The 72,089-nt window shown below is 38.9% G+C and overlaps 3 protein-coding genes and 2 long non-coding RNA genes across 5 annotated transcripts in view; 3 read left to right on the forward strand and 2 right to left on the reverse strand.

Annotated features, from left to right (window-relative positions):
- Window positions 1–4,862: 4,862 nt before the first annotated feature.
- Window positions 4,863–9,459, forward strand: LOC143890336 (uncharacterized). The gene is made up of 4 exons (XR_013255175.1): window positions 4,863–5,087; window positions 8,891–9,062; window positions 9,151–9,222; window positions 9,391–9,459. It is a non-coding gene; the product is annotated as an uncharacterized LOC143890336 (long non-coding RNA).
- A 393-nt stretch (window positions 9,460–9,852) lies between these two features.
- LOC143890334 (putative LRR receptor-like serine/threonine-protein kinase At1g53430) lies at window positions 9,853–24,736 on the forward strand. The gene is made up of 20 exons (XM_077394980.1): window positions 9,853–9,918; window positions 10,001–10,072; window positions 10,197–10,268; window positions 11,474–11,545; window positions 11,638–11,709; window positions 11,842–11,913; window positions 12,013–12,081; window positions 12,862–12,936; window positions 13,111–13,176; window positions 13,466–13,525; window positions 13,637–13,675; window positions 13,788–13,837; window positions 15,503–15,882; window positions 16,711–16,906; window positions 16,990–17,157; window positions 22,238–22,347; window positions 22,491–22,701; window positions 22,832–23,069; window positions 23,184–23,334; window positions 24,261–24,736. Exons 1-20 carry the CDS (start codon window positions 9,911–9,913, stop codon window positions 24,651–24,653), a joined length of 2,574 nt encoding a protein of 857 aa, XP_077251095.1. The 5' UTR covers window positions 9,853–9,910; the 3' UTR covers window positions 24,654–24,736.
- Window positions 24,138–25,758, reverse strand: LOC143890335 (uncharacterized). Its single transcript, XR_013255174.1, has 2 exons — window positions 25,585–25,758; window positions 24,138–24,648 (listed from the first exon to the last, which is right to left on the reverse strand). It is a non-coding gene; the product is annotated as an uncharacterized LOC143890335 (long non-coding RNA).
- Window positions 25,759–40,854: 15,096 nt separating this feature from the next.
- LOC143890337 (putative LRR receptor-like serine/threonine-protein kinase At1g53430) lies at window positions 40,855–60,605 on the forward strand. The gene is made up of 24 exons (XM_077394981.1): window positions 40,855–41,058; window positions 45,196–45,355; window positions 45,444–45,515; window positions 45,684–45,752; window positions 46,141–46,212; window positions 46,296–46,367; window positions 46,492–46,563; window positions 46,886–46,957; window positions 47,047–47,118; window positions 47,251–47,322; window positions 47,422–47,490; window positions 48,590–48,673; window positions 48,848–48,913; window positions 49,247–49,306; window positions 49,417–49,455; window positions 49,568–49,617; window positions 51,279–51,658; window positions 52,487–52,682; window positions 52,766–52,933; window positions 57,974–58,083; window positions 58,227–58,437; window positions 58,568–58,805; window positions 58,920–59,070; window positions 59,995–60,605. The coding sequence occupies exons 1-24, from the start codon at window positions 40,944–40,946 to the stop codon at window positions 60,385–60,387; spliced, it is 3,063 nt and encodes a 1,020-aa protein (XP_077251096.1). The 5' UTR covers window positions 40,855–40,943; the 3' UTR covers window positions 60,388–60,605.
- A 5,350-nt stretch (window positions 60,606–65,955) lies between these two features.
- Window positions 65,956–72,089, reverse strand: part of LOC143889267 (endoplasmic reticulum oxidoreductin-1-like) — a 7,037-nt gene continuing 903 nt past the window's right edge. The window contains exons 3-10 of the mRNA XM_077393443.1: window positions 71,819–72,074; window positions 71,596–71,706; window positions 69,761–69,879; window positions 69,535–69,639; window positions 67,085–67,287; window positions 66,838–66,961; window positions 66,319–66,482; window positions 65,956–66,225 (exon numbers count right to left, since the gene is read on the reverse strand). Coding sequence (XP_077249558.1) covers window positions 66,327–66,482; window positions 66,838–66,961; window positions 67,085–67,287; window positions 69,535–69,639; window positions 69,761–69,879; window positions 71,596–71,706; window positions 71,819–72,074 — 1,074 coding nt within the window. The 3' untranslated portion in view covers window positions 65,956–66,225; window positions 66,319–66,326. The remainder of the gene's footprint in view (window positions 66,226–66,318; window positions 66,483–66,837; window positions 66,962–67,084; window positions 67,288–69,534; window positions 69,640–69,760; window positions 69,880–71,595; window positions 71,707–71,818; window positions 72,075–72,089) is intronic.

A 72,089-nucleotide genomic window follows, 5' to 3' on the forward strand; every position in this document is an offset into this window, starting at 1 on the left:
TGCTGGAAAAAAGGTTGGTCACCCTCTTTCTGGGTTGATAACCCACATTCGAAGGTTGATAACCCAAAAATAGGGAGGTTGGGAACCTTAAGTTCCAAGTCCAGCAGCTTCACTCGGCTGGAAAAAGGTTAATAACCCACATTCCAAGGTTGATAACCCACATTCCAAGGTTGATAACCCAAAAAAGAGAGGTTGGTAACCTTAAGTTCCAAGTCCAGCAGCTTTACTCGGCTGAAAAAATGGTTGGTGACCCTCTTTCTGGGTTGATAACCCACATTCGAAGGTTGATAACCCAGAAAAGGGAGGTTGGTAACCCTAAGTTCCAAGTCCAGCAGCTTCACTCGGCTGGAAAAATGGTTGGTGACCCTTTTTCTGGGTTGGTAACCCACATTCGGGTTATCAACCTTCGAATGTGGGTTATCAACCCAGAAAAAGGGTCACCAACCTTTTTCCAGCCGAGTCAAGCTGCTGGACTTGGAACTTAGGGTTACCAACCTCCATTTTCTGGGTTTCAACCTTCGAATGTGGGTTATCAACCCAGAAAGAGGGTCACCAACCATTTTTCCAGCCGAGTAAAGCTGCTGGACTTGGAACTTAAGGTTACCAACCTCTCTTTTTTGGGTTATCAACCTTGGAATGTGGGTTATCAACCTTGGAATGTGGGTTATTAACCTTTTTCCAGCCGAGTGAAGCTACTGGACTTGGAACTTAAGGTTACCAACCTCCTTTTTTTTGGGTTATCAACCTTCGAATGTGGGTTATCAACCCAGAAAGAGGGTCGCCAACCCAGAAAAATGAAGCCCTCGTCGGAATACACTTGATAACGGAGGAAAGAGGTTCGGAATAATGCAGGAAACCGACCAACTCCAGAGAAAAATGAGAGATCTTCACGCCGGTCACACCTCACGCCGGAGAAGATGGGTTTTAGGTGGTTCAAATGAAAATGGAGTAAAAGTTAAAAAAAAAAACCCTCTGTACAGTTAAAAACGAAGCGAAAAAAAGCCTCTCTACAGTTAAAAAAAAAAGCCTCTGTACATTTTCGTTCTCAAGGGTATTTACGTAAAAGGCCATGTCTAAGCTACTAACCTTCACTTACACTTCGTGGGTTTCAGGCGTTAATGGAGAAATTTGCAAGAGGTAGGCGGTAAACTTTGGTAGGTGAAAAGTAACAGAGAGAAAAATCTAGTATAACGTGTTCTTTTTGCCATGAGGGGTATTTGGGTAAAAGGCCATGTCAGAAAAAGGTGTTTCGACCTCCGTTCACCAACTTTCAAAAGGGTGTCACCCATTCACTATTTTCCTATTTTTCTGTCACCAGTTGACAATTTTTCCTTAACTTAATCTTTTATACTTTAACAAACACCACTTTTACTACAAACACACCTCTTGGTGGATACTGGATACAACCAATGCTGACTCGAGTCTCAGCCCCGGCTAACAAGGCCAGAGATAGCAGGTTATTGCTTCTAAAATTTACTACTCGAATGGGGGTATTATGGTCATTTTGTTGGAAGTAAAATTAAGTCCCAAGGAAGATTTAGAAATGATATATTCGCCCCCTTTCCTTCCCTGGCCAACCTCCTAGCCTCCTCTTGTAGGGGTGCAACTTGGGTTGGGTTCAACCCGAACCCAATGGGATCAACCCGACGTTGGCTCGGATGGGGTTGGTATTTTTTCAGGTTGGGTTGGGTTAGGGCTGAGAAAAGCCAACCAGAATTAAATTTGGGTAGGGTTGCTGTTGAGGCCTTGGCAACATACCCGACCCAAACTCGACCTCCGGTTTTATCACGATTTAAATAAGATTATATCAATTTCTTGTTTTTTCTACTTGGCCCAAGATGAACCTGAAACCAACCCGATTTGGAAGCGGGTTGGGTTAGGGTTTACCATCCTCAACCCGATGCTTGGGTTGAGTCAGGTTAGGGTTGACAGAATGCTATCTCGGGGTGAGTTAGGGTTGGCCTCAACCCAATCCAACCCGACCCGAGTTGCACCCCTGTCCTCTTGTGCATCTCCTCTAGTCATATAGTGTATTTATGACTACTCTTTTTACACTACAAGGGGGTGGCCTGTGGAAGAGTAGGCATGAATCTGTCACTTCCCTGTCACTCTTTCTTGTATTCACACTGACACTCTCCTCAGCCTCTCTTCTAAAAAATTCCTGACAGAGACTAAACTGAGCCCTTCACCTCATCTTCTTGTTACTTCCCTCCCCTCCCCTTCTGACAAAATTAAGAGATTTCTATTATTCTTGAATGAATTACACGGAGTTGGTCAGTGCTTGTATAGAGGATTTACATGTTAAACATAGAATGAAATCCAGATAACTAAGGAAAGAGATGAGAATGGAAAATTCTAATCAAAACTAATTTCTAATTCAATCTAGCTGCTAAATCTAGCTAGGTTACCTCACTTAACCAACTTACCAAATCTATCACCCGATTAAATCAATGATCAAATCTTCTATATTCTCTAACACCTTCTATTGTTTTTCTGTTGACAAAGTCCTAAGAAAACCAAATCAGTCATTTTCAGTAAAAGATGGGGCAAAGACAACTTTAGCTATCTACCGAGAAAGACATGAAGAAAGACTCCTAAAAGTAACCGCCGGCAAAATTGAACCCGCCAACAGTTCACATTTGACATTTCTGATCCTTTGAGTTACACATTATTCAAGCTTCAGAGTAGACTGATGAGATGTCATATGGGTCTAGTCCAGTATTTTTCAAACAGTTCAGTGGGCTTACATCAAAGGATGATCCAAAGCGTTCATTTGTTGGGCCACATTGTAAATAGGCTGTACCCGGTAAATCATTTCCATACAGGATGATCCGAACCATTCATCTATATATGGATTGTAGAAACCTCTATAGATCAGAGGCGTCGGTTCCGTTGGGACCAAGGTAGAATTTAAAGGGAGGGTGCCCAAGTCTCCTTATAAGCCCATCCACATTCATTCACTTCTCCGATGTGGGATCTTTTGCCTTGGGACGGAATCCCAAAGAATACCGTCTCCACACGGAAGCAGCATGCACAATCTTGCCCCTCCACGTGGGAGTAACATGGGAACCACAGGTCTTCCCAAGTGATTTTCTCCATCCTCGAAGGTACACTAAAGTTATCGAGGTCTTCGAGAGAGATTTTTTTTCCTTCCTTGAGAGCACACATGAGTAACTGAGCCCCGGGCTGATACCACTTGTTGAGACCCAAGTAGAACTCCCCTTAAAAGTTAGCCGTTATTACTCCATCCACATCCATTCACTTCTCCAATGTGGGATCTTTTGCTTTCGTGTGGAACCTCCAACACGTTCATCCTATGGAGATGATTTTACCGGTATAACCTTCTTTCATTGTGGCCCAACAAATGAAAGGTTTGGATCATCTTATGAAAAGGACAAAAAATGATGAAAATGATGAGACAAAAAAAAGGAACTTCTAAAACGGGGCTAGGGCCAGAAATAAAAACATTGACGTTTAATAACCAAAAGAACCTTGGTTAAGCATTAAATTTTCAAATAAATGTCACATCAACTAAGCCTGTCACTGGCCATTGCAAATGAAAAACACCAACAGGTCTCTTCACCTAGCCAATATGGCGTTTGAGGAAAATTACCCATGAAATAGAGGTTTTTTTTATCATTCCATTAGAACCCAAAATTGTATATGATAATATATATGTAATATAGTTTAGTTAGCAGTTCTCTAAAACGAATTACTATTCTAAATATGTCAGTCAATTGATTTACCATTCTTATCGCTGATGGCGAATTCATCGTTGATGGGGGATGGAGAAGTGTGGTGGGCCTTGTATACCAAGACTTCTTAATAGAAGTAGACAGTGCAATTAATGTGTTGTCTGTAGAAAATCAAGAAATCAAAATCAACTAGGCTAACTAGTAGAAAATCAAGAATCAGAGGAAGAAGAAAGATACAAAAATCACAGAGGACAGAGGAAGATGGGAGAGAAATATTTATTGAATAAAATATTCAAAGTACAAAACGTCTGTTCACGTTTTTCCGTTTCCCTACTTACAAACAATAACACAAAGAGTCCTAATCTAAGTCTAATTGAAATTCCACATAATATCCTATTCTAAACACAACACACACGGTTTGCTTTCTATGCCATCTCACCACTATTCACGTTATGACGCTTCTCTTCTCCATTAAAATTAACGTTTCTCACTGCTCATAAATAAACAAAAACAAGACACACACCTATTAATACTAACCTATAAACAGTAGGACTCCTACTTTTCTAAAAACAAAACACTAAAATAATACTCTTTAGAATCTAAACAGTAGTACTCTTTAGAATCTAACCCAACCTTCAACTCCTAAAGCTACTAGGACTCCTAGATTAACTAGGATTCGACCCATGTGGGCCCGCACGGTCCGGCCCCTCCGGCACAATATGTAGAGAGTCGGTGATGACTCTCAACATTGTCTTGATGTTAAAAATTGAGAAAACAAAATAAAAAAATGGTGTAAAATGAATCAATATAGAATTTTAACCAAAAGATTTAACGGTGTTTTTTTTGGTAGAGACAACTCGTGTGTTATGTTATTTTTTGGGCGATGATATATTCGCACCCCTTTCAACGTGAATAGACGTTAAAAAGTGTAGAAGTCTCCTCAATTCACGTTAAAAGGGGTGTGAATCATCCCACAGGGGGTGCGAATTTATCATTGCCCTATTCATTTTTCTTTTTTACTTGGTAAAAGAAGAGGAGGACATGCTTAGTAACACTATCTAACATAACACATGGATAGTCGACTGTCGACTGCATGGGTAATTACATGGTGGAATTAGAAACCTGGGCAATCAACTTCAATCATTCTCGAAGGCCGTGACTTTCAAACACATCTAAGCACTAAGCCAACTGCCTTTTTATATCTTTGGCAAATATCATTATTTTCAGTACCTCCTAAGTTTTCGTTGTTTTTTAGTTTAGGAAAATCGAGGATAGAGATGGAAGCTGCTCTTGCGATTTCTAATGGGTTTTCTACTCTCTTTCTAATATTTCTGACATGGAATTGCTTTGGAGAGATCTTATCCGAAGCACAACAGCTGCCTCATCAAGAAGGTCCTTGCTTTAAAACCTCTGAAATATTCTGCAATTTTCGTTTTTTTGGCATAGCATTCATCAGATTTCATTTTTTTCTTAAATTGGAGGTTTTTTCTTTTACTTTCTTATGATTCAGTGTTTTGCATATGGTTGAGCTCAATTATGTGAAATATTGGAGCTTTTTGTTGAGGATAATTGAATGTCTTTGGTCGTAGATCTGGTTGTGTTTTTTCTGCTCTCTCTCACTCTCTCATATTTTCTTTTCGTCAACAAAATTATATTCATGATTTCATTTCAGTGAAACGGTTACCTGGATTTACAGAAACCAATCTGTTTTTGCCAAACGAAATCGTCAAATCATAACTCGTTTTTGGTTCAACTTGAATCAATGAAAGAATTTTTTGAATCTTTTTCAGCTGAATCATTTTTCTTACACATCCAGCCGAAGAAAAGCAGAAAATGTTTTGTTAAGGATATTTGTAATATTTCAACCCAGAAAATGGCTTTTTCTTACACATCCAGCTGAAGAAAAGCAGAAAATGTTGTTTTGTTGTTTTGTTAAGGATATTTGTAATATTTCTACCCATAAAATGCTCTCTCTCTCTCTCTCTCTCTCTCTCTCTCTCTCTCTCTCTCTCTCTCTCTCTCTCTCTCTCTCTCTCTCTCTCTCTCTCTCTCTCTCTCTCTCTCTGTGTTAGGGCTGACAACAGGGCGGGTCGGGGCCGGATGTTGGGGTCCCCTACTCCTTCCCCTCTACGGGGAATTTTTCCCCTCCCCTTCCCCTCCCCACTGCGGGGATGGTGGGGAATTCCCCTCCCCTCCCCTCCCCACGGGGAATATCTAATCCCCATACCCTCCCCTTCCCCGCCCCGCATCCTTCAGGGACAATCACTTTACTTTGTTAAATGTTAGGTTTAAAACTAAAGATTTGCTAGAGACAATCACTTCAGGCATGTTGCGGCTTGGCTATTGCATGTGAGAGTAGCCACACAACCCACACATAGGCTAAGATTTTGTCTTATTCATTTTATTAACCTGGGGACAAAGGTGGTTGCTCTCAGATTCATTTAATTGATCAATAGTCCCTAGCAGATCTCTAATTCCTAATCCCAATTGCCAAAAAGTATTGTACGTGCCACACCATAGGAAGATCCAAATTGTCCATTTGATGGGCACACCATACTACCATAGGCATAGGATGATCCAAACCTTCCACTTGATGAGCACATTGTAGGATGATCCAAACTGTCCATTTGATGGGCTGCAACGTAAATAGGTTGTGGCCCAAAAATCATTTCCATAGGATAATCCCAACCCTCTAATCTATAGAGGAATTGCATATTATGATACCTTCTATAGATCGGAGGGTTGCAATCATCCTATGGAAATGATTTTTGGGCCGCAATCTATTTACGTTGTGGCCCATCAAATGGACGGTTTGGATGATCTATGGTGTGGCCTGTAAAGTACTTTTAAATTGTAGGCTATCAAATGGACGGTTTGGATCATCCTATGGCGTAGTCCATACATTACTTTTTGAAAAATAATGGACTATACGAGCGCACACCATATAAAATCTCATCACTCATCAGAGATATGTTGCCTTTATTTGGGGGAGGGAGATTTTCAAAGAATTTAATGTTGCCTTACAGTAATGGTTCGATGGAGAGATTTTAGGGATTTCTAAGGGTAATATACTAATATAATGAGGGACAATGCCCAATGGATTATGGGTAAAAGAAAACATAAAAAGCTATTTTAGGGGCAAAACTGTACTAATGGAAATTATGAAAAATTTCAGGGGAATCTTGTAGATATGTTTTGATCCAAGGGGTTTCTAGTAGTTTTCCCGAAAAAAAAAAAAACACTTAAAAAATATAAGAAAAAAATGGCATTAATGCGGGGCGGGGCGGGGCGGGGCCAACTCCATCCCCTTCTCCTCCCCTTCCCCGCACCGGGGAATTTTTTAAATCCCCTTCCCCTTCCCCTTCCCCACTCAAATTGGGGAATCCCCTCCCCAAGCGGGGTGGGGCGGGGCGGATCCCCGCTTTCCTGGTGAAATTGCCAGCCCTACTCTGTGTGTGTGTGTGTCTGTGGGTGGGGGTAGGTGTAAAGAATTTATAATACAGGCTGAAGTGCCGACAACACCAGCTCTAAAATGTGTGACAAGCAAATTTGAAGTTATTTTTTGGGCCAAGGATATATATATATATATATCCTTCCATAGAATAGAAAAATTAAACCATATTTATAATGTACTACAAGATTAAACCATATATCCTTTCAAGTCTCTCCTCTCACCCTCCTTACCCCTCTGGCCCTCTCTCACCACATTATAAACTATTTTTCCATGGAAAAAATTTCATGCTACCAAATATGGTGTTAATGGTCCAGAGTCCAGACCCCTCTAACTTCAATCACCATATCTTCGACCCTCATCTCAATCGGCCCTCTCAAGTCTCAAATCTCTCTCCTTCTCCCTCTAAAAAAAAAAAAGAAAATCAAAAGAGGAAATAACCCAAAAACAGAAGCATAAACTGATAAACCACCCCCCCCCCCCACACACACACACGCTATACGTAGTTCCGCCCTTGGTAAGATGAGAGATTACTGAGGTGGACTCAAATAAAACACATAGATATCATCTTGCAAAATCCATACTTTGTTTTAGAAGATTTAGATGAGGCCTCAAAGTCTTACGACCAGTAAGCAGAATTGGCGACTTTAGAGACTGTACAGTTGAAAGAAACCAGAAAACATGAGATCCAGTCTCCCAAAAGGACTAAATCTCCCACTGAAGGTAACGAAACCGAAGGTTGGTAGGAGGTGAGTAGAAAGAACCACTAGAATTTGTGAGAAAACCAAAGAGCTGCGAGGTTGAGTCAGAGGGTGATAGATGCACTTAATTATTAGTAGTTCTAGAGATAATTTGTGCTTCCACTTTTCCTTAGGTATTGGTTCTAAGGATAGGTCTTATCTTTGTTCTCATGGTTTATATCCCTATTCTTGTGATAGGATTAGTATTTTGTATGTTGATTGTAATATCATTCACATTCTAATAAACCGGTAGGGGTCCCCGCCAATCCCCTTTTACCTATAAAAAAAAGCAACCCAGTGGGTCCAGGCATGATGCCGAGCTCCGTTTGGTTGCCTCCCCTTGCTGGAAAGGAAAGTGAAAAAGGATAGATTGTGCGTTCATTATTTGCATTAATAATAGACCGAGGCAAAAAAAAGTAAAAATTTGGGTGGAGTTGTGAAAACAAGAATATAAAATCTGGGAAATGATACCAATGCAACCATGTGTTAATAAATTGCACTAACCCATCCTGTCTTTTATTATTGAAAGAGCTGCAAAAGATTATTACAGTTGCCAAAAAGGTCTAATAAGCCAATTAGAAAAGAAACTAAATACGAGCTGAGCTAGTGCAATTATTAAAAGATGGTTGTGCTGATATCATTTCTTAAAATCTGTCCTGTTTTCATTTTCCTTTCCACCAATGGGGTGGCAATCAAAAGGAGTCTTAATGGAAAGATACTCATCTTAAAATATATTTTCCAAAACAAAATAAGGGTTATTGACTATACCGAGTATAAAAAATATGAACACCATGGGAGAACTCAATGCCCAGATGGTCACCCCATGTGGGAAAGACCACACACATGCAGTGCACAAAGGAAATCAACATGAGTACTGAAAATTTGGGATTTTCAAGAAATTTTCTCTTATTCCTTTTCTTTGGCTAAAAGCCTAAAACAAAACAAAACAAAAACAGATCAATGCACATTGACCAATTGTTATTACTCTTATTGGCATGCAATAGTTGAGGCACTAAAGGCCATAGCTTTGAAGTTGAAGTAAAGAAAGAACGATTGCAATCTCGACGGAGATCCTTGCAAATGGGTCCTGCTAAACTCCACGGTTCCACATGCCGAAATCAACGTCACGTGCGACTGTTCATACAGTAACAACACTACCTGCCATGTCACCAGAATGTATGCCCTAATATCAACCCTTTGTTTTGTTTAGTTTTTTAACCTTTAAATTAAAATCTAAGTTTCTTGCCTTTTCTTCAAATTTCAGTAAGCTCAAGTTTCTGAACTTAGCTGGAGTCCTACCGGAAGAATTTGCTAATCTTACCTTTCTAAGGGAGATGTAAGTATGATTAACTCCTATTTGGTTGGAACCCTAATCGATAATCAAATTAATGAATAGCTCTACTATTACAAATTTCAATATTGATAAATGATCATGAAAAGGTCTACAAAACCCTAAACTTGTTTAGGGTGATACTTATGAAAAATTGTTTCTTTTATCTAATAGAGACCTTACTCGCAACTATCTCAATGGCTCTATCCCTCGTAATTGGGGCTCTCCCTCTCACCTTTCTGTAAGTTATTCTTTTTCCTTAATAACATCTATAAACTTTTTCTAAAAACTTTCTGACAAATTCAATGATAACCCTGTATAGTTTCAAACTCATTAACTTCACCTCCGAATTTTCAATGTGTATAAGTTAGACCCCCTCTTTTGAAACACTATCAATGATAATTAAGATCTCGTCTCTAGTCGGTCGACTAGAGAACTTTCTCTAGTCCGCCGACCAAAAACATAGTCGGCCCACATTGTTTGGATTATCCAAAGCATTCATTTGATGGGCCCTGACATAGATAGGGTGTGCCAAAAAAAATCAGCTCCATAGGATCATCCTAACACTTCTAATTAAGCTATTAAATCCTTTAACAGAGCTTAATGGCATTGTTTGTTTATATATTGCAGGTCCATTTTAGGAAATCGTATATCCGGACCGATTCCAAAGGAACTTGGAAAGATTACCACGCTCATGACATTGTATGTTGTTCAAAACTCATCTCAAAATAGGAAGATAAATGGCATTTGATTATGATTATTTTATTCTAATTATATTTTGCAGGATCGTTGAGGCTAACCAACTTGAAGGACCTCTGCCTCCGGAGCTTGGTGACTTGATCAACTTGGAAAAATTGTAAGATCCCTGACAGGGGCGCGTCTTCCTAGTAGCTCTCTTTGTTTATTATCAAGTTTCTCTCTTCTTCTTTTTTAGGTTATTAGGACGAAATCCAATGTAAATTCCATTTTCAATTGTACAGCCAAGCACCTTCAAACAATTTCAACGGAACATTGCCGGAGACATTTGGAAAGTGGAGAAACCTGAGAGATATGTATGTTAATTCTACATAGACTATGTCTTTCATTTCAAGTAGGTAAGACCAAGGATTTAAATGTCAGTTTCGACCACCAACGAAACTGAAAATTAAAATTTTGGTTTAGGCCGAAATTATGTTAAAAAAAAAGAGTTTTTGCAAAAGAAGTCTTGCACTTTGCTTTATTTGCAAAAAGCGTCTTCTACTTTGAGAATTTGCAATTAGAGTCATCATGTTTGAGCAAATTTTGCAAATCAGGTCATGCCATCAATTTATGACCAAAATACCCATGTTAGATTTTTATTGACTCGCTGAAAAGACCAAAATCTCCTTATACGTTACATCTGACAGTCAAAGGTCAATTATGAATCAAGGGTGTGGGAATATCAGTTTTACATATACTAGCAGTCTTATGCATGGGTGTCAAAAAATGGGCCCACCCCATCAAAACATGACGTGTAAAGTTGTGGGGTCCACCACTACCATGGAACCTACTACATCAAAGCATAAGGCAGAATGGTGGGCCACACTTGATGCATGGATTTGAATTGGGCTAGTGGGACCCACCCATCAAATCATCAGAGCATAAGGCAGAATGGTGCGCCTCACTTGATGCATGGATTTGAATTGGGTTAGTGGGACCTACGTATCAAATCATCAAAGCATAAGGCAGAATGGTGGGCCTCACTTGATGCATGGATTTGAATTGGGTTAGTGGGACCCACCTATCAAATCATATCACTGACTTTCATGGGTATTTTGGTTCTTTTGCTAGGTAATTTCCATCTTTTTATATAAAAGGAAATTTTGGTCTTTTATGATTAAAAAATCATGGGCATTTTGGTCACAAATTGGTGGCATGACCTGATTTTCAAAATTCACTCAAAGGTGGTGACTCTATTTGCAAATTGTGAAACGACAAGACTGTTTTTGCAAATAAGCGAAGTAGAGGACTTCTTTTGCAAAAACCCAAAAAAAAAAAAAGATAATATTTCGGTTTTCAATTTTGGTGGTTTAAAATTTAGGTTGAAATCTTTAACATTTCAGAGGAAATTCTGTAAATAAGGATGAAAAACATCGGCGGAATCCTGTAAAATTAAGATTCCACTGTAAATTTCATTGCGGCCTTGACCGAAACTGAATTTTTTTGGCCAAAATTTAAAACTATGGGTAAGAGTGTAAAACCACTACTAGTGTCTCGAAAATTCAATTCCTATTTGCAGTAGTATAGGTGGGTGTAACATCTCTGGGCCGATTCCTGATTTCATTGGGAACTGGAGAAAACTCGAAAAATTGTAAGTACTTTATTTATATGTACTTCACGTAACAATTGATGCTACTGAAAAAAAAAAAAAATTATATGAACTGTAAGTTTGAACCTTTGCAGATATATACAAGGCACGTCTATGCAGGGACCTTTTCCTTCTAGCATTGGTCTCTTGAAAAACTTAACTGAAATGTGAGGCATCTTCCATGTTTTTTATTTTTGAATTCCTTAAGCTACTTTGGTGGCATTTCCCAGGATTTATAACCATTGTTGTAGAATGAAATGAATCAAAAGTTATTGCATCTAACATATATTTATCTCCAGGAGGATATCTGACTTGGATGAATCGGGCATGGGTTTCCCTCCGTTGAAGAGTTTGACAGAAATGAAAACTTTGTTAGTTGAATGGATATACTACTCTTTATGGCATAGACATTTCAATCTATTTGTTCTTTCGTTTGCTCATGAAGTTTGCCACTTGGTTGAATGTTTCAGGGCACTGAGAAATTGCTTGATTTCCGGCGAAATTCCATCATATATTTGGACGAGTAGTTTAAAATACTTGTAAGTTACTTTAGATGAAGTTTTCTGTCATACTGATGTAGAGATTTTATATGATCTATGGGCTTGGATTTCTACGGAATACATCGACTTAAAAAATGTATAATGGTGCCCACCTATTTGGATATCTAAACTGTTCATTTGGTGGTCCCCTGTCGTAGATAGGTTGTGCCTCAAAAATCTTCTCCATAAGATGATGAGAAGGGTGGATACTGGAGAACGAGAAAATAGGCGACCTTGTTGCTGATATGAGCGTGTGGGAGGTGTAGGCAAGGTTTTAAATTTCGCGCGAGAATGGTTTAAGCACAAATAGACACTTAAAAATCATCACATAAGCTAGACAACCATTCGTAATGGTTTAAAAACATCAAACACCTAGTAACATGAACTGATTTAATGGATACCATATTTCACATAAAATTCATATAAACATTTATACATTGTACATGCACCACATTTCGCATGCAATTTGTATAAATCTAATCATGTAAGAGATACTGATATACTATACCAATATTACACTAAAACAATTTTGGGTTATGCATTTTTTGGCCATTTTAGTTTCTATTTTGGTGGGGTTCATATTATGTTATTTTATAATGGGTTACAACCTTAATTGCCAATTTATATAATAATACAAGTTACACTAATTACAGAATAGCTATTAGTTAAGAGATGCACTATAGCACACTTATATATGCCCCGTACTCAAATTATGTGTTACTCCTAACACTTTTTTTAATGGAGATAACCTTGGATACTCATGATATTTTTCTCTTGCAGAGACTTGAGCTATAACAACTTGACGGGCAAACTTCCGGACAGCTCTGACAATCTGGGAAAGTCAATAAATTTTATGTAAGCAAATACATGTTTGATGTACAATCTTTACATTCATGCTGTTGCTTCTTTTTTTTTCTTTTTTTCTTTTTGCAATAATTAGTATCGATTTCTTCCCTTTATAAGGATGCTTTCAGTAGTTTTGTTTTAATGCAAGACACTAAGGTAGACATGGTGTTGTTGCTGACATAGGTACCTTTCTAACAATATGCTAACTGGATCTATACCTCAGTGGATCTTACAAAGCGGGGAAAACTTGTATGTATTTCTTACTAAATAAAGGGTTTGAAGTCAGGAACAATATTTGTTTTGGCTGTAAGATCTCAAGCATATTTAAGGTGGAAATCTCTTGTAAGAATAATGTAGTCCTTTCAGAATCTTGCTGGAGTTAGTATTTCTTTCTAATGGCAGTTGAGCCCATAGCTCAATTGGATGTGATTTTTTGCATCTTCTGAAAGGTTAATCCCAAATTACTTAACAAAAAATAAAAGGAAATTCTTCCACTTTGAAATGCATCACCATGGTGCTCTTCCATTCTGTATTGCAGGGACTTATCTGGCAACAATTTTACAGGCCCATCTCTACCCAAATGCCCAGAAGGGAATTTGTAAGACCACTCATTTTCCATGCTTGTTTTCTTGTAGGTATCCATCCTTACATGGAGCTCTTTTTCTTTTTTTCTTCCTTTCATGGATCTCCTACTCTCATCACTTAACAGGAACTTCGTTGCCAGTTACTCACCTACTGAAGACAGCTCGTAAGCTTCTACCCCCTTATTGCTAACATGCATTCTGACTTGCCGAGGTTGCGTTCTATGCTATTTTGTCCTACAACTAAAGAAAAGGAATATTTCTTATTACTTCTTGTAGAATTCCCGGGTGCTTACAGAGGAACCTCCCCTGCTCAAAAGAACCAACTTGTAAGTACAAATTTTAGCCACTGGGCTAAATTTCAACTCAGTTTCCACCAAGGACAATGATTAAAAACTCACAAAGTCAATCATTCTCTCAACATATTTGAACTACGTTAGCCCTTTGAAGTCATCAAAAACACATCCTACAAACCAATGTAGAAATCTGAGCAACTAAATCTAATAAAAAAAATAAGATAAAACAAACACACAGTGATCACAAGAGGGTAACACACATGATTTATGTGATTTGGCACAACGACCTTCGTCCACGGGTGAGATCACGATCTACTACCGAAAGAAGAAAAAAAAGATTACAAAAGGACTAACACAATACCATAAATTCATAAACATCCTTTTACTCTCACCGTGGAGACACTTCTCTCTCAAACTCTCTTCCTCTTTACAAGGAAAAACCAAGACAAAGCGATTCTGCTTTCCATGTTCTTGTTCAAGAAAAGAAAGCTATCTTTTTTGTATTCTCTCCTCTGTTTTCCACAAAAAGAATAATCGTCATCCATAAGATTCCTTTTTTCTCTCTTTCACGTCTCCACGCAAAACTTAGGGTTTTAAAAATTGTCTTATTTCTCCCTTGCAGTCAGTCTCTCCTAATGATACTTGGAACCGAGGAGATTCCCAACAGTTAGATGTTCATATGAAAGGAGAAGGGGTGCAAGAATAAGCAGAGCCTTATCCCATCATCAACCTTAACTTAAATGCTCAGTAATTGAAATATAATGTTGTTGAAGGTATTGAGATGCTCCAAAAGACTCGAACCTTCCTTCATCCAAAGTATATAGTTATTGTTTCAAAAACAATTTGTTCGTGAGGGGCTTCGTTACATACAAACTTTCTAATTTTTTCCAGAGTTTGGATGTCGATTCTTCATTTATCACATTCTACATAACTTTATCCGCATGCCCAATAATACTTATTCCTTTTAGTTCTAGCCCTTTTCAATTATCGTTGCTCATTGAGTCTGGTTTCTTTGACTTTCCATTCAATTCAATGCTTGTGTAATCCCTGTTGCACAAGAAAATCTTTAACTTCTCTTCCATAACTGAAGTTGTTCTTTCTAGCGAACTTTTCTACTCCAAAATTGCTTTTGCCCCTTTGACGTGGTTTGGCACATTGGCCTATGTCCATGGTCGAGATCACGATCTTCCGCTATTAGAAAAAAGTTAACAAGAAGACAAAGGGTAATACCTAATCTCAATCCTGTAACCCTTCTTTTATTCTCACCATGGACACATTTCTCGCTCAAACCTTGGCCTCTCTACAACGGAAAACCAATCAAGAAAGATTCTCTTATTGGAAAGATTCTCCTGTCTATCTTCTCCTCCAAGAAAAGAAAACTATGTTTTTTTCTTCTTTCCTCACTTTCCCTCGAGAATTGCTGTTCTCTAACATTCTTTTTCCTCTCTTTCACATCTCCCTCTCCCTATCTGGTCATACTAGGAACCAAGGAGATCCCCAGCTGTTGAGGAAACGCGGCAAAAGACACAATACTAGTTCAATAAAAAACTTATTGGGTCTATAAGTGCCTTGCACCGCAACACCAAGTTAACTCTTTGACGAGTTCTTGACCAAATTTGAGTCTTTGAACATTAGTTAAGAGTTCCAACGAAAATCGTCTATATGAATGACTTTATATGTGTTCCATAATATTTTCAGACTCTTCATTGTTTATAAATTGCGGAGGCATGAAGTTGGATGCTGACAAGCAAGTATATGAAGATGACTCATCACAGATGGGACCATCATCGTTCTACTCTATTGAACTTGACAAATGGGCTTCTAGCATTACAGGAGACTTTATGACTGTCCACCCTTCCTCCTATTTAGCAACAAACAGAACTGTTATTGCGGTCATGCCTGATGATAATCCAGCCTTGTACATGACGGCCCGCCTCTCCCCGCTCTCCCTTAAATACTATGGATTCTGTTTACAGAATGGCAGTTATACAGTGCAACTCCACTTCGCTGAAATAATGTTCACAGATGATCAAACCTTTAGCAGCAACGGAAAGCGCATATTTGACGTATCAATTCAGGTGGTGGATTGATTTCTTGGCTAGAACTTTCATATTTATCATTGGCTTCCTCTGTTTTTGTCACAGACAGGACCCAATATTTGTTGATACTTTGAAAACTGCTAGTTTCCAATTCATATTTGGTGAAAAATGCTGTGGGTCTCTTTGTCATGCAGTCCAACACAGTTCTATCTTTCCCATGCATTATTCTAGAGCTTGTTTTGGGCTCCACTATGCCAATGTTCCTATTTCTATGCTGTAACCTTAAATCTGATAGGCCTCAGTTGGAATTTTGAATATGAAAGAAAACAAGTCTACTCCATGATATAATTTTGAATAATTTTCTATTCGTAGAAGTTCTGGTTACAACTGTCGTACATTAGAATATACTTGTCACTGTCCATATTGGATTTAGTTGTAGCACAGTTTGTCTTTTGTTCTTGTACTAAATATTTCTCTGTTTCCTATGCCTTCTTGTAGAGCTTGTTTTGGGTTTTGTTGCGTTGTTGTTCCCATTTTATTGCTGATAGCTTAAAGTTAGTGCTTGACAAGCCGTTGTTGGAATTGAGTATTAAAATAGCCAAGGCTTACCTATAAAATGATTTTTATTAATATTGTAGTCATTCAAGTTATAGGTACATTTTGATGCATTCAAACATGCTTCTATTTGTGTATAGCGGGATTTGTTGCAACATAGTTTGTATTTCGTTCTGGTACTCAATATTAAAAGCCTTTTTAGAAGTTTAATGCATGAGGACATCTTTGTGTCCTGTTGTTTGCTATTCTTTTTCTTAACTTTGTTGATCTTCTCTATTTGTCTTCTACTTATGTTGCTTTGACATCCTGTAGAGCCAAAGTGTTTTAAAGGATTTCAACATTGAGGATAAAGCTGGTGGGCCCGGTCGGGGAATCAGGCTTAATTTTACTGCAAATGTAACCCGTAACACTTTGGAGATCCACTTATACTGGGCCGGGAAAGGGACTACTGCTCTTCCAGTTAGAGATGTATATGGACCTCTTATATCAGCTATTACAGTGACACCAAGTAAGATCTAAAGGTGCCCTATATGCCATTTCTTTCTTTTTATTGCTCCCTTGTCATGGTAAATGATCTTCTTCTCCATGTAGACTTCACTCCGGCTACATTCAAGAGTGGGGTCACTCCTACCCACAAAAACAGGCTATCAGTCGGAGCTATTGTTGGTATCATTGCTTCTTCCTGTGTAATAATCATCCTCATTTTGATATGCCTTTGGATAAAAGGTTGCTTGGGAGGAAGAAACCTCATAGACAAGGGTGAGACAATGAATCAAGTCATGCTTTTATTGTATACATGGTATATACTACATAGTACATGCATGTTCTTTAAAATTCTCCTCTGATTCATAGTATTATATATTTTCAAGATGGCATAGAAAATATGAACTAGTTATTTTTTGAGTTGTCTTGTTCATCAAACTGGTTTGTGGGAGGACTCCAGATGACCATAAAGTATAATATTTTATTGGAAAGTACATACAGATTATACTTGTTAGGTGTACATGTACACAGCCTGATTTTTTTTTTAAACAGGATATATTTCGCATTTTATTGATATATGCTCTGTTGTTAAAATCTTACAATTTACGATTTGAATCTTACGATTCAAAGCAATTCGTGGGTTGAACGATTCAAATCGGACGAAGAATCTTTTTTCGTAAAATTCTTACGATTCAAGTACGATTCGACTTTGAATCGTGCGATTTTTACGATTTTTACGATTCTTTTTACGATTTTTACGATTCTGTCTGTTTTGGATTTTGAGAACTGATCATGATTTTAAAATGAAGATCATTATAAAATGCTTTGTTTATTGCTGACATTTCTTTGTATGATGGTTATTGTAGATTTGAGTATGTGTTTTGTTTACTGTTGTAATAAATTATATAATGATTTATTATATGATGAATATAGTTTGAGCTATGTTTAGTAATTTATTGTGCGATGAATATGGTTTGTGTTTCGGATTACTAATCATGGAATTTCATATTTAATTTAATAGTTTCAAATGGAAAATAGATAATTACTCATTTTAATCTTATTTTTTACCTTTTTATATTTTTTAATATTTTTCTCATTTTTATATATAAATCTGAAAAAATCTTCCGATTTACGATTCGATTCCGATTTTCAGAACCTTGGATATATGCAAGCAATATACAGCTTCCTCTTCCTTGAGAGAGTTTACAACATTATAACAGAGAAATATTTTACTAGAATTTGCATGTTAAGCTCATCAATTAGCCAAAGATATACAAACATGTGAATTTTCCCCTTCAAGGTTCATAGCGGCTAATAGGGTTTCTAGTCCTCATTTGGGTTACAATTTTGATATACATCTGCATAAGGAAGTACCTCTAACTCTAATTATGGCGAAAATCAACAACAATAAGAATCTATGTGGTTCGGACACGTACGGGAAAGATTTGATTTAAAAATTACAAGAGATCCCACCACTAAAATCCCCATACAACCATAACCCCCCACCCCCCCTCTTTTTTTAATGGTCGCCTATTGTATTGCAAAAAGCAAGACCAAGATGGTCAAGATTCAAAGATACAGAGGGCACAAAAAAGGAAAAATACAAAGGATAACAAAGAAGGGTCAGGAAGAAGAGTATCAGACAAAGCCAATGACTATTTCGACACTCCTTCTATAGCAAGCCGATCGGCCACCTCATTTGCCGAACGACGGACATGCTTAAATTCTATCGAAAAGGGCCTCATCCAATCAAACATTTTTATTTTTTTTGAAATGGCAAAGAGATATCATATAAAAGAAGGGGGGACTGAGATGGACCACACCCAAATGTACAGGGGAGAAACAGAATAGAAAAATAGAAAAATACAAAATACAAAATAAACTATGGAGGGAGAAAATCAAACAACTATAACTCCGTATGACCAACCCCACTTCTAGCCAACGCATCCGCCTCGCCATTAGCACTCCTCCGCACGTGTTCGAAGGCAATACCCGATCCCGAGATGAGTTAGAGACCCCTTAAGCCAATCAAACAGGATGAAAGCGATACCCTCATCCAATCAAACATTTCATCGAAGAATCTATAAAATCTCCACGGGTGAGTTAGAGACCCCTTAAGCCAACTAATAACATTCATAGAGTCCCCTTCAACTATCACATTATCCACTCTATTCATGGCCAAAAGATTTAGACCCTTATGAGCCGCATGAACCTCGGCCTCCATAGCATCCGCCACCCCATTGGGGCCAGCAAACTTCCCCTTGGTCATCCCTCTTGGTCATTCCTTAGCATCCCTTCAATGCCCATCGGCCATGTCACAAATATCATTCTCAGGAATTTCTCGGCAAGGGAAAATCTCGAGATATATTGATTTTTTTATTTTTTGGCTTTTTATCTAGGAAAAAGATAAAAAAATATTTAAAAATATAGAACAATATATAAATTAAGAAAATATCATAAAAATATCATGATATCATTACGATAAATGAAAATATCGCTATACTTTATAAATTCTCGGGATTATTTTGAGATTTTGTCCGCAATCAAATCACTATATTTTGAAAATCTTGGCAATATCTGTGACATAGCCCGCCGGACCCGGATTACCCAAGTTCGAACCATCAAAGTTTAACTTGAAGTGATTAGAAGGCGGCGGATCCCACTTTTGGGATACTTTTTACTTCTTTTCTACACTCCAATAGACTTCTCTCCATCCTTCCCATAAGTCATAAGTCATAAGTCATAAGTCATAAGCGAACAGAAATGTGAAGGAAGGGAGGGATCTCACCCAAAAAATCGTGAGAGCAATCACTTTGATGAATAAGAATGTAGGACCTCTAGAGTAATCTTTAAATATTCTCGTATTTCTTTCCTTCCAAAGAACCCAAATAGTAGCCAATAGGGGCCCATTCCACAAAAATTTTCCCTTTCCCTTCTCGGGAGCAACCGACCAACCATGAAGGAGATCAATAATGTTTTCAAGGAAGACCCAATGTATACCAAACCTGCTAAGAAGCTTTCCCCAAACCTCCCTAGCTACTTTGCAATAAAGAAGGTAACTTGCAGTTTTTTCTGCCTCTATGCTTAAGGCACGGTGATCAACAATTAACATTTTCCTCTTCCTTAAGAAATCCACAGTTTGAATCCTCCCACGGCAAGCCGCCCATCCAAGCGTGCAGACCCTAGGCGGAGCTTGGATTGTCCACACTTTGGCTATTTCTGTAGACACAGGGCATACCTCACACTCACCCTTTTTCTCTCCTCATGGTGAACAAGAAAGAACACGTGAGTTTCTTGTTATTTCTTTCTCTCACATATACATCTATATAGATGAAAGAACCATCTTAAGGCAATTAAAATCCCAGTTCAACTAGGAAATCATCTCACTAAGATGAAAGAAACAACTCGATTGTGGCCTATCCTATGATAGTCAAACTATAAAATCAAGGTCTTAAATTTCAGTGGAAATCTTGTTAAATCACGGCCACCAAGAGTCTGTGCTTTCACCTGGACAGATTTCCCGGATAACTTCGACATCGGCATATGCTCATAAGTGATCATCGATCATTGTGCACTCTGCGTGGCTTTTTGTGAGACTGTGGACCATCTTTTCTTTCATTGCAGCTATTCCAGAGACGTGTGGAATCGTATCCTAAAAATTTTGGGATATCTTAGGTGTTCTCATCCCGGTTGTCAGACCTTCTAGATTGTTGGTTTTATGCTCCGTGGCCAAGGAAGTGAATGCTTCTTTGGAAGCTAGCGCTTCTAGCTATGATTTGGATTCTCTAGAAAGAAAGAAACACTTAGTTGTTTAAGAACGCAGTTAAAGGTGCTAGCTTTACTTTCTCAAGGATCACATCTCTAGTCATCACGTGAGCAAAGGTCCTTCATGCTTCATCATGTATTCAGCAACGGACTTGAATCGTTGCTGGAAGGAGATATGTGCCTCCAAAGAAAGGATGGAGGTCATAGTTCCTAGATAGATGGTCCCCCCAACCTGGGATGGTTGAAGTTGAACTTTGATGGGTCAAGTTTGGGTAACCCTGGCTCAGCTGGTATTGGAGGGCTCTTGAGAGACGGTACTAACACGACTAGATGGGCATTTTCTGGTCCTATTGTTATAAAGGACTCAAATAAAGCTGAAGTCAGGGCTATTTTGCAAGGTACGAGGATCTTGGATAGCAGAGCCTTCGATAACCTCATAGTGAGGGATGCCATTAAAAAAACCCTCATAGTGGAGGGAGACTCAATGTGATTTGATGACTGGATGGGAGCAGTCCCACCCCTTGGAGATTTTACGACAAGGTTGATGAGATTTTGGATCGTTTGGAGGGTCGTATGGTTCGCTTTCAGCATGTACGCCGGTCAGCAAATGGAGAGGCGAATCGTCTTGCTTGCGGCGGAGTGCACAGGCCGTAGTTATTGGAGATTTTATTACCTCCCTCCTTCCCTTTTCTTTCTTGCTTTTATTCTTGTTTTTCCTTCGCTTTGTATCTTGTTAGCCCAACCACCTCTGTCGTCGGCCTTGCTTTCCTTTGTCTAATAAAATTCCATCATATTTAAAAAGGAAATCACAAAAACGTATGGAAATATATGCAACTCATGAAAGTTTAAGATGAAAATTCGGGAAATACTAGAATAAGCACAAGTACATACTAGAATAAGTTTTAGTAACCATCTAACCTAGATGGTTGGTTCAATCATATTACTGTAGAAGAGGAGTAATGTAGTGGGTGCCATGCATACTGGCCTCTGCAAAAGTACCCCTCACGAGATGGTTTTTTTTAATTATATTATAGTGTCCATGATAGATTATCTCAGTTACCCTATTCGATAATGACGACGATGCTTTGTCTCGCAGTGACAGATTCTCCTTTCACAGTGGCTATAACCCATTATTATTTTTCTTAAATTAAAGGTTATAACTCTTTATTACTTTAGTGCATGGGAGTCGTAAATTCTGTTGTCACAGTGACTGCAAATCCCTTATGAGTAGATCCACAATGTCTTCGGAATTTAAAATTATCACGTCAACAACTAGTATATAAATAATAATATTAGGAAAATGATATAGACACCGAGCGTTCGACCGAGCAGTGTACCTACAATGAGAAAGTGCTGTGTATAAAAAAAAATTGTTTTTTTTTTTTTTTGCTTGCTTTCCTAAACCTATGGGATGGCTTACGTCACTTGTAATGGTGTGGCAAGAAAGTATTTGTTCGGTCCCCTGTTCGGTCGTACTCTCGGTCTCCCTTGCATTACTCAGAATATTATGATTGCCATTTTAACATTCATGTCATTTTCTGATCATGTTTGATCACCTTCAAATTTTTTATCAACTGTTTTCTTTGGTCAGAACTCAGAGGCCTCACAGGTTACTTCAGCCTAAAACAGATTAAAGCTGCCACCAATAACTTCGACCCTGCAAATAAGATAGGTGAAGAGGGGTTTGGACCTGTCTACAAGGTAAATTTAGTTTTTTTTTTTAAATCCGGTATTGCTTATATTGGTTTTCCACACTAAAGTTGCTGTCTTAGATATTTCTCAATTCTCATTTTCTTATGCCTCTGGAGAATTAATGAGTTAAAGTTTATTTTGCATGATCTTAGGGTGTATTATCAGATGGTTCACTAATCGCTGTCAAGCAGCTCTCTTCAAAGTCTAAACAAGGAAACCGTGAGTTCATAAACGAGATTGGCATGATATCAGCTTTACAGCACCCAAATCTTGTTAAGCTTTTCGGATGCTGTGTGGAAGGAAACCAGTTACTGGTAATATATGAATACATGGAAAATAATAGCCTTGCCCGCGCACTGTTTGGTAAGCCTTTTACTACAATATTTTACACTCACACTAAACTTCTTTGGGAATGCACCATCTAGTCGTCCTTATTGATTTTGACCCATGATTTATTGCACAAAAAAAGTAATCGGAACTGTGTCATTTATAGGTCCTGAGAAATATCGATTGAAGGTGGACTGGTCAACCAGGTGTAAAATTTGTCTGGGGATTGCAAGGGGTTTGGCTCATCTCCATGAAGAGTCAAGGCTGAAAATTGTCCACAGGGATATCAAGGCAACCAATGTTTTGCTCGATAAAAATCTTAATGCCAAGATATCCGACTTTGGTTTGGCTAAACTTGATGAGGAGGAGAACACCCACATCAGCACTCGAATAGCAGGAACACTGTGAGTTGTTTCACTTTGTTTCCCATTTCTTTTCTCTGTTAGATATGTTGTAAGACTTTAGTAGAAGATCTTACTGCAGAGTAATTTCCTCTATGATGAACACTGATTTTTCAGAGGATACATGGCTCCTGAATATGCGATGAGGGGTCACTTGACGGACAAAGCAGATGTTTACAGCTTTGGAGTCGTCTTGTTGGAGATTGTCAGTGGAAAGAGCAATGCGAATTCTATGTCTGAGCAGGATTTTGTTTATCTTCTTGATTGGGTAAACTATGTATTCTTGCAATTCATACCATGAAGTGTGAATATCTTCACATTTTGAGTAGAAATTTTAAACCATCCAACATTGTTTTCTATCTTGGGAACTACCACAATATTGTTGATTGTGCCTAAGATGTTGCGAACTCCTTGTGTCCTACACACCTGATGTTTTAGATATTAGCAGTCAGCCTCAGTTCGCTTGAGTCAGACTGGCTTTGATTGATGATGTAAGTCAATTAAACTATCAACTTGATGGAGGTGAACGAAATTGATAACCTTGGTTCGGTCTACAAGCATGTTGCTTCTTTAGGGGCATTTTGAAAATTTTGATGCACGTGCCACGTGCATCCATAAGCCACATATTGGGTATTTGGGTGACAGGATATAGAGTTTTGATGTTTATTAGCTTAGAGAAAAGGTAGAAAAGAGAAATTGCAATCTTAATATCAAAATAGTGAAACTTTCTTCTTCCATGGACATAGGAACATTGCCGAACCACGTAACTATATCTTGCCTTATATGTTTATGTCTCTTGCATCTCATATTTTCGTTGGCAGCGCATTGGGTTTGATCTTGTTTTGGGGGGAGATTAGAAATTTCTCGGTTTACAACAAAGCATTAATACTAAGGTCAAAGGTTCTAACTTTCCATATGTCACACCAAAGAAAACACACACACACACACACACACAAAAGAGCAAAAAACGTCCCAAGTCCCAACATAATTAGCAACCCACCCAGCAGCTCATGAATTTGATGCATGTCCAATTATATGAACCATGTTCAGAACTAAATTCACACATGTATCTAAATCAAATTGTGGATAAGGTTAGCTAAAGGGTGTTTCACATGGATAACAAGCTGACAGCTATTGCCATTCAAAAAAAAAGAAAGAAAAAAACTGATCGCTATTTTTTTCGTGTGTATGCAGGCCTGTGTATTGCATGAGCAGGGAGATCTCCTAGAACTCGTTGACTCCAGCCTAGGATCGGACTACTCAGAGGAGGAGGCATTAAGGATTTTGAATTTGGCTCTCATATGCACCAACTCATCTGCTAGTCTAAGGCCAGCAATGTCGGCTGCAGTGAGCATGCTTGAAGGGAAAGCGCCTGTACAGGCACCACTTGTGAAGCAACGTTCAAGGAGGGAGGATTCGAGGTTTAAGGCTTTTGAGAAACTTTGTCAGGAGAGCGAAAGACAGAGCATATCGATAGATGGGTCTTGCTTTGATTCGTCAGCTTCTGTCCAAGGCAAAGAAGAAAGTGCGGTCCATCCCTCGACTAGTAAGCATCCCCTTGATCTGTACGACATTAATCTACCTTGAATTGGGTAGTGAGAAAAAACACGAATTTGAACACTTATTAGATTCAACATATTTGCATATATCCATAAATCTACAGTTGCATACATGAACATGTAAACCTTCTACTGTTATTCACAGATATACATACATTGACACAGGGCCCTTTTTGGATACCCCTAAAAATAGTTTGGATACAAAAATAATGGTTATAATAGTTTTATATCTCTGTTAATGACTTCTGAAGTGGTGTTAAAATTCCATTTGCCTAGAGAGATACATTCCTAGACATTCATCACCAAAGAGAGACATTTCTAATTCATAGTCTTTACATGGTGTGAGCTCAATCATCTCTAGATAACCCACCACCAGATCATCATGATGCCTCAGAGAGGTTTGTATACAACTCAACTCAACTCAACTAAGCCTTTGTCCCAAACTAGTTGGGGTCGGCTAATGAATACTTGATAAAATTTTCATGAAATGAATCCTATAGAGGTTTGTATAATATCAAAGTTTGATCACTTGGGGCCTCTTTGGACACCAACATAGGCCTTATTTGCAAAGGAAAACACTTCTAAAACCGGACTCCGTTCCACAAATAAAGCTAAAGACCAACAGTAAATGAAAAAAAAAAATACCCGTAGTCAAGGTTGAAATTTTCAAATAAATGCCACTTCACCCAAACTTGTCATCACCCAAGAGGTGGGTATTCAGATCCCTCCCAGGTTGGAATGAAATTTTGAGTAGAATTTTCTTCGATTAAATTTTTTTATGAGTAGGAATCGGAATATGAGGTCAATTCCGGTTCCTGATTCCGGCAATCCAAAATGCATCCTTAAACATAGGAATTGTAGCCAGGTACCTCTTTTTCACATAATTCTAAGAAAGAAATGAAATCTGAGGGGGCAAATTAAACTACAGAAAAAAAATAAAATAAATCCGAATCTCATACCTTCTTCATCAGGAGGAAGTAGACTGCCTGCTCCATATCCCAACCTAGCCAACCAAATCAGTCCTAGAACTGAAACAAGTATAAAACGTGCCAAGAACAACATATTCAATAATCACAAATATCTTTCTGAAAGTATGTATGTATATATATAAGGGCTCATTCAATCGGAGAAATATTTACGAGTTAGGACTGACTGAATGGGCATCTTTGAAAATTCCACGAACCTCAAATCCTACAGTTAAAGGTCATTGTTACTCATGGAATTAGAGTTTGTCTATACTCCCAAACGTGGGGCCAAGATGATGTGGCAGTATTAGAGATATTTGTTATGCAATTCCATCTAAAGCCATTTCGCGGCTTCACTTTTGCATGAGAGAACACCCGCCGGAGATAGATTTAATAATAAGACAAAACTGCTGAAAAGTGAGAAATTGCGTAGCAATGTCATATTAATATGGTACACACAAGTGTCCCTATCAATCGCCAAATTGCAGATAATTTCAAAACGGGACTCCATCCAAGAAATAAAGACAATGGTGTGTAATGACCCTAATACCCACCTTACAGGGTTAAATTTTCAGGTTAAATGCCATCCTAAATAAAGTTATCACCGTCTGTGCACTTTACAGAGTGAGACAGAGAGTTGCTCATGGGTCCCATGGGGAAAGAAAGATCTTAGCCGCCCCTTTGGAATATTATAATAGTCTTTTTTCATTTTATTTTATAAAAATGATGTTGGAGTTTATTAATTAGTATTCATTGATGTGTGACTACCTTTCTCAATATGGCCTCATGTTCGAATGGTGAAAAGCATGTCATTGCGTGGAGAGTTCATAGTCGTCATTAGAAGTCTAGTTCCATTATTGCGAGATTTTCTGCTTAAGCTGGCTTAACTGACCCACAAAAGAAAGGAAGAGACTTCCACAGTACGTGGAGACTTTTCTTCAGATACCCAAACTATGCTTAAGGCTCTGTTCAGATGCAAAAGGTTATCATGTAGATTAGTGGTATAAGTAGTCGATAGGGAGGAAACAAACTTTTGTAATGTTTGATCCACCAAGGATTTACTGTGATAAGTAGTATTTGGTTTGCCAATCTCGTAAGTAATGAGAGGGGGTGTCATTACCAATATATATAGAAAGGGGAGTGAGAGAGGGAAGAGAGAGATAAAAAGAGAAAAAGCAAAATTCTGCTCGAAGAATTTTACCATTTTGGAGAAATGAGGCACCGAGGGTATAAGGAGAGCTCATGGGTGCCACATTGCAGCAATACTTTGCTGAGATTCTTGTCTGGTCCCCTTGGATTATGTGCTAAATTGGCAAACAAACACCAAACAGTGCATTAGTTTGCTTGGGATTGCTTAAGGAATCCTTGCAATCCCAAGGAGCTATCTCGAACCAATCAGAAAAGTGTAATAGAGTGGGGAGTGTAACTATCAAAACAAGGAAGTGTAAATATAAGGTCCCTTCTCAGAGAAAAAAAAAAAGCAATTCAATGAGAGGATCATAATACAACTTAGGTTTGAAAAATATCAATTGTGTTTGGAGTACGATGAAGTATGGGTAGTTGAGATGGTGAGGTCTAGGTTTATATGATCTTCATCAACAGGATTCTTACAGGCCATATTATCTTTGTTATTTCCATTTCTGTGCGGGGGAATATCTTCACTTGCATCAAATTCAATAGTCGAAGAGGATTCTCCACTACAAGAAATCTTTGTTAACCAGAAGACATCAACAGGATTCTCCACTATATAGTGGTAGTGGGGAGTCTGACCACGCCACCTGTTGAAGAACCCATCCAAAATGACTTCCATTCCTCATATCTGGTAGAACAATTGCAAGGATGGCTTAGGGGTTTTGCTCGGCATGCATTTGGGCGCCACGCCACAGAAACTCCTTATTTGGTTACTAAGGATGTCCTCTGGTTAATCACTTGATGTGTCATCCTTGTCTCCTCTATAATATCCAAGCCAGAAATTACAAAAAAGATGTAATTTTGCTTGGATTTCTTAAGCATTATGTTCTCTCTATTGGTAATGACACCCCCTACCACTACTCTACGAGGTTGACAAGTAAATACTAATCGTTGTTCTACAAGGTAAGTTCCAGGCAGATCCAATGCTCCTCCCTGTTAACTACTTACACCACTAATCTAGGAGGCAAATAACTGCAACCAAACAGACAACCAAACGAACAGGGTGTCCCTGTTAACTATTTACACCGCTAATCTAGGAGCCAAATAACTGCAACCAAACAGACAGGGTGATGACACGTGACATCTAGGATTATTGGTGTATTAGTTAGTACCTAAAATTTGGTATCACTAATATCGGTCCTTGGGCTTGTAGCATATTGATTAGGTACCTAACATCATCTTGTACACTTGGCATGGGTCATGGTGCTGGGCTCAGTTGTCCAAAAGAGGCCACATACATATGGTCTTATAAGTTTCATAATTTTCGCCAATTTTTATTTCAGCGGACCCATTTTGTGCCATCTTGGGTTGCCGTCGGGCAGGAATTCAAGAACATGCAGGGTCCCACTAGATGAATTATAATGAACTACAATAGGATGGTACTAGAGACAATTAGATTAGGTTATCTACACTACGGTAGCCCCCCCCCCCCCCCCCCCCCCCCGAGTTGAACAAAAAACTAACTATTAGAGAAGAGAAGACATCTATAATACGAGATGAGAGATGATATTTTCACTCCCCCAGCATTACGTGCACGCTCCCCTTATAACGTGATTTGACGTTAAAAAGCATTAAAGTTGCACACGTTTCATATCGAATCACGTTATAAGGGAGCGTGCGCGTAATGCAGGGAGAGTGAAAATATCATTGCCCTATGAGATTTCATATGCTTACTGGGCAGATAAACACATACTGGGGTGGTACCGCCCTTGATATTTGATCCAACAGCAGCTTCTCAAAATTTTCTACCCAATTGTGGTACTTCCATCGTATCACCAATGCATGTTTGTCACCCTCATCATATAGTTTCTCTTATTCATTTTCTACCCAAGTAGCTTTTTTCCTTGTAAAACCTCCCTCTCTCTCTCTCTCTCTCTCTCTCTCTCTCTCTCTCTCTCTCTCTGGACATGGTGGAGCCCAGTGCTATTTTACACTTTATGGTATGATGGGGTGGGGCCCAACAATTTATAACCATGCGTCCATGCCTAAGCATGGGTTGGGGCCAGCATTTTGATGTTGATGGGGCCTACCATTTTACACCTTAGATTTTGTTCGAATGGGGCCCACCATTTTACTCGTAATGTTATTGAGGGTGGGGTACACCATCTCTACCAAACCTATGCGTTAGGGTGGGGCCCAACATTTTACACCCATCCATAGCATCCACCCAGAATACTAGTAACTGCTATACGAGACCTATACGTAAATATTACAGAGGTACCACCTTTATGTGTTTATAAATAATTTCTCTCATTATATTGCGACTGCCTCTCTGAAGATGGCCTCATGTTCAAATGGTTAAGAGTGTCATCGCGCGTGTATGGTTTATTGTCCCTAGCAGTCTAGTTCCATTGTTGCTAGGTTTTCTGAAAGAAATGAATTGAAGAGACTTCCACAATGGAATCTTTCCTTTGGTATGACCAAAATACCCTTATATAAGGGTTAAATTTTCAAACAAATACGGTCTTCACGTAAGGCTATGACTCTCTTCTCTTCCTCTGACCTATATAGATGCATTGGGGAGTCTGATCGCACCACCTACTGAAAAACCAATCCAGTATGACTTCCCTTAGGCTCCTTGAGTGTGTTTGGTTGCACAGAAGTAGAATGGCTAGGGTTGTACTAGGCATTTGGGTGCCACGCCATCAAAACTCCTAGTTTGGTTGCCAATATAGCATTGAAATACCTGGAGAATCCCAGGGATGTTGGATGTCTCTTGGTTAATCATTACATGTCTGATGATATGTCGCCTTTGTCCCCTCCCTATAACATTCAAGCCCGAAATCACAAAAAAAAAAGTAGAATTTTTGCTTGGATTCCTTGGGATCTGATTATCCAAAAGAGTCTACACAATGTATGGAACTCTACAAAAATATCAACCACTACGGCCGTGCTGCAACTTTGGTAGCTTGAGAACTACCTTCCCCCCTCCTCATAATCAAAGGACACGTGCCTACTTATTCTTGGCCTTTTTTAAAAAAAATTTCAACCACCAATTTGCATGCCTACTTGGGTGGACAAGAATTCAAGAATCCAAGAACGGGCCTGCAAGATGAAATAGTCTCTACTACAATTGTACGGTGGAGATCAGATCAAATGACCTGATGGTTCCCATAAGTTAACAAAAAACCAAAACAATTGGTGAATAATAGTGGACCACATGGTTTTAAATTTCGGTTTCTGAATGCGTTCTGCCGTCACCGAAACCGAAATTTTGGCATTAATCGTGTACGCCATTAAAAATAATATATTATTTAAAGAGTCATTAAAAGTAGTTAGAAATATGAGATTACGACCTAGCTAACTATTAAAGGGAATGAAAAGGTCTAGTTTCTAACTTTCTATAACGTATTAATGTTGGGGCTTGGATATAGTCAATGTATTTAATAGAGATATAAATACATGGATAAGATTTTTAATATATAGCTGTTTTTTTTTTAGAGCGGCAGAAAACTAGAAAAGATTCTATTAAAACTGAAGAAGCAAAGACCGAGGTAGTCAAATCACAGGATAAAGAAAATATATAGCTGTTAATTATGTGATGTATGTTTATAAGGTATTTAATAGTTAAATAGACCCAAACCTAAATAAGTTCATTCTACTATGGAAAGACCTTATTACTGTAAGAGACCTAAGCCTAATATTAAAGAGGCATTAAAAGAAGGAGAATAAATACGAGAAGACCTAACTATTGAAAGACATTGAAAGGTCTAGGTTCCAAAACGTCAGGGCTCCCACATACAACCCACATTTTTCTGTATAGTCACTGAATTTAATAGATATGAAGAAATTTACATGTACAAGATATTTAATAGATATAAAGAAGGTGAACCTGTACAAGATATTTAATAGATATTTTAACAATAGCACTAACTCATCTTGTCTTTTATTATTTAATGAGATGTCAAAAGTCTGTTATTACAATTCCCAAAAGGCTCTACAATGCCAACTCAAAAAAATAAAAAAAAAGACAAAGTGGGTTAGTGAAATTATCAAAATATGTAGCGCCAATATCAGTAGCCAAACATTGTTGTAAAGAATTTGCCAGGCAATTTCACAGAAAGCTGTTTTGCGGGTCGCTTTTGCAAGAGAGAACAACAACCTAGCTCACATTTTAGCAGATTTTGTTTTATTCATTTAATTCATGTGAGGTGGTTGTTCTCTTCTGCAAAAGTGAGCTGTGAAATTAGAGTTCACTTTGCAAAATCATGTCCACAAGTGCCAGCACTTATTTATTCACGTCACTTTTCTCCCGACTGTTAATGTCATGCTGGCAATTTTTCTTCCAAGAGACGTAGGCAGAAAGTTCAACGTATTGCGCGGAATGGTAGACACAAATTTTGGTCCCTCAGCGCTATATGTTCTAGAGAAATCAAGACAGTAAAGTAACGAAGTCTTTGGTCTTCTAAATATGGAATTTGGCTTGCACAGAGTCTTCTCCTACTGTTGGATTTTATACTATATAGGACCTACCATGGTGACAAACGGCTCTAATTGCTCGCAAGTAGAAGATGCTACATGTTTTTCTCACTTGGAAAATTCTACTCAGACAATGGAAAGTTGATTTTCAAACAAATATTGTGAAACTACGGATTACTCCAAAAGCTTGAAGGTTGGCCTACAGGGGGCACATGTGGCCCCTCTTTTTGCGTTAAGCTGCTAGAGATGGCGTTATTTAATCTCTGTCTCTCTCAGCACTGCTAGGAAAAACAAAAGGGGCGTCGACCATTTGAGCCACGTCCACTAAAAGACAAACGTAGGGAGCTTAAATTCCCAAAAAAGTAATATATACACATTTAAAAGGGTCACATCAAAGGTCATTTCAGTCCTCCTTTTATTTGTCCAAACGGAATCCCTTTTTCAAAGTGTTTTCCTTAAGGACCAATTACCAATGGGGGACAAACATTAGGCAGAATTATCAACTGGACCCAGGCTTTTCAGAAATTACCAATGGGGGACAAAATCTATCTTGTCAGTAAAAGCTGGACGAAAATACCCTTTGGCATATAAAACACGTTTTGACTTTGGAAGGGGGTTTTCAAGTCTCTACGATTGGGGTTATTAGGTATCAAAATGGGGTTACCAATTTCAGAATGGGGTTATCTAGTATAAAAAATGGGGTTACTAATTTCCGAATGGGGTGATCAAGTCCTTGAAAATTGGCCAAGGATACTAGAGTTTTGGAAGAGGGTTTTCAAGTCTCTGGGATTGGGGTTATCTAGTATAAAAATGGGGTTACCAATTTCTGAATGGGCTTATCAAGTCCTTGAAAATTGGTAACCCCATTTTGATACCTAATAACCCCAATCGTAGTGACTTGAAAACCCACTTCTAAAGTCAAAATGTGTTTTATATGCCAAAGGGTATTTTCGTCCAGCTTTTACTGACAAGACAGATTTTGTCCCCCATTGGTAATTTCTGAAAAGCCTGGGTCCAGTTGATAATTATGCCTAATGTTTGTCCCCCATTGGTAATTGGTCCTTTCCTTAATCTTTTACACTTTTAACAAAGGACCAATTACCAATGGGGGACAAACATTAGGCAGAATTATCAACTGGACCCAGGCTTTTCAGAAATTACCAATGGGGGACAAAATCTATCTTGTCAGTAAAAGCTGGACGAAAATACCCTTTGGCATATAAAACACGTTTTGACTTTGGAAGGGGGTTTTCAAATCTCTACGATTGGGGTTATTAGGTATCAAAATGGGGTTACCAATTTCAGAATGGGGTTATCTAGTATAAAAAATGGGGTTACTAATTTCCGAATTGGGTGATCAAGTCCTTGAAAATTGGCCAAGGATACTAGAGTTTTGGAAGAGGGTTTTCAAGTCTCTGGGATTGGGGTTATCTAGTATAAAAATGGGGTTACCAATTTCTGAATGGGCTTATCAAGTCCTTGAAAATTGGTAACCCCATTTTGATACCTAATAACCCCAATCGTAGAGACTTGAAAACCCACTTCTAAAGTCAAAACGTGTTTTATATGCCAAAGGGTATTTTCGTCCAGCTTTTACTGACAAGACAGATTTTGTCCCCCATTGGTAATTTCTGAAAAGCCTGGGTCCAGTTGATAATTATGCCTAATGTTTGTCCCCCATTGGTAATTGGTCCTTTAACAAATACCACTTTTACTACAAACACACCTTAGTCGATCCTGGATACAACCAATGCCGACTCGAGTCTCACCCCGCGCTAACAAGGCCAGAGATAGCCGGTTAATGCTTCTAAAATTTACTACTCGAATGGGGGGGTATTTTGGTCATTTTGTTGGAAGTAAAATTAAGCCCCAAGGATGATATAGAAATGATATATTCGCCCCCTTTCCTTCCCTGGCCAAGCTCCTAGCCTCCTCTTGTAGGGGTGCAACTTGGGTTGGGTTCAACCCTGATGGGGTGTAAAAACAGCAGCCTGTAGCAGGCCACCACCTGTCCTGGAGTAGGTGAACTCCAGCCTCTAGCAGGCCACCACCTGTCCTGGAGTAAGTGAGCTCCAGCCTATAACAGGCTGCCATCTGCCCTTGGGTGGGCAACCCCACGTCATCAGAACTCCAGCCTATCACAGGCCACCACCTATCCTGGAGTAGGTGAACTCCAGCCTATCACAGGCCACCACCTGTCCTGGAGTAGATGAACTCCAGCCTCTAGCAGGCTACCACATGTCCTGGAGTAGGTGAACTCCAGCCTCTAGCAGGCCACCACCTGTCCTGAGTAGGGGAGCTCCAGCCTATAGCAGGCTGCCATCTGCCCTTGGGTGGGCAACCCCACGTCATCAACTTTCCCTCTATAAAAGGAGGTTCAAAGCTCAAGCCAAGGGTAATGAAAAACCTCCTCCCCACAAAAAACTCTTAAACAAGCTCTGCACTCCTACTCATATACTGACTTGAGTGTCGAAGGGCCTGTCCGGAGTAACACCCGGGTTGGTCTTCTGACCTCGTTTGCTTCTGTGCAGAATACAGTTCCTTCATTTCAATTTCGCTGAACTCAACTCCCTCACTTCAGTTCGTCTGGTTATCAAGCTCAGCTCTTACGTCACTGCCGTACCTGTTACCTATTTTCGGTCTAACAGATTGGCGCCATCCGTGGGACCCCAGAACTAAAAGCTGTTCAAATCTCTTACAAAAATGGCAGGGCGCAAGAGTGCGCGAATACCAACCGCATGGACGAATTAAGGCGCGCTACCTCGCAGGACCCGGAGTGAGCGAATCGCCTCACTGGTCGTGGCAGCCTCTACTACAGCTGAATAGAGTCAAGCTCGTTCGGAACATCTCAACCCTATGCCCACTCCGGACCAAGTTCAAGCTCTTTTCCAGCAGATGACGGCTCTGGTCGGCCAATATCAGCAGCTACTCCAAACGCCTCCCCAACCTCCCCCAGAAGCTCCACGACCCGTATAGGAAAGGTCGAATCTTCACAGAGGAGAGGCAGCACGCCACGATGAAGACCGGACTCACCACTTAAGGCAAGTCAATCACTCCGGGGCCAGGCATGCGCATACGAAGCCTCACCGCCGCCGAAGGTCGCGGTCCCGCTCTCCGCGAAGGCCCCGAGCTTGTGAAAACCTCACACGGCAAGAGAAGTTCCGGCCTCGTCAAAAGAGTCCGGAAAGTCAGTCCGGCTTTGCAGTGAGCCCGTCAGCGGAAAGAAACAGATCACCGGACCAGCCGGACCGCAGAGCTGATCCGATGCTACGGAGGATGGAAGAAATGGATCACCGAATAGAAGAGCTGGCAAAGGATCAGAGCCGGCCCGCTTCTAGGGCATTCTCGAGTAGAAAGCCGTTCACCGACGAAGTCATGGGTCCCCAGCACCCAGAGGATTTAAAATGCCAACCGTCCCGCAATACGACGGGACCACTGACCCTGTGGACCACTTAGAGACGTTCGAGCGATGATGCTCCTCCGCGGCGCATCCGATGGCTTCCTCTGCAGGGCTTTCCCGACCACACTGACCGGTGCGGCCCGAGACTGGTACTCCAGAATCAAACCGAACTCCGTCAGCAACTTCGAAGACTTCGAGGACCCCGCTCCTTTGCCATAGGCTCCAACGAACTTCACCGTAGTCTTGGGCCTGGGAGGTCCAGTGTCTTGGGTAGGGGCCGGACTCGCCATCTCAGCCGCTTTCCTCTTCTGGGCCTGCTGGACCTGCTGAGCCCTTGGAAAAGCCCCTTGCCTTATTTTCTCAACCTTCGATTGCCGCTGCATCTCTGAAAATGAACATGAACAAAACAGTCAGAAGCAGAAAAAAAACAAACAGGGAGTTTTAGAACAAGGCTAGCCATATACGTGCCGGAGTCGCAGTACTGAGACCAAGCTCTACTACCAGAACCTCTTCCCCATGAAATTCCGCACAGTGAATGAGGCCCCCTCGTTCCACCTCCTCATGCATTAGGGCAAGCGTCCTCATATCCTCGCCCTCAAGAAACGGCTTGCGACTCAGTGCAACTGTGTCCGGGACACTCCATATTAGAGGAACCGGCCAGGGCTCGCTGGATTCCCTGTCTTTTACGTAGAAGAACCTATTCTTCCACAAGTGTATTGAAGAAGGAATGCCAGTGATTATTTTCAACTCGGGGCGCTGAATAATGTAAATCCAGCCCCCCTCCTTATGCCTTTTCAAGTGTGCACAAACGCGGAACAACGGCACGGCACAGATACGTTTCTTTCAAGCCGACCATGAACGAGGTACATGAACCCAGTCAGCAACCTCCACGAGTTCTGGGCAACCTGAGCTGGGGCCAGTCCGTAATATCGAAGCACCGCGGCGAAGAACGGGTGCAAAGGGAACCTGAGTCCAGCCCTCAACGACTCATCATAGATGCAGACGTCTGAGCTTTCATTACAAGCCCTATCTCCCTCTGTCACCTCCCTCAGCCCAAACCTCGGGGGCACACAGTATCTGTCTCTAATGTCCCTCATCATGGACTCATCAAGGTAGTTCTCCTCGACAAGAGCCCGTATGTTGTATTTAGGGTTGGCTTCCATCCGGGCCCTAGCTATGACCTCAACGGCCCGGCCAGGAAGAAGCCTTGTGGACGCCTCAGCGACATCACTACCAACACTCCCTTCTGCTCGAAGGTAACTATCCGTTGGGAGTGGGGTGGTGTTCAGATCCAATATCACCTCGTCCTGATCCACCCCGTCATCGCTATCTACAATCTCTACTCTAACGTCTGGACTTGCCATTACTGGACCCCGAACCAGACTAGACTCTGAGTTACTGGAAGAGGACTCTGAACCGGACTCCGAACCGGACTCAGAACTAGAACTACTACGGGACATGAAGCAAGAAAAAAAGAAAGGCTGAGAAGAATACCGGGCAAAGTAGAAAGCTCCTTAATCCGCAAAACGCTCAAATCCACGCACTACGCAAGCCGAACTGGCAGAGGAGAGGAGGCAAGAAAGTAAAAAGTGAAAAATGAAAGGTAAAAACCTCCTTTTATAAACTTTGGTTAAGGCGGTTCGTATTTACTACAAGGCGCGTACTTCGAGAGCCCCTGTATAAAGGCCGCGTGTCTTTCATTAATGATGAACACACACTTCGAGGCTAAGGCGTATGCGAAAACGCGCGTATCTCCAAAAAACTAAGGGCATCCGTTACATACTCATGCATCAGTCCGGCCCAAGCCGAACTGGATATGACGCGTTCCGCAAAACGACAAAAGTCAGTCCGGCCCAAGCCGGACTGATGGCCTAAAAACCGCACTCATTTCCAGGCCGGACTGACAAATTTCCGGACTCATTTCCAGTAGATTTCCAGAATCATTTCCAGTAAATTTCAGGACTCATTTCCAGTAGATTTCTGGACTCATTTCCAGCAAATTTCCGGACTCATTTCCAGCAAATTTCCGGACTCATTTCCAGTTGATTTCAGGACTCATTTCTAGCAAATTTCTGGACTCATTTCCAGCAAATTTCCGGACTTATTTCCAGTTGATTTCAGGACTCATTTCTAGCAAATTTCTGGACTCATTTCCAGCAAATTTCCGGATTCATTTCCAGTAGATTTCCGGACTCATTTCCAGCAAATTTCCGGACTCATTTCCAGTAAATTTCCGGACTCATTTCCAGCAAATTTCCGGACAGATTCCGCCTATTCAGGAATATAACCACACTTCCCCAAGTCACTACAATGACTTGGAGAACTGGGGGGCAACTGATGGGGTGTTAAAACAGCAGCCTGTAGCAGGCCACCACCTGTCCTGGAGTAGGTGAACTCCAGCCTCTAGCAGGCCACCACCTCTCCTGGAGTAGGTGAGCTCCAGCCTATAGCAGGCTGCCATCTGCCCTTGGGTGGGCAACCCCACGTCATCAGAACTCCAGCCTATCACAGGCCACCACTTGTCCTGGAGTAGGTGAACTCGAGCCTCTAGCAGGCCACCACCTGTCCTGGAGTAGGTGAACTCGAGCCTCTAGCAGGCCACCACCTGTCCTGAGTAGGTGAGCTCCAGGCTATAGCAGGCTGCCATCTGCCCTTGGGTGAGCAACCCCACGTCATCAACTTTCCCTCTATAAAAGGAGGTTCAAAGCTCAAGCCAACGGTAATGAAAAACGTCCTCCCCACAAAAAACTCTTAAACAATCTCTGCACTCCTGCTCATATACTGACTTGAGTGTCGAAGGGCCTGTCCGGAGTAACACCTGGGTTGGTCTTCTGACCTCGTTTGCTTCTGCGCAGAACACAGTTCCTTCATTTCAATTTCGCTGAACTCAACTCCCTTACTTCGGTTCCTCTGGTTATCAAGCTCAGCTCTTACGTCACTGCCGTACCTGTTACCGATTTTCGGTCTAACAAACCCGATTTTGGCTCGGATGGGGTTGGTATTTTTTCGGGTTGGGTTGGGTTAGGTTAGGGCTGAGAAAAGCCAACCCGAATTAAATTTGGGTTGGGTTGGTGTTGCGGCCTTGGCAACATACCCGACCCAAACTCGACCTCCGGTTTTATCACGATTTAAATAAGATTATATCAATTTCTTGTTTTTCCTACTTGGCCCAAGATGAACCTGAAACCAACCCGATTTGGAAGCGCGTTGGGTTAGGGTTTACCATCCTCAACCCGATGCTCCGGTTGAGTCAGGTTAGGGTTGACAGAATGCTATCTCGGGGAGTTAGGGTTGGCCTCGACCCAATCCAACCCGACCCGAGTTGTACCCCTGTCCTCTTGTGGATCTCCTCTAGTTTATTTAGGACTACTCTTTTTACACTACAAGGGGGTGGCCTGTGGAAGAGTAGGCATGAATCTGTCACTTCCCTGTCACTCTTTCTTGTATTCACACTGACACTCTCCTCGGCCTCTCTTCTAAAAAATTCCTGACAGAGACTAAACTGAGCCCTTCACCTCGTCTTCTTGTTACTTCCCTCCCCTCCCCTCCCCTTCTGAATTACACGGAGTTGGTCAGTGCTTGTATAGAGGACTTACATGTTAAACAGAGAATGAAGTCCAGATAACTAAGGAAAGAGATGAGAATGGAAAATTCTAATCAAGACTAATTTCTAATTCAATCTAGCTGCTAAATCTAGCTAGGTTACCTCACTTAACCAACTTACCAAATCTATCACCCGATTAAATCAATGATCAAATCTTCTATATTCTCTAACACCTTCTATTGTTTTTATGTTGACAAAGTCCTAAGAAAACCAAATCAGTCATTTTCAGTAAAAGATGGGGCAAAGACAACTTTAGCTATCTACCGAGAAAGACATGAAGAAAGACTCCTAAAAGTAACCGCCGGCAAAATTGAACTGCCAACAGTTCACATTTGACATTTCTGATCCTTTTTGAGTTACACATTATTCAAGCTTCAGAGTAGACTGATGAGATGTCATATGGGTCTAGTCCAGTATTTTTCAAACAGTATAGTGGGCTTACATCAAAGGATGATCCAAAGCGTTCATTTGTTGGGCCACATTGTAAATAGGCTGTACCCGGTAAATCATTTCCATACAGGATGATCCGAACCATTCATCTATATATGGATTGTAGAAACCTCTATAGATCGGAGGCGTCGGTTCCGTTCCGTTGGTACCAAGGTAGAATTTAAAGGGAGGGTGCCCAAGTCTCCTTATAAGCCCATCCACATTCATTCACTTCTCCGATGTGGGATCTTTTGCCTTGGGACGGAATCCCAAAGAATACCCTCTCCACACGGAAGCAGCATGCACAATCTTGCCCCTCCACGTGGGAGCAACATGGGAACCACGGGTCTTCCCAAGTGATTTTCTCCATCCTTGAAGGTACACTAAAGTTACCGAGGTCTTCTTCGAGAGATTTTTTTCCTTCCTTGAGAGCACACATGAGTAACTGAGCCCCGGGCTGATACCACTTGTTGAGACCCAAGTAGGACTCCCCTTGAAAGTTAGCCGTTAAGGGGAATATGCCAAATCCTTATTACTCCATCCACATCCATTCACTTCTCCAATGTGGGATCTTTTGCTTTCGTGTGGAACCTCCAACACGTTCATCCTATGGAGATGATTTTACCGGTATAACCTTTTTTCATTGTGGCCCAACAAATGAAAGGTTTGGATCATCTTATGAAATGGACAAAAAATGATGAAAATGATGAGACAAAAAAAAAGAACTTCTAAAACGGGGCTAGGGCCAGAAATAAAAACATTGACGTTTAATAACCAAAAGACCCTTGGTTAAGCATTAAATTTTCAAATAAATGTCACATCAACTAAGCCTGTCACTGGCCATTGCAAATGAAAAACACCAACAGGTCTCTTCACCTAGCCAATATGGCGTTTGAGGAAAATTACCCATGAAATAGAGGTTTTTTGGTCATTCCATTAGAACCCAAAATTGTATATGATAATACGTATGTAATATAGTTTAGTTAGCAGTTCTCTAAAACGAATTACTATTCTAAATATGTCAGTCAATTGATTTACCATTCTTATCGCTGATGGCGAATTCATCGTTGATGGGGGAGGGAGAAGTGTGGTGGGCCTTGTATACCAAGACTTCTTAATAGAAGTAGACAGTGCAATTAATGTGTTGTCTGTAGAAAATCAAGAAATCAAAAGCAACTAGGCTAACTAGTATAAAATCAAGAATCAGAGGAAGAAGAAAGATACAAAAATCACAGAGGACAGAGGAAGATGGGAGAGAAATATTTATTGAATAAAATATTCAAAGTACAAAACGTCTGTTCACGTTTTTCCGTTTCCCTACTTACAAACAATAACACAAAGAGTCCTAATCTAAGTCCAATTGAAATTCCACATAATATCCTATTCTAAACACAACACACACGGTTTGCTTTCTATGCCATCTCACCACTATTCACGTTATGACGCTTCTCTTCTCCACTAAAATTAACGTTTCTCACTGCTCATAAATAAACAAAAACAAGATACACACCTATTAATACTAACCTATAAACAGTAGGACTCCTAGTTTTCTAAAAACAAAACACTAAAATAATACTCTTTAGAATCTAAACAGTAGTACTCTTTAGAATCTAACCCAACCTTCAACTCCTAAAGCTACTAGGACTCCTAGATTAACTAGGATTCGACCCATGTGGGCCCGCACATGTGCCGGTCCGGCCCCTCCGGCACAATATGTAGAGAGTCGGTGATGACTCTCAACATTGTCTTGATGTTAAAAATTGAGAAAACAAAATAAAAAATGGTGTAAAATGAATCAATATAGAATTTTAACCAAAAGATTTAACGGTGTTTTTTTGGTAGAGACAACTCGTGTGTTATGTTATTTTTTGGGCGATGATATATTCGCACCCCATGTAGGATTCGCACCCCTGTCAAGGTGAATTGACGTTAAAAAGTGTAAAAGTCTCCTCAATTCACGTTAAGAGGGGTGTGAATCATCCCACAGGGGGTGCGAATTTATCATTGCCCTATTTTCTTTTTCTTTTTTACTTGGTAAAAGAAGAGGAGGACATGCTTAGTAACACTATCTAGTAACACATGGATAGTCGACTGTCGACTGTCGACTGCATGGGTAATTACATGGTGGGCTCCCCCATGCTATGGAATTAGAAACCTGGGTAATAAACTTCAATCATTCTCAAAGGCCGTGACTTTCAAACACATCTAAGCACTAAGCCAACTGCCTTTTTATATCTTTGGCAAATATCATTATTTTCAGTACCTCCTAAGTTTTCGTTGTTTTTTAGTTGAGGAAAATCAAGGACAGAGATGGAAGCTGTTCTTGCGATTTCTAAAGGGTTTTCTACACTCATTCTCATCTTTCTGACATGGAATTGCTTTGGAGAGATCTTATCCGAAGCACAACAGCTACCTCGTCAAGAAGGTCCTTGCTTTAAAACCTCTTAAATATTCTGCAATTTTTGTTTTTTTGGCATAGCATTCATCAGGTTTCCTTTTTTTCTTAAATTGGAGGTTTTTTCTTTTACTTTCTTATGATTCAGTGTTTCGCATATGGTTGAGCTCAAATATATGAAATATTGGAGCTTTTTGTTGAGGATAATTGAATGTCTTTGGTCGTAGATTGGTTGTGTTTTTTCTGCCCTCTCTCACTCTCTCATATTTTCTTTTCGTCAACAAAATTATATTCATGATTTCATTTCAGTGAAACGGTTACCTGGATTTACAGAAACCAATCTGTTTTTGCCAAACGAAATCGTCAAATCATAACTCGTTTTTGGTTCAACTTGAAGCAATGAAAGTATTTTTTGAATCTTTTTCAGCTGAATCATTTTTCTTACACATCCAGCCGAAGAAAAGCAGAAAATGTTTTGTTAAGGATATTTGTAATATTTCTACCCAGAAAATGGTTTCTTTTTCTTACACATCCAGCTGAAGAAAAGCAGAAAATGTTATGTTGTTTTGTTAAGGATATTTGTAATATTTCTACCCATAAAATGGTCTCTCTCTCTCTCTCTCTCTCTCTCTCTCTCTCTCTCTCTCTCTCTCTCTCTCTCTCTCTCTCTCTCTCTCTCTCTCTCTCTCTCTCTCTCTCTCTCTCTGTGTGTGTGAGTGGGGTAGGTGTAAAGAATTTATGATACAGGCTGAAGTGCCGACAACATCAGCTCTAAAATGTGTGACAAGCAAATTTGAAGTTATTTTTTGGGCCAAGGATATATATATATATATATATATATATATATATATATATATATATATATATATATATATCCTTTCATAGAATAGAAAAATTAAACCATATTTATAATGTACTACAAGATTAAACCATATATCCTCTCACCACATTATAAACTATTTTTCCATAGAAAAAATTTCATGCTACCAAACATGGTGTTAATGGTCCAGAGTCTAGACCCCTCTAACTTCAATCACCATATCTTCGACCCTCATCTCAATCGGCCCTCTCAAGTCTCAAATCTCTCTCCTTCTCCCTCTAAAAAAAAAGAAAATCAGAAGAGGAAATAACTCTAGAAAAAACAGAAGCATAAACTGATAAACCCTAGAAAAAATGAAATAAAAAGTACAAAAAAAATTAGAAACCTTAGAAATACAGGGGGGAAAAGAAAAGAATAGAACTAACATTTTCTCCTTCTTCTTGAGTCAAGGAAAAGGGGCAGTTAAGAGTTCCCAAAATATATATATATACGGAGAAACCCTAAAAATTCGAATTCAATTAGCAAAAGAAAATTGAAGTTTTTATAAAGGGCCATGATATTTCCCTCTATCTGACGGATAAAATCTTCTTTAACATTATTCGTTAATTTTAAAGGCAAAAAAAAGGTTAAAAGGGGTGAATTTATCCTTGAGCAGTTAACCATTCTCACAGAAACGTTAGGGTGGATTTTATCCCTATTTTAAAGGGAATATCATGGATAAAATCGCCTTTGACATTATTCGTTAAGTTTTAAAGGCAAAAAAAAACGTTGAAGGGGGTGAATATATCCTTGAGCAGTTAACCATTCTCACAGAAACGTTAGGGGGGATTTTATCCCTATTTTAAAGGGAATAACACTTCCCTTTAATAAAATTCCTATTTTACAGCAATAAATTACGGATAAAATTGAGATTTTTTAAAATTCTATTGGAAAGTATACTTTTAAAGTTAACGATTATGCAAATCTTTGGGGGGGCTGTGCCCCCTTCCCACACACACGCTATACGTAGTTCTGCCCTTGGTAAGATGGGAGATTACTGAGGTGGACTCAAATAAAACACATAGATATCATCTTGCAAAATCCGTACTTTGTTTTAGAAGATTTAGATGAGGCCTCAAAGTCTTACGACCAGTAAGCTGAATTGGCGACTTTAGAGACTGTACAGTTGAAAGAAACCAGAAAACATGAGATCCAGTCTCCCAAAATGACTAAATCTCCCACTGAAGGTAACGAAACCGAAGGTTGGTAGGAGGTGAGTAGAAAGAACCACCAGAATTTGTGTGAAAGCCAAAGAGCTAGGAGGTTGAGTCAGAGGATGATAGATGCACTTAATTATTAGTAGTTCTAGAGATAATTTGTGCTTCCACTTTTCCTTAGGTATTGGTTCTAAGGATAGGGCTTATCTTTGTTCTCATGGTTTATATCCCTATTCTTGTGATAGGATTAGTATTTTGTATGTTGATTGTAATATCATTCACATTCTAATAAACCGGTAGGGGTCCCCGCCAAACCCCTGCTTACTTATAAATAAAAAAAAGCAACCCAGTGAGTCCAGGCATGATGCCGAGCTCCGTTTGGTTGCCTTCCCTTGCTGGAAAGGAAAGTGAAAAAGGATAGATTGTGCGTTCATTATTTGCATTAATAATAGACCGAGGCACAAAAAAGTAAAAATTTGGGTGGAATTGTGAAAACAAGAATATAAAATCTGGGAAATGATACCAGTGCAACCATGTGTTAATAAATTGCACTAACCCATCCTGTCTTTTATTATTCAAAGAGCTGCAAAAGATTATTACAGTTGCCAAAAAGTAGGGCTGCAACTCGGGTCGGGCGGGTCGGGTCGGGTTTTTTTTCGGAAAACCCACGATTCCCAAACCCGGCCCTACCCATGATAAATCTCGGGTCGGGTTTTTTCACGTTGACGCAAATTTTTAAGGAAAATTCTTGTTTGGCAAGGCAACTCAACTCATAGAAGCAGAAATTACACTCACATTACACTTGAATCAAACAATGATGTAATTACACTCACATCACACTTGAATCAAACAATGTTGTAATCAAACAATGTTGTAATTACAATCAAACAATGCTGAATCAAACACTTGAATCAACTCAACTCATAGAAGTAGAAATTACACTCACATACAGTAACAGTGGGTGCGCGGGTTTTCACTTTTAACTTTGGGATAATTACATTTACACCCCCTCTAGTTTCTGACACGTCCACTTCCACCCCTATAGTTTAAAACGTGACAAATACACCCCTGTAGTTTCAATTTGTTTAAGGTTTGCCCCCTCAGCTGAAGGTTCGTCCATAGATTGAAGGGTTAGGATGATCCGATGGAGCTGATTTTTTGGGCACACCATATCTATGTCAGGACCCATCAAATGAACGCTTTGGATCATCCAAATAATGTGGGCCCCTACCCGAATCCAAACACTACCAAAAAATCATCCAAATAATGTGGGCCCACATTGTTTGGATGATCCAAAGCGTTCATTTGATGGGTCCTGACATAGATAGGGTGTGCCCAAAAAATCAGCTCCATCGGATCATCCTAACCCTTCACTCTATGGACGAGCCTTCAGCTGAGGGGGCCTACCTTAAACAAATTGAAACTACAAGGGTGTATTTGTCACGTTTTAAACTATAGGGGTGGAAGTGGATGTGTCACAAATTAGAGGGGGTGTAAATGTAATTATCCCTTTAACTTTTAACTAACAATAGAAAAAAATGTACATACTATAACTTATGTAACTCGGGTCGGGTCAGGTCGGGCCCCTTCAAACCCGGCTCGACCCGAGATTCATGCGGGCTTTTGAATGCTGAACCCGGCTCGACCCGAAACCCATGAAACCTGAACCCGACCCAGGCTATTTTCGGGTCAGGTCGATGCGGGTCGGGTAAAACCCGGCTCGAGTTGCAGCCCTACCAAAAAGGTCTAATGAGCCAATTAAAAAGAAATTAAAGACGAGCTGAGCTAGTGCAATTATTAAAAGATGGTTGTGCTGATATCATTTCTTAAAATCTGTCCTTTTTTTCATTTTCCTCTCCACCAATGGGGTGGCAATCAAATGGAGTACTAGTCTTAATGGAAACATACTCATCTTAAAAGATATTTTCCAAAACAAAATAAAGGTTATTGGACTATACCTACTATAAAAAATATGAACACCATGGGAGAACTCAATGCCCAGATGTCACTCCACACATGCAGGGCACAAAGGAAATCAACTTGAGTACTGAAAATTCGAGATTTTCTTTGGCTAAAAGCCTAAAACAAAACAAAAACAGATCAATGCACATTGACCAATTGTTATTACTCTTATTGGCATGCATGCAATAGTTGAGGCACTAAAGGCCATAGCTTTGAAGTTGAAGTTAAGAAAGAACGATTGGAATCTCGACGGAGATCCTTGCAAATGGGTCCTGCTCTCCACGGTTCCACGTGCCGAAATCAACGTCACGTGCGACTGTAACAACACTACCTGCCATGTCATCAGCATGTATGCCCTAATATCAACCCTTTGTTTTGTTTAATTTTTTAACCTTTAAATTAAAATATAAGTTTCTTGCCTTTTCTTCAAATTTCAGTACGCTCAAGTTTCTGAACTTAACTGGAGTCCTACCGGAAGAATTTGCTAATCTTACCTTTCTAAGGGAGATGTGAGTATGATTAACTCCTATTTGGTTGGAACCCTAATCGATAATCAAATTAATGAATAGCTCTACTATTACAAATTTCAATATTGATAAATGATCATGAAAAGGTCTACAAAACCCTAAACTTGTTTAGGGTGATACTTATGAAAAATTGTTTCTTTTATCTAATAGAGACCTTACTCGCAACTATCTCAATGGCTCTATCCCTCGTAATTGGGGCTCTCTCCCTCTCACCTTTCTGTAAGTTATTCTTTTTCCTTAATAACATCTATAAACTTTTTCTAAAAACTTTCTGACAAATTCAATGATAACCCTGTATAGTTTCAAACTCATTAACTTCACCCCCGAATTTTCAATGTGTATAAGTTAGACCCCCTCTTTTGAAACACTATCAATGATAATTAAGATCTCGTCTCTAGTCGGTTGACTAGAGAACCTTCTCTAGTCCGCCGACCAAAAACACAGTCGGCCCACATTGTTTGGATGATCCAAAGTATTCATTTGATGGGCCCTGGCATAGATAGGGTGTGCCAAAAAAATCAGCTCCATAGGATCATCCTAACACTTCTAATTAAGCTATTAAATCCTTTAACAGAGCTTAATGGCATTGTTTGTTTATATATTGCAGGTCCATTTTGGGAAATCGTATATCTGGACCGATTCCAAAGGAACTTGGAAAGATTACCTCGCTCACGACTTTGTATGTTGTTCAAAACTCATCTCAAAATAGGCAGATAAATGGCATTTGATTATGATTATTTTTATTCTAATTATATTTTGCAGGATCGTTGAGGCTAACCAACTTGAAGGACCTCTGCCTCCGGAGCTTGGTGACTTGATCAACTTGGAAAAATTGTAAGATCCCTGACAGGGGCGCGTCTTCCTAGTAGCTCTCTTTGTTTATTATCAAGTTTCTCTCTTCTTCTTTTTTAGGTTATTAGGACGAAATCCAATGTAAATTCCATTTTCAATTGTACAGCCAAGCACCTTCAAACAATTTCAACGGAACATTGCCGGAGACGTTTGGAAAGTGGAGAAACCTGACAGATATGTATGTTAATTCTACATAGACTATGTCTTTCATTTCAAGTAGGTAAGACCAAGGATTTAAATGTTGGTTTCGACCACCACCACCGAAACTGAAAATTTTCAGTTTAGGCCGAAATTATGTTAAAAAAAAAAAGAGATAATATTTTGGTTTTCATAAAATTTGTTTAAAATTTCGGTTGAAATCTTTAACATTTCAGTGAAAATTTTGTAAATAAGGATGAAAAACATTTCAGCCTCGGTCGAAACTGACATTTTTTGGCCGAAATTTAAAACTATGGGTAAGACCACTACTAGTTTCTCTAAAATTCAGTTTCTATTTGCAGTATTATAGGTGGGTGTAGCATCTCTGGGCCGATTCCTGATTTCATTGGGAACTGGACAAAACTCAAAAAATTGTAAGAACTTTATTTATCTGTACTTAACGTAACAATTGATGCTACTGAAAAAAAAAATTTATATGAACTGTAAGTTTGAACCTTTGCAGATATATACAAGGCACGTCTATGCAGGGACCTATTCCTTCTAGCATTGGTCTCTTGAAAAACTTAACTGAAATGTGAGGCATCTTCCATGTTTTTTATTTTTGAATTCCTTAAGCTACTTTGGTGGCATTTCCCAGGATTTATAACCATTGTTGTAGAATGAAATGAATCAAAAGTTATTGCATCTAACATATATTTATCTCCAGGAGGATATCTGACTTGGGTGGATCGGGCATGGGTTTCCCTCCGTTGAAGAGTTTGACAGAAATGAAAACTTTGTTAGTTGAATGGATATACTACTCTTTATGGCATAGACATTTCAATCTATTTGATCTTTCGTTTGCTCATGAAGTTTGCCACTTGGTTGAATGTTGCAGGGCACTGAGAAATTGCTTGATTTCCGGCGAAATTCCATCATATATTTGGATGAGTAGTTTAAAATACTTGTAAGTTACTTTAGATGAAGTTTTCTGTCATACTGATATAGAGATTTTATATGATCTATGGGCTTGGATTTCTACGGAAATACATCGACTTAAAAAATGTATAATGGTGCCCACCTATTTGGATATCTAAACTGTTCATTTGGTGGTCCCCTGTCGTAGATAGGTTGTGCCCAAAAATCTTCTCCATAAGATGATGAGTAGGGTGGATACTGGAGAACGAGAAAATAGGCGACCTTGTTGCTGATATGAGCGTGTGGGAGGTGTAGGCAAGGTTTTAAATTTCGCGCGAGAATGGTTTAAGCGCAAATAGATACTTAAAAATCATCACATAAGCTAGACAACCATTCGTAATGGTTTAAAAACATCAAACACCTAGTAATATGAACTGTCGTGCAGGTTTGATAATTTAATGCATACCATATTTCACATATAATTCGTATAAATATTTATACATAGTACATGCACCACATTTCGCATGCAATTCATATAAATCTAATCGTGTAACAGATACTGATATAGTGTACCATTATTACACTTGAGCAATTTTAGTTTATGCATTTTGGTCATTTCAGTTTCTATTTTCGTGGGGTTCATATTATGTTATTTTTATAATGAGTTACAACCTTAATGGCCAATTTATATAATAATACAAGCTACACTAATTACAGACTAGCTATTAGTTAAGAGCATGGTTTTAAATTTCGGATTTCGGTAGAGACCGACACCGAAATGGCCTTTCCCCGAAACAGTCATTTATTTCGGCCGAAATTTCGGAATTTCGGTTGAAATTTCGTTTTTGCCCGAAATTTAAACCAAAAATCCTTTTTATTATTATTATTTTAATATTTTACCGAAATTTCGACTGAAATTACAGAAATTAAATTTTATTTTCTTTGTTGTACCGGATTTCCACCGAAATTTCGGTCGAAATTTCAAAATTTCAGGGTCCGAAACCGGTACCGAAACCGAAATTTTAAACCTTGGTTAAGAGATGCACCATAACACACTTATATACGCATCATACTCAAATTATGTGTTACTCCTAACACTTTTTTTAATGGAGATAATCTTGGATACTCATGATATTTTTCTCTTGCAGAGACCTGAGCTTTAACAACTTGACGGGCACACTTCCGGGCAGCTTTGACACCACTGACAATCTGGCAAAGTCAATAAATTTGATGTAAGCAAATACATGTTTGATGTACAATCTTTGCGTTCATGCTGTTACTTTTTTTTTCTCTCTCTTTTTTTTTTGCAATAATTAGGATCGATTTCTTCCCTTTATAAGGATTCTTTCAGTAGTTTTTTTTTAATGCAAGGCACTAAGGTAGTCATGGTGTTGTTGCTGACATAGGTACCTTTCTAACAATATGCTAACTGGATCTATACCTCTGTGGATCTTACAAAGCAAGGAAATCTTGTATGTATATCTTACTAAATAAAGGGTTCGAAGTTATGAACAATATTTCTTTTGGCTGTAAGATTTTTTTTTGAAAAGGGCAACAGAATCTTTTGGCTGTAAGATCTCAAGCATATTTTTTCATTTCTTAGTAAGGCGGAAATCTCTTGTAAGAATAATGTTGTCCTTTCAGAATCTTGCTGGAGTTATTATTTCTTTTTATTGGCTGTTGAGCCCGTAGCTCAATTGGAAGTGATTTTTTCCATCTACTGAAGGTTGATCCCAAATTACTTAACAAAAAATAAAAGGAAATTCTTCCACTTTGAAATGGTGCTCTTCCATTCTGTCTTGCAGGGACTTATCTGGCAACAATTTTACAGGCCCATCTCGAACCCAATGCCAAGATGGGAATTTGTAAGACCACTCATTTTCCATGCTTATTTTCTTGTAGGTATCCATCCTTACGTGGAACTCTTTTTCTTTTTTTCTTCCTTTCATGGATCTCCTACTCTGGTCACTTACAGGAACTTGGTTGCCAGTTACTCACCTACTCAAGACAGCTCGTAAGCTTCTACCACCTAATTGCTAACATGCATTCTGACTTGCCGAGGTTGCCTTCTATGCTATTTTGTCCTACAACTAAAGAAAAGGAATATTTCTTATTACTTCTTGTAGAATTCCCGGGTGTTTACAGAGGAACCTCCCCTGCTCAAAAGAACCAACTTGTAAGTACAAATTTTAGCCACTGGGCTAAATTTCAACTCAGTTTCCACCAAGGACAATGATTAAAAACTCACAAAGTCAATCATTTTCTCAACATATTTGAACTACTTTAGCCCTTTGAAATCATCAAAAACACATCCTACAAACCAATGTAGAAATCTGAGCAACTAAATCTAATAAAAAAAAATAAGATAAAACAAACACACAGTGATCACAAGAGGGTAACACACATGATTTATGTGATTTGGCACAACTACCTTCGTCCACGGGTGAGATCACGATCTACTACCGAAAGAAGAAAAAAAAGATTACAAAAGGACTAACACAATACCATAAATTCATAAACATCCTTTTACTCTCACCGTGGAGACACTTCTCTCTCAAACTCTTTTCCTCTTTCCAAGGAAAAACCAAGACAAAGCGATTCTGCTTTCCATGTTCTTGTTCAAGAAAAGAAAGCTATCTTTTTCTTCTTCTTTCCTCTGTTTTCCACAAAAAGAATAATCGTCATCCTTAAGATTCCTTTTTCTCTCTTTCACGTCTCCACGCAAAACTTGGGGTTTTAAAAATTGTCTTATTTCTCCCTTGCAGTCTCTCCTAATGATACTTGGAACCGAGGAGATTCCCAACAGCTAGATGTTCATATGAAAGGAGAAGGGGTCCAAGAATAAGCAGAGCCTTATCCCATCATCAACCTCAACTTAAATGCTCAGTAATTGAAATATAATGTTGTTGAAGGTATTGAGATGCTCCAAAAGACTCGAACCTTCCTTCATCCAAAGTATATAGTTATTGTTTCAAAAACAATTTGTTCGTGAGGGGCTTCGTTACATACAAACTTTCTAATTTTTTCCAGAGTTTGGATGTCGATTCTTCATTTATCACATTCTACATAACTTTATCCGCATGCCCAATAATACTTATTCCTTTTAGTTCTAGCCCTTTTCAATTATCGTTGCTCATTGAGTCTGGTTTCTTTGACTTTCCATTCAATTCAATGCTTGTGTAATCCCTGTTGCACAAGAAAATCTTTAACTTCTCTTCCATAACTGAAGTTGTTCTTTCTAGCAAACTTTTCTACTCCAAAATTGCTTTTGCCCCTTTGACGTGGTTTGGCACATTGGCCTATGTCCATGGTCGAGATCACGATCTTCCGCTATTAGAAAAAAGTTAACAAGAAGACAAAGGGTAATACCTAATCTCAATCCTGTAACCCTTCTTTTATTCTCACCATGGACACATTTCTCGCTCAAACCTTGGCCTCTCTACAACGGAAAACCAATCAAGAAAGATTCTCTTATTGGAAAGATTCTCCTGTCTATCTTCTCCTCCAAGAAAAGAAAACTATGTTTTTTTCTTCTTTCCTCACTTTCCCTCGAGAATTGCTGTTCTCTAACATTCTTTTTCCTCTCTTTCACATCTCCCTCTCCCTATCTGGTCATACTAGGAACCAAGGAGATCCCCAGCTGTTGAGGAAACGCGGCAAAAGACACAATACTAGTTCAATAAAAAACTTATTGGGTCTATAAGTGCCTTGCACCGCAACACCAAGTTAACTCTTTGACGAGTTCTTGACCAAATTTGAGTCTTTGAACATTAGTTAAGAGTTCCAACGAAAATCGTCTATATGAATGACTTTATATGTGTTCCATAATATTTTCAGACTCTTCATTGTTTATAAATTGCGGAGGCATGAAGTTGGATGCTGACAAGCAAGTATATGAAGATGACTCATCACAGATGGGACCATCATCGTTCTACTCTATTGAACTTGACAAATGGGCTTCTAGCATTACAGGAGACTTTATGACTGTCCACCCTTCCTCCTATTTAGCAACAAACAGAACTGTTATTGCGGTCATGCCTGATGATAATCCAGCCTTGTACATGACGGCCCGCCTCTCCCCGCTCTCCCTTAAATACTATGGATTCTGTTTACAGAATGGCAGTTATACAGTGCAACTCCACTTCGCTGAAATAATGTTCACAGATGATCAAACCTTTAGCAGCAACGGAAAGCGCATATTTGACGTATCAATTCAGGTGGTGGATTGATTTCTTGGCTAGAACTTTCATATTTATCATTGGCTTCCTCTGTTTTTGTCACAGACAGGACCCAATATTTGTTGATACTTTGAAAACTGCTAGTTTCCAATTCATATTTGGTGAAAAATGTTGTGGGTCTCTTTGTCATGCAGTCCAACACAGTTCTATCTTTCCCATGCATTATTCTAGAGCTTGTTTTGGGCTCCACTATGCCAATGTTACTATTTCTATGCTGTAACCTTAAATCTGATAGGCCTCAGTTGGAATTTTGAATATGAAAGAAAACAAGTCTACTCCATGATATAATTTTGAATAATTTTCTATTCGTAGAAGTTCTGGTTACAACTGTCGTACATTAGAATATACTTGTCACTGTCCATATTGGATTTAGTTGTAGCACAGTTTGTCTTTTGTTCTTGTACTAAATATTTCTCTGTTTCCTATGCCTTCTTGTAGAGCTTGTTTTGGGTTTTGTTGCGTTGTTGTTCCCATTTTATTGCTGATAGCTTAAAGTTAGTGCTTGACAAGCCGTTGTTGGAATTGAGTATTAAAATAGCCAAGGCTTACCTATAAAATGATTTTTATTAATATTGTAGTCATTCAAGTTATAGGTACATTTTGATGCATTCAAACATGCTTCTATTTGTGTATAGCGGGATTTGTTGCAACATAGTTTGTATTTCGTTCTGGTACTCAATATTAAAAGCCTTTTTAGAAGTTTAATGCATGAGGACATCTTTGTGTCCTGTTGTTTGCTATTCTTTTTCTTAACTTTGTTGATCTTCTCTATTTGTCTTCTACTTATGTTGCTTTGACATCCTGTAGAGCCAAAGTGTTTTAAAGGATTTCAACATTGAGGATAAAGCTGGTGGGCCCGGTCGGGGAATCAGGCTTAATTTTACTGCAAATGTAACCCGTAACACTTTGGAGATCCACTTATACTGGGCCGGGAAAGGGACTACTGCTCTTCCAGTTAGAGATGTATATGGACCTCTTATATCAGCTATTACAGTGACACCAAGTAAGATCTAAAGGTGCCCTATATGCCATTTCTTTCTTTTTATTGCTCCCTTGTCATGGTAAATGATCTTCTTCTCCATGTAGACTTCACTCCGGCTACATTCAAGAGTGGGGTCACTCCTACCCACAAAAACAGGCTATCAGTCGGAGCTATTGTTGGTATCATTGCTTCTTCCTGTGTAATAATCATCCTCATTTTGATATGCCTTTGGATAAAAGGTTGCTTGGGAGGAAGAAACCTCATAGACAAGGGTGAGACAATGAATCAAGTCATGCTTTTATTGTATACATGGTATATACTACATAGTACATGCATGTTCTTTAAAATTCTCCTCTGATTCATAGTATTATATATTTTCAAGATGGCATAGAAAATATGAACTAGTTATTTTTTGAGTTGTCTTGTTCATCAAACTGGTTTGTGGGAGGACTCCAGATGACCATAAAGTATAATATTTTATTGGAAAGTACATACAGATTATACTTGTTAGGTGTACATGTACACAGCCTGATTTTTTTTTTAAACAGGATATATTTCGCATTTTATTGATATATGCTCTGTTGTTAAAATCTTACAATTTACGATTTGAATCTTACGATTCAAAGCAATTCGTGGGTTGAACGATTCAAATCGGACGAAGAATCTTTTTCCGTAAAATTCTTACGATTCAAGTACGATTCGACTTTGAATCGTGCGATTTTTACGATTTTTACGATTCTTTTTACGATTTTTACGATTCTGTCTGTTTTGGATTTTGAGAACTGATCATGATTTTAAAATGAAGATCATTATAAAATGCTTTGTTTATTGCTGACATTTCTTTGTATGATGGTTATTGTAGATTTGAGTATGTGTTTTGTTTACTGTTGTAATAAATTATATAATGATTTATTATATGATGAATATAGTTTGTGCTATGTTTAGTAATTTATTGTGCGATGAATATGGTTTGTGTTTCGGATTACTAATCATGGAATTTCATATTTAATTTAATAGTTTCAAATGGAAAATAGATAATTACTCATTTTAATCTTATTTTTTACCTTTTTATATTTTTTAATATTTTTCTCATTTTTATATATAAATCTGAAAAAATCTTCCGATTTATGATTCGATTCCGATTTTCAGAACCTTGGATATATGCAAGCAATATACAGCTTCCTCTTCCTTGAGAGAGTTTAAAACATTATAACAGAGAAATATTTTACTAGAATTTGCATGTTAAGCTCATCAATTAGCCAAAGATATACAAACATGTGAATTTTCCCCTTCAAGGTTCATAGCGGCTAATAGGGTTTCTAGTCCTCATTTGGGTTACAATTTTGATATACATCTGCATAAGGAAGTACCTCTAACTCTAATTATGGCGAAAATCAACAACAATAAGAATCTATGTGGTTCGGACACGTACGGGAAAGATTTGATTTAAAAATTACAAGAGATCCCACCACTAAAATCCCCATACAACCATAACCCCCCACCCCCCCTCTTTTTTTAATGGTCGCCTATTGTATTGCAAAAAGCAAGACCAAGATGGTCAAGATTCAAAGATACAGAGAGCACAAAAAAAGGAAAAATACAAAGGATAACAAAGAAGGGTCAGGAAGAAGAGTATCAGACAAAGCCAATGACTATTTCGACACTCCTTCTATAGCAAGCCGATCGGCCACCTCATTTGCCGAACGACGGACATTCGAAAAGGGCCTCATACAATCAAACAATTTTTTTTTTTTTGAAATGGCAAAGAGATATCATATAAAAGAAGGGGGGACTGAGATGGACCACACCCAAATGTACAGGGGAGAAACAGAATAGAAAAATACAAAATACAAAATAAACTATGGAGGGAGAAAATCAAACAACTATAACTCCGTATGACCAACCCCACTTCTAGCCAACGCATCCGCCTCGCCATTAGCACTCCTCCGCACGTGTTCGAAGGCAATACCCGATCCCGAGATGAGTTAGAGACCCCTTAAGCCAATCAAACAGGATGAAGGCGATACCCTCATCCAATCAAACATTTCATCGAAGAATCTATAAAATCTCCACGGGTGAGTTAGAGACCCCTTAAGCCAACTAATAACATTCATAGAGTCCCCTTCAACTATCACATTATCCACTCTATTCATGGCCAAAAGATTTAGACCCTTATGAGCCGCATGAACCTCGGCCTCCATAGCATCCGCCACCCCATTGGGGCCAGCAAACTTCCCCTTGGTCATCCCTCTTGGTCATTCCTTAGCATCCCTTCAATGCCCATCGGCCATGTCACAAATATCATTCTCAGGAATTTCTCGGCAAGGGAAAATCTCGAGCTATATTGATTTTTTTATTTTTTGGCTTTTTATCTGGGAAAAAGATAAAAAAATATTTAAAAATATAGAACAATATATAAATTAAGAAAATATCATGATATCATTACGATAAATGAAAATATCGCTATACTTTATAAATTCTCGGGATTATTTCGAGATTTTGTCTTTCTATCAAAATGTCGCAATCAAATCACTATATTTTGAAAATCTTGGCAATATCTGTGACATAGCCCGCCGGACCCGGATTACCCAAGTTCGAACCATCAAAGTTTAACTTGAAGTGATTAGAAGGCGGCGGATCCCACTTTTGGGATACTTTTTACTTCTTTTCTACACTCCAACAGACTTCTCTCCATCCTTCCCATAAGTCATAAGTCATAAGTCATAAGTCATAAGCGAACAGAAATGTGAAGGAAGGGAGGGATCTCACCCAAAAAATCGTGAGAGCAATCACTTTGATGAATAAGAATGTAGGACCTCTAGAGTAATCTTTAAATATTCTCGTATTTCTTTCCTTCCAAAGAACCCAAATAGTAGCCAATAGGGGCCCATTCCACAAAAATTTTCCCTTTCCCTTCTCGGGAGCAACCGACCAACCATGAAGGAGATCAATAATGTTTTCAAGGAAGACCCAATGTATACCAAACCTGCTAAGAAGCTTTCCCCAAACCTCCCTAGCTACTTTGCAATAAAGAAGGTAACTTGCAGTTTTTTCTGCCTCTATGCTTAAGGCACGGTGATCAACAATTAACATTTTCCTCTTCCTTAAGAAATCCACAGTTTGAATCCTCCCACGGCAAGCCGCCCATCCAAGCGTGCAGACCCTAGGCGGAGCTTGGATTGTCCACACTTTGGCTATTTCTGTAGACACAGGGCATACCTCACACTCACCCTTTTTCTCTCCTCATGGTGAACAAGAAAGAACACGTGAGTTTCTTGTTATTTCTTTCTCTCACATATACATCTATATAGATGAAAGAACCATCTTAAGGCAATTAAAATCCCAGTTCAACTAGGAAATCATCTCACTAAGATGAAAGAAACAACTCGATTGTGGCCTATCCTATGATAGTCAAACTATAAAATCAAGGTCTTAAATTTCAGTGGAAATCTTGTTAAATCACGGCCACCAAGAGTCTGTGCTTTCACTTGGACAGATTTCCCTGATAACTTCGACATCGGCATATGCTCATCAGTGATCATCGATCATTGTGCACTCTGCGTGGCTTTTTGTGAGACTGTGGACCATCTTTTCTTTCATTGCAGCTATTCCAGAGACGTGTGGAATCGTATCCTGAAAATTTTGGGATATCTTGGGTGTTCTCATCCCGGTTGTCAGACCTTCTAGATTGTTGGTTTTATGCTCCGTGGCCAAGGAAGTGAATGCTTCTTTGGAAGCTAGCGCTTCTAGCTACGATTTGGATTCTCTCACTTAGTTGTTTAAGAACGCAGTTAAAGGTGCTAGCTTTACTTTCTCAAGGATCACATCTCTAGTCATCACGTGAGCAAAGGTCCTTCATGCTTCATCATGTATTCAGCAACGGACTTGAATCGTTGCTGGAAGGAGATATGTGCCTCCAAAGAAAGGATGGAGGTCATAGTTCCTAGATAGATGGTCCCCCCAACCTGGGATGGTTGAAGTTGAACTTTGATGGGTCAAGTTTGGGTAACCCTGGCCCAGCTGGTATTGGAGGGCTCTTGAGAGACGGTACTAACACGACTAGATGGGCATTTTCTGGTCCTATTGGTATAAAGGACTCAAATAAAGCTGAAGTCAGGGCTATTTTGCAAGGTACGAGGATCTTGGATAGCAGAGCCTTCGATAACCTCATAGTGAGGGATGCCATTAAAAAAACCCTCATAGTGGAGGGAGACTCAATGTGATTTGATGACCGGATGGGAGCAGTCCCACCCCTTGGAGATTTTACGACAAGGTTGATGAGATTTTGGATCGTTTGGAGGGTCGTATGGTTCGCTTTCAGCATGTACGCCGGTCAGCAAATGGAGAGGCGAATCGTCTTGCTTGCGGCGGAGTGCACAGGCCGTAGTTATTGGAGATTTTATTACCTCCCTCCTTCCCTTTTCTTTCTTGCTTTTATTCTTGTTTTTCCTTCGCTTTGTATCTTGTTAGCCCAACCACCTCTGTCATCGTCCTTGCTTTCCTTTGTCTAATAAAATTCCATCATATTCAAAAAGGAAATCACAAAAACGTATGGAAATATATGCAACTCATGAAAGTTTAAGATGAAAATTCGGGAAATACTAGAATAAGCACAAGTACATACTAGAATAAGTTTTAGTAACCATCTAACCTAGATGGTTGGTTCAATCATATTACTGTAGAAGAGGAGTAATGTAGTGGGTGCCATGCATACTGGCCTCTGCAAAAGTACCCCTCACGAGATGGTTTTTTTTAATTATATTATAGTGTCCATGATAGATTATCTCAGTTACCCTATTCGATAATGACGACGATGCTTTGTCTCACAGTGACAGATTCTCCTTTCACAGTGGCTATAACCCATTATTATTTTTCTTAAATTAAAGGTTATAACTCTTTATTACTTTAGTACATGGGAGTCGTAAATTCTGTTGTCACAGTGACTGCAAATCCCTTATGAGTAGATCCACAATGTCTTCGGAATTTAAAATTATCACGTCAACAACTAGTATATAAATAATAATATTAGGAAAATGATATAGACACCGAGCGTTCGACCGAGCAGTGTACCTACAATGAGAAAGTGCTGTGTATAAAAAAAAATTGTTTTTTTTTTTTTTTGCTTGCTTTCCTAAACCTATGGGATGGCTTACGTCACTTGTAATGGTGTGGCAAGAAAGTATTTGTTCGGTCGTACTCTCGGTCTCCCTTGCATTACTCAGAATATTATGATTGCCATTTTAACATTCATGTCATTTTCTGATCATGTTTGATCACCTTCAAATTTTTTATCAACTGTTTTCTTTGGTCAGAACTCAGAGGCCTCACAGGTTACTTCAGCCTAAAACAGATTAAAGCTGCCACCAATAACTTCGACCCTGCAAATAAGATAGGTGAAGGGGGGTTTGGACCTGTCTACAAGGTAAATTTAGTTTTTTTTTTTAAATCCGGTATTGCTTATATTGGTTTTCCACACTAAAGTTGCTGTCTTAGATATTTCTCAATTCTCATTTTCTTATGCCTCTGGAGAATTAATGAGTTAAAGTTTATTTTGCATGATCTTAGGGTGTATTATCAGATGGTTCACTAATCGCTGTCAAGCAGCTCTCTTCAAAGTCTAAACAAGGAAACCGTGAGTTCATAAACGAGATTGGCATGATATCAGCTTTACAGCACCCAAATCTTGTTAAGCTTTTCGGATGCTGTGTGGAAGGAAACCAGTTACTGGTAATATATGAATACATGGAAAATAATAGCCTTGCCCGCGCACTGTTTGGTAAGCCTTTTACTACAATATTTTACACTCACACTAAACTTCTTTGGGAATGCACCATCTAGTCGTCCTTATTGATTTTGACCCATGATTTATTGCACAAAAAAAGTAATCGGAACTGTGTCATTTATAGGTCCTGAGAAATATCGATTGAAGGTGGACTGGTCAACCAGGTGTAAAATTTGTCTGGGGATTGCAAGGGGTTTGGCTCATCTCCATGAAGAGTCAAGGCTGAAAATTGTCCACAGGGATATCAAGGCAACCAATGTTTTGCTCGATAAAAATCTTAATGCCAAGATATCCGACTTTGGTTTGGCTAAACTTGATGAGGAGGAGAACACCCACATCAGCACTCGAATAGCAGGAACTGTGTGAGTTGTTTCACTTTGTTTCCCATTTCTTTTCTCTGTTAGATATGTTGTAAGACTTTAGTAGAAGATCTTACTGCAGAGTAATTTCCTCTATGATGAACACTGATTTTTCAGAGGATACATGGCTCCTGAATATGCGATGAGGGGTCACTTGACGGACAAAGCAGATGTTTACAGCTTTGGAGTCGTCTTGTTGGAGATTGTCAGTGGAAAGAGCAATGCGAATTCTATGTCTGAGCAGGATTTTGTTTATCTTCTTGATTGGGTAAACTATGTATTCTTGCAATTCATACCATGAAGTGTGAATATCTTCACATTTTGAGTAGAAATTTTAAACCATCCAACATTGTTTTCTATCTTGGGAACTACCACAATATTGTTGATTGTGCCTAAGATGTTGCGAACTCCTTGTGTCCTACACACCTGATGTTTTAGATATTAGCAGTCAGCCTCAGTTCGCTTGAGTCAGACTGGCTTTGATTGATGATGTAGGTCAATTAAACTATCAACTTGATGGAGGTGAACGAAATTGATAACCTTGGTTCGGTCTACAAGCATGTTGCTTCTTTAGGGGCATTTTGAAAATTTTGATGCACGTGCCACGTGCATCCATAAGCCACATATTGGGTATTTGGGTGACAGGATATAGAGTTTTGATGTTTATTAGCTTAGAGAAAAGGTAGAAAAGAGAAATTGCAATCTTAATATCAAAATAGTGAAACTTTCTTCTTCCATGGACATAGGAACATTGCCGAACCACGTAACTATATCTTGCCTTATATGTTTATGTCTCTTGCATCTCATATTTTCGTTGGCAGCGCATTGGGTTTGATCTTGTTTTGGGGGGAGATTAGAAATTTCTCGGTTTACAACAAAGCATTAATACTAAGGTCAAAGGTTCTAACTTTCCATATGTCACACCAAAGAAAACACACACACACACACACAAAAAAGAGCAAAAAACGTCCCAAGTCCCAACATAATTAGCAACCCACCCAGCAGCTCATGAATTTGATGCATGTCCAATTATATGAACCATGTTCAGAACTAAATTCACACATGTATCTAAATCAAATTGTGGATAAGGTTAGCTAAAGGGTGTTTCACATGGATAACAAGCTGACAGCTATTGCCATTCAAAAAAAAAGAAAGAAAAAAACTGATCGCTATTTTTTTCGTGTGTATGCAGGCCTGTGTATTGCATGAGCAGGGAGATCTCCTAGAACTTGTTGACTCCAGCCTAGGATCGGACTACTCAGAGGAGGAGGCATTAAGGATTTTGAATTTGGCTCTCATATGCACCAACTCATCTGCTAGTCTAAGGCCAGCAATGTCGGCTGCAGTGAGCATGCTTGAAGGGAAAGCGCCTGTACAGGCACCACTTGTGAAGCAACGTTCAAGGAGGGAGGATTCGAGGTTTAAGGCTTTTGAGAAACTTTGTCAGGAGAGCGAAAGACAGAGCATATCGATAGATGGGTCTTGCTTTGATTCGTCAGCTTCTGTCCAAGGCAAAGAAGAAAGTGCGGTCCATCCCTCGACTAGTAAGCATCCCCTTGATCTGTACGACATTAATCTACCTTGAATTGGGTAGTGAGAAAAAACACGAATTTGAACACTTATTAGATTCAACATATTTGCATATATCCATAAATCTACAGTTGCATACATGAACATGTATACCTTCTACTGTTATTCACAGACATACAAACATTTACACAGGGCCCTTTTTGGATACCCCTAAAAATAGTTTGGATACAAAAATAATGGTTATAATAGTTTTATATCTCTGTTAATGACTTCTGAAGTGGTGTTAAAATTCCATTTGCCTAGAGAGATACATTCCTAGACATTCATCACCAAAGAGAGACATTTCTAATTCATAGTCTTTACATGGTGTGAGCTCAATCATCTCTAGATAACCCACCACCAGATCATCATGATGCCTCAGAGAGGTTTGTATACAACTCAACTCAACTAAGCCTTTGTCCCAAACTAGTTGGGGTCGGCTAATGAATACTTGATAAAATTTTCATGAAATGAATCCTATAGAGGTTTGTATAATATCAAAGTTTGATCACTTGGGGCCTCTTTGGACACTAACATAGGCCTTATTTGCAAAGGAAAACACTTCTAAAACCGGACTCCGTTCCACAAATAAAGCTAAAGACCAACAGTAAATGAAAAAAAAAAATACCCGTAGTCAAGGTTGAAATTTTCAAATAAATGCCACTTCACCCAAACTTGTCATCACCCAACAAACACCGAATCTTTTTTCAGCAAAACGGGGTTCGCCCTTAGCTAACAGCTCTCATTTGCAAACAAGGTTAAAACTCATTTTCACGTAAAAAAAATCCGAGCAAAATTATTCACGTATCCAAACAATTGTTGGCAAAGAATCAAAGATGGAAGTGATTGAGAAGCAGAAGTCAAAAGGTAGGGCCCCAACCTCAAAAAGGAAAAACAAAGGGCGAATCTCAACTGATTATGATAACCGGTGGTGAGGGCCCCAACCGATTATTGGCCCAAAAATAAACATAATTTTGGGTGATTAATCAGTTTGGGGCCCTCACCATCGGTTATTGTTTAATCAACAGTCAGAGACTATTACTACAATTTCTGAAAGTCTCCCGGTTGCCAGTGGGCAAAGTGAATTCACCCCATTATCAAAACATGGTGGTGCAGATATTAGTAGCCTTGTTTTTGTAGAGGGTTTTGTTTCAAACTAAACATGATTAAGTTTTAAATTCTCCTATTTAAATTGAATATGGGTATTACTAGGATATAATTACCAAAATAAGAAATTGATATTTGAGAGGAAGCATGAGAAAGCAAGCATCCCCTAAATTTTGGAAGCTAGAATATTTTCAGTTATCAAAGCTTTTAACTCTTCTAGGGACCTTTCCATAATTATGATCCAAAAAGCCAGAGCGCTGTTTGGATTGCAAGAAAAACTTTTCTTGGGGAAAATTTTTCTTGAGAAATCTTTTTTCCTTCTACGATTTATTTGGAAATGATATGATTATGGTTAATTTAGAGGGATATTATCATAAAATGAAGGCCCGTCTAAGTAAAAATTGAATAGGATTGGTTCAGTCTATCTTTTTTTGTGTGTAAAAAGAGTTCAAGCTTTTAGAAATATTTTTCCTATCCAAACTTTTCCAGAAAAATTCCTGCAATCCAAACAGGGCCAGTCTTTTGGCACAATTTGCCTAAGAAAGTGCGTGGAAACTGACCCAAATTTCCATGATAGGTTGGAATTCCTTTCCTCTTGATTTAAATTGTCTTGTTGGATTTTTTTTTTTTTAAAACAAAGCCGTTGGAGGAGCACACATTTCAGGAGGCAACATCGTTGCCTAGACACTGTTCAAATAGAAAAAGCTACAAAGTTAGGCTGAAAAAACACATGGCTCTGTTTTATCTTAAACCAGAGCTCTTTTAGTACGTTACTGAGTGGATTAGAGAAAAGGGAGAGAGCTCTTAGGAAGAAAACAAGACAACGCCATGACGGGTAAGTTCCAACGCCTAAAAACTGCTACTTGTTGATTATTTTTTAGCTCCCTTCTTTTGTCTTTTTGTGGACGTGGCTCCATGATCACTGCCCCCCCCCCCCGGCTCTTTTTTTTTTCCAAAGCAGGATCCAGTTTTCTTGGCCTTAAAATCCAATTTATGTAAACATCAACACACATATAATAGAGAAATTATATGATGCCTTGGTTTTTGAACCAAGGAAAAGTAAAAAACGGGGCTTTCCCTTGGATTAAAAATCAAGGGAGAGAGGTTTTCTCTCTCTCCACCCTTCATTTTCACGGTCGGGCATCATATAATTTCTCCATATAATAAGCCGATTCAACTATGTAATAAAGTAAATTAAATACAAACAATTATAACCATAGGATCAAGATCTGACGATTGTGTAAGGAAGCTTATATATTCGTCCCTTTTCATTACTAGGGACACTTGCTTTTGACTTCTAATACCTGCATTAGTAGGAACGAAACTTGGCTCAAGTCGGGGTCAGAGGAACTTTCCTCAGACCCCTTGCTAATAGTCTAATAGCAAGGGGTGTGAAAATATCAATTGCTTCTGAAAATAAAAAGTAAGCATGGAATTGATATTTTCACACCCCCACACCCTTTGCTATTATAGGGGTCTGAGGAAAGTTCCTCTGACCCCGACCTGAGCCAAGTTTTGTTACATTAGCAAGTAGTCACTAAGCTATCAGTGATGTTTTTCAAAATTATGAAAATATCCTCCCAGTAATCTTCCCTGCCCAATCTCCATTTACATGGTGTGAGCTCAATCATCTCTAGATAACTCCCCGGATCATCATGATACCTCAGAGGTATGTATATAGTATCAAATTTTGACCACTTGGGGCGTCTTTGGACACCAACATAGGGGCCTTACTTGCAAAGGAAAACACTTCAAAAACTAGGCTTTGCTCCGCAAATAAAGATAAAGACCAATAGTAAATGAAAACAAATACCCGTAGTCAAGGGTGAAATTTTCAAATAAATGCGACTTCACCTAAACTTGTCATCAGCCGACCATACACACAACAAACACTGACTGCAGTAGTCCATCTGCGACTCCCACCTTGCCAATATGACATCGGACAGACACCCAGCCAACTAAGGGTCACCGGCTGTCGGAAAATAGAACTAATATCTACCTTAGATTTTAGATCCATTTTCCGGCATCCTGCGGTGAACCACCTTTTGCCATCCAGACTTTCCTCTGATACCTTATTGGTCAAGCACAGAGGTGCCGTTGCGGGTTATGTCGCTTAAACTTTTTTTTTCAAAAAATTACCACTGAAATAGGGGTGTTTTGGTCATTTTGTTAAAACTCAAATTCCGGGGATGACCCCGAAACCAAAATTAGGGATACACGAAACCATACATGATTTTGACTAAAATTTTGAAATTTCGGTCGCTTTTTCAGAAATTCCTTCCAAAATTTCAGCAATTTCGGTGAGGACCAAAACGCATTCCGAAAATTTGAGACCATGGTTATGAGTGGGAAGCATAAGCAAAAAGGTAGGGCTCCAAAAAAGGAAAAAATAAGCAGTCAAAAAGCAGAAAAGTGAGTGAAAAGCGACATGAAAAGTGAACAGAGATGTGGAAATAATGATGGGAAGTGCACAAAACATCTACATGTAGCAATTGGGGTTGCGTTCGACAACCATCAAGATAATCACTTGTAGGGGTGTAAACGAGCCGAGCCGAGCTTGGCCAGGCTCGGCTCGGCTCGTTAAGCTCAAAAGCTCAGCTCTGGTTCGAACCAGGCTCAAGCTCAGCTCGGCTCGGCTCGGTCAGGCTCGCGAGCCTTACCGAGCTCGGGTTATATTATGTTCACACCCCTCATCTTCCCTGGACAGCCCTATTAGTGTAATTTGACTACTTTTTTTACACTGTGGGGGGTGGTCCTAGTAACAAATGGGGTTCCGAAAATGAAGTGACATATTTTGCCCCCCCTTTCACTCCCTGGACAACCCTTTTAATGCATAAATTAATATATAATATATATATTTAAATATATTAAATTCTTAACGAGCCGAGCCGAGCCGAGCCTGGCCTAAATTGGGCTCGGCTCGTTAAGCTTAACGAGCCTGGAGAGCCGGCTCGGCTCGGCTCGTTAAGGATTCGAGCCGAGCTTTTTTCGAGCCGAGCTCGAGCGAGCCTCCGAGCCCAAGCCAAAATTTGACACCCTTAATCACTTACGCCGCTTTTTTAGAGGTAGAGAACGAATAAAAATAGGGATCCCGACGCAAGCCCATTTCTAAATTTTCTTACTTTTTGAGTGTTTTGGGATTCTGCTGACCAATTCGGAGTTCCCAAGTCTCTTCAATCCGTTGTTCCTCAGATTTCCAAATATGCTGTGGAAATAAGTAATTGGAAATTCAAAGATCTGGCAGTTTCCTTCACCCTCTTTGCTCCTCAACCTCTCCCCTCCAATAGGAATTAGGAAGTACCCCTTTCCCTCTCTCTCCCTCGACATGAGCTGCTGGATCTATTCATTTTGTATTAAAAACTCAACTCCAAATCTAAGTACAAAATATGAGGCATCCGAACAGGCCCTAATGTTAAAAGTGGAGCAAACTCACATTGTTTTTACATTGCTTAATCAGCAGTCAGAGGCTATTTCGATTTCTGAAAGGCTCTCAGTTGCCAGGTGAAAAGTGTAAAGCAAAGTGAATTCACTCCATTTCCAAAACATGGTGGTGCGGATATTAGGAGCCTTTATTGTAACGAGTTTTGTTTGAAACTAAAAATATGAGTTATTTTTAAGTTTTAAATTCTCCAATTTTAATTTAATATAATAGAGCCATTACTAGGAGAAAAACTCACATTTAGAAAAATATAACTAGGAAAATAAGAAACGGTTATTTGAGAGGAAGCATGAGGAAGCAAGCCTCCCCCTAAATTTTGGAAACGAGAAGAATTTGAGCTAGCTAGAGAACTTTCCATGATTATGATCCTGGGAGTTATGTGGGAGAGTAAGTTAAATTTTGGTCCCATCCCATGTTTGGTTGCCTTTTAGCACTAGGTTTTTTTTAATCTCACTCTTGTAACGATTGCTTGTATGGTGTTTTTTTCAATCCCACTTTTGTAATAATTGCCTTTTCATCCCATCCCAAAATAACCCCAGGAACAAAAATAAACTCAGGAACCAAAAATAAGCTTGAGAAGAATTTTTTTTCTACCCAACAATTCAAGCAACCAAACAAAGGTTTTTTTTTTTTCCCACCATAATCCGGTCAACCAAACATGGGATTTTTATTTTACCAGGATACTTCTAGGACTTTTTTTTTCCCACCTATCTCCTAGGATTTTTTTTTTCTCCCACATAACTCCCAGGAACAAAAAAAAACCCGGCAACCAAACAGAGCTGCCGCAATTTGTCTAAGAAAGTGGGTGGAAATTGCCCCAAATTTCTATGATGGGTAGGTTTTTTTTTTTTTCGAAAACATAACCGTTGGAGGAGGCTACATAGTTTCCTACACACTGTTCAAATAAAAAGAAAAAAGAAAAAAGAAAAAATAAGAAGAAAAAGCTACAAGTTAGCCTGAAAAAACACCTGGCTCTGGTTTATCTTAAACCAGAGTTGTTACTGAGGAAGAGCTCTTGGGAAGAAAGACAAACAAAAGTACAACAAAATTCTCTTTATTTAACCCTTTTGCACTTGTTTTTGGTACAGTAATTTGGAGATAATCTGATTCCACTGAAATAATTGGGATATATTGGTGATTCTCTGTACTTCTTCCTCGAATGGGGTTAAAAATCCCCTCCCTACCTGTAAAGAAACATGTTGTATACCTTACCTAGAAGTTGTTGCTACCTATGACGTTCAAATATATTCTCAAAAATGTATGAACTGCTTTCGGCTGTGCGTCGCTTGCTTTTAAATGCTGAGAGATCTGGTGGCATGGTAGATCAAGGAAACAGTAAGCTCACGACTGATAAGATTATTTAGGCATAATTAGTGCCGAATAAACCAATGAAAAAGATACCTGTATCCTCAACTACTGCCAGTCTTTCCAGCTGGTGCAGAAACCTGTTGTTCCACAAACTCTTCCATTGAAGGACCCATCTCCTCACGTACTGTTTTGACTGACTCTGAGAGTCTGTTGAGGAGATTCACAAGGGCAATCACTTCATTCCGTTGCAGCTGCAGCTGAAAGGCAATTGGAAGATTTCAATACAATACACAAGAATAAATAAAAAGATAGGCAACTACTTGAAACACGGATTGTTTGATGAGATTTACACCCTGTTCATTTTAGATTATGGCAACTAATTGTCTGTCCAAAACCTATTATTGGACTCAAAATTAAATGTAATTTTGAGTCCAATAATAGTTGTGGACATACAATCGGTTGTCATGATCTAAAACGAACAGGGCCTTAGGATTCATGCCACTGATTGATTGGATTCAGTTGATCCAACTTGATCTCAAAAGCATAGCCCGCTTGTGGGATAAGTAATCTGGAAAGTAAAAATTCAGATCGATCGGTGAGGAGATAATTTACAGGCTGGTCCTTAAGGTTGTTGCCGTTGACAGAGAAAAGGATTTTCAATGCAGTCCCTAGACCAAGAACCTGAAGCTTCCCCCAAAGTCGACACTTCTCACATCCAACGCAATCCATCAATGCACTGTGTAACATGTAGAGTGGATCAAGTTAATTATTTATTTAATGAGTAAAAACTCAAATTATTTTATTGCCTTTGGCAGAAGCATGCCAAGAATAATAGTATTGTTAGATTTGGGAGATAAACCTGATGTTTCTGAATTGTTTCTGAACTTGCAACTTCAGCTCAGGTCCACTTTGGCCTTGCCACAACTTGGCTTCATCAAATGGCAATGGACATGAGGCTTGTAATGTGGGATTGTGGAGTAGTTGTCTCACCAATGATTGTGTTTTCAGGTCTTCTGTGGGGTTACCGGTGTCATATTCAGCCTGTTCTAAATAATCTGCTGCCTGAAAACACATGATAACCATCAAGAGAAAGATAAAAGAAGTTCAAAATTACTGTTTTTTAATGATGAAGAATTATATTAAGAAAGATAAAAAATAACAGAAGAATGGAGTATGAAGAAAGCCATTGCAGAAAGATTTTAAAAAAATTTCAATATTAATGTTTAGTCAGAACCAAAAAAAAAATTCCATTACCATTATTTATCAAGAAATCCATGAATTTTGAACAACCGTTTATTCAAGTCACATTTTATCCCAACGTCATTATCTACCATGAAAGCCATGAATTTTAAATAACTGTTTATTCAGGTCACATTTAAAAAAAATCACATTATCATTATTAACCCAGAAAGCCATGAATTTTGAACAACTATTAATTCACACTTTTTCATATATTGTTCGTACGTATATAAGAACAACCAGCCAGCCAGACACACGGCAAATGCTAACATGAGTTAGTGCTGCATGTGAATAGCTGGTGGGCTGCCAGAACCTGCAATGTTGATGCAGCACAAGTAAAAAACATACACAATTTCTAGAAAGAACCAAGAAAATAAAGAGAATATATGATTGAATAAGTCTCCACCTAACAAGAAAAATATTCTTTAGAGAAAAAAGAGAAAAAGATGAAAAAAACTTCACTCTTTATCTTTGCATACAAATTTATTGATTTCTCAATTCAATATTCATAGTACTAGCCACCTATTGATTTTGGACGACTTTTCGAACTCAATTTAACTTGCTAGATTCAAATTGGTTTAATAAGGAATCCAACTTCCTAAAACAGGCCCTACTGAAACTCTTCTTAGAATCTTAAATCCAGAAAATATAACCACAAATTAATACATCAAAAATAACAAAGCCCCCAAATTTTTAGGCCATTAGAAATCCTATGGGCTCCCCTTGGTTTGCATTATTCCCTTCCACTTGAGAGGATCTTAACGTCAAATTCAAACTACAGACCACTCGCATATCAATTAACTTCAGATGTGTGAAAATTTCAACACTAGTAAATTTGTTCCCCTTTCCACGGAATAGTGTGCTTAGAATACATCCCATACTCTCAAAAGTGGTCCATCAATAACTTTCAAATGTTTATGTTCACTATCCTTCAAGAAAAACACATCTTTGTGTGAAGGATAGAAAGATCGTCAAAGTTAATGTAAAAAGCTTCATCTTTTTCACTAATCTCACTAGAAGGCTTAGATACTTGATGTTATGTGGAGAAAAAAACTGCCAGAACAGTGGGTGTTTCCCTCTTTTGTAGTTTGTGTTGACCATCCCAACATCCAAACCCACAATTAGAACACCTCCCAATCATGGATGAGAAAATCCAACTCCTCGGCAGACACGCTGGCAGAAGAGGGTGTCATCTTAATGTCTATCATTGTAATATTTTCAGAGGCTATGACCCTGCGTTGATCTGCTGTATAGCTTAAAACACCTTTGTACTGGGACATCTTGTCCCCTCTCTTCTTTTTAATAATATTTCTGTTATCTTTCAAAAAAAAATCATGGATGAGAAAATAACTCAAAAGAAGAGGATTTTCATGGCATTAAAATTTCAAACCTTCCAACAAAGCCCTCTTCCACTACGAGATTTTAGACTGTTGGAAAACCCCAATTGAGAGGGTGATTCAAATGCCCAAAAAACCCTTTGTTATTGGGGTTTTAATCTACCGATGAGATCAGCAATACCAACAGTGGCGGAGAAATTTGATAGTGATGGCAATAGTATACATCGAATGGAAACTGTGGGGATTCATGGCTAATTTGGGGGTGGCAATATTACCCCCTGTGTGTGTGTAAAAGAATGCCGATCGTTAGCAAGAAGAAAAGGCAAGAGCTTCCACTCTCCCCACAATATCCTAAAAGACATCTCTCTTAAGGAGGGACAAAGCTAAGTAAGCCTAACTGATGAAAGAGAATGTGTGTTAAGAGAGACAATGCTAAGTAAGCCTAGCTGATGAAAGAGAATGTGTGTGTGTGCATTAGTATCACAGTAACTGCATAGACCTAGCTACAACTTCTTTCCATTGTCAAATGACTCAAATCATTTAAGATACGTTTTGTGTTTTTCAAGAAATCAACAGCAGCAATTTGTAATTTAGGAAATAAGACCAAATGAACCTCAACCATTCCCCCCTTCACCGCATGATGCTTGAGTTCAAGCATTAATTACAAGACCACATTAAATATGAGTAGGTAACTGCACGCTTTAAATAATAAATAAAAACAGACAATACTCACCTTTGTCACTGCCCGGAGAACAAAGAGAAAAGTGAAGTACAAGTTTTTGACACGATCTGGATATCTTAACACACGGTCATGCATCAAGTCAAGATTTTGACCCCACTGAAATCATGCAAAGAACAAAATGTGAGACATCCGATCACTCTACAGGTTACAACATACTTGTATATCCACATCATTCTTTAAATAACTATTAGCTATCCACAAAGTTTAAGAAAATAACCAAGTTGGTTGCTTCATCAAGGAGATAATCAGAAGCTATATGCACTGAAATAGAGGAATGCAATCCAGAAATCAACTTGTACAATACTCTTCTACTTGGGCAAAATTCTCCAGATGAGTCTGCAGGACACAATTAAAGCCCAATACAAATTAAAGATGGATAGCTTGTAATTTTTTTATTTTTCCTTAATAAAACTTTCTATTATCTTAAAAAAGATCAATGAAGATAAATGATGGATAAGCAGAGAATGAGCTACTTTAAAGCACGAGAATCCTTCATGTTTCATTGGCATTCGAAACTTATGATGTGAAGAAGTTGTAGTGGTTCCAATTAAGAAAACCAGTACTAAGAAATCATGCTATCTACCAACTGGAATAGAAAGTGATTATGTCCTTGGAAGCTATGTCCTTGTTACCTTTTCAAAAAAAAAAAAAATCAACTTTATGTCCAAGAGAATGCATTTTTATGAATGACATAGATAACCCTGCACCCTTTGTTTTGCTGTTAGAAGGGAAAATCAATATATAGCAATGGACACTACCAATCATTGAAAAAGTTAACGCTCGATCACAGTCACATTCAATGGAAATTAAACTGACAATACCTAGATATGCATCTGCTATCCATAGTGTGATTAGCTATGTTGCATTAGTGCGGGTACGAGTGTCGGATTCTGCAAACCTTAAAAAGAAAGATTCATGGATTTACAGAAATGTTTTAATCTTATCAAATGTTAAATTTTTATATAATAACATAGATATAAAAGTAATATATTAAAAGTTTTAATAGGTTAAGTAAATATGATGTTTTATTTCCATATAAAATGTTTACTAATGGGATGGATAAAACTCAAAACATGCAGTAATTGTAAAGTCGTGGTTGTCGTATTCTAGCCAAAAAAAAAAAAACAGATAAAAGGGATCTAAAAGTGTCACAGCGAATCCTGAAGTATTGAAATCTGAAACGTGTCAGACACGTACTTTGTCCATTCAGAAGAATCTATGTAACATGAGTGATTAGGAACACACTCCACAATTTGAATCTGTGTGGCTAGAACTGGGTCATAGTAAAAGGAAGTTGATTCAGGCTGAATCAATGATTGATGTGCTCATCACTCGGGCTAGTCAAAGGAGTTTTGATGCAGTTCGTAGGTAAAAAGCGGACTAGGAGTAAAAGGGAGTTGATATGTAAGTGCTCAACATTGCTCGTGATGTACCCCAAACTAGTTTTTTTTTTTTTTTTTGAGTTTTCAATACTCAGCTCATTAACATATAAGTTTAATATCTGAGACAACATTTAATTCAGATATCTGAGACAACGTTTAATTCAGACTCTCTCTCTCTCTCTCTCTCTCTCTCTCTCTCTCTCTCTTGTAAGAAAAGAAGACTCAGAAAAGATGTCAAACTGTCAGAGGTTCAAGAAAAGGACACTACTATGGAACAATCATAGAGATAATACCAAACGAATGTAAGACTACACCAGGAAAATCAATTATAAGTTAATGATGTTCAATGAACAACCAGGAACCATAAATAACATGGTACAATGAACTACATTAAAATAAAGCTATAGACAGTAATAGAGAATTAAGTTAATTGATCTCATCAGTGTCTTACTTGGGGCAACACCTTTGAACTAAAACAACTCAGCAAGAGATTACACACAAAACATCTAGAGATGGTTATGAGAACAAGAAAATAACGTGAAAAGAGTGAGTAGGACCATCTCCCACAAATGAATGTCATGAAACATGAGAATTACAAATCAGCAATTTAGCATCTAAAAACAACAAGTAAAATTTTCCAAGAATATCAAATACAAATAGATGAACTCACATTTTGGACAATTTTCTGTATAAATAGCATCCCATATTCTTCTGGCTGATGGGCCGACATAGCCAGTGTAACGTTCCGGGTTTAGTAGCAGATTCACATATGTCATCTCAGCTGCAATAAAAAATAAATGAGCAACCAAACACTATTGAAATTCTATGTTGAGCAAAGTGAAACAGAAAAAAAGAACACACAAGATCATTCAGCACCAAAAGTAATGGCCTACCATTATCAGTCTCATCATCAAAAGTCCAGGGATTATCTGTTTCTATCCAGCCTCTGAAAACCTTATTATCTAGTGTACGATCAACCGTAGCCGCAGGTTTTCCCTCTTGACACATCAAATCATCAGCAGAAAGCTTATTGGAGGGATTCTTAAATGGCTCCGGGAACTCATTTTCTGGACATTCACAAACACTGCAATCCCTGAGACGACACATCCCATCATCAGGAAAGAATTGGCAGTCACACCACAGCTTAACCTATTGCAAGAATGA

This window comes from Tasmannia lanceolata, unplaced genomic scaffold (assembly GCF_043159265.1).
Source record: "Tasmannia lanceolata isolate RefF3 unplaced genomic scaffold, GAP_Taslan_0.1 ptg000013l, whole genome shotgun sequence".
Taxonomy (NCBI): Eukaryota; Viridiplantae; Streptophyta; class Magnoliopsida; order Canellales; family Winteraceae; genus Tasmannia; species Tasmannia lanceolata.

Excerpts from the sequence above, each read along its gene's own strand:
- LOC143890334 (XM_077394980.1), top strand. Across the intron at positions 11,546-11,637 it reads TGGAGAAAACTCGAAAAATT|ATATATACAAGGCACGTCTA; the intron begins GTAAGTACTTTA and ends GAACCTTTGCAG. Across the intron at positions 23,335-24,260 it reads TTGTTTATCTTCTTGATTGG|GCCTGTGTATTGCATGAGCA; the intron begins GTAAACTATGTA and ends GTGTGTATGCAG.
- LOC143890337 (XM_077394981.1), top strand. The coding sequence starts at position 40,944 with ATGGAAGCTGTTCTTGCGATTTCTAAAGGGTTTTCTACACTCATTCTC. Across the intron at positions 51,659-52,486 it reads TATTTGACGTATCAATTCAG|AGCCAAAGTGTTTTAAAGGA; the intron begins GTGGTGGATTGA and ends GACATCCTGTAG. Across the intron at positions 58,438-58,567 it reads CCTTGCCCGCGCACTGTTTG|GTCCTGAGAAATATCGATTG; the intron begins GTAAGCCTTTTA and ends TGTCATTTATAG.